A 72,089-nucleotide genomic window follows, 5' to 3' on the forward strand; every position below is an offset into this window, starting at 1 on the left:
GACAATAACCGTTTAATTACAACCTAATCGTATCCGTCTAAGGCTTAACAGTGGAGTGAATCACAGAATATATAAATTCTCACCTCTTTTTCTGCTGTCATCCCCCTCTCCCATCCTCTAAAGAACATGAAAGAGAATAAGTCGTCAATCAGGATGAAAATGTTTTATACAGTTGTACTGGATTTTAGTTTAAAAAAACACAGCGTGCATATGTAGTGGACTTAAGTTGCTAAAGGTTCACTTTTACCAACAGATGGACAGGATGACCTTCACCCACGCATAATTTATTGTATTGGATGTTAGTTTACACACACACACAGTTGGTGGTTGGATGTATAAGATTACGAATGAGGAAAAGATCGGAAGAAGGGGAAAAAAGAGCCAGAAAATAAAGAGTAAAATGGTACAATGCATGAGGCATTGACCTAAGGCAAGGATACGTGCTTGTTCTGCTGAGCGGGTTGAGGCCTTCGATTTGAGTGATCTTCCGAAGGAAAATTACAGGAACAATCTATCTATCTATCTATCTATCTATCTATCTATCTATCTGTCTGTCTGTCTGTCTACCTACCTACCTACCTACCTACCTATCTATCTATCTATCTATCTATCTATCTACCTACCTACCTACCTACCTATCTATCTATCTATCTATCTATCTATCTATCTATCTAACGGAATTGTACACAAGTCGGACCAGTCTTAAAATAGTTAGCAAATGGTTTATTGTCTTTTTCAAACTAATGACTCGTGGCGATCTCTACCTTATCTTATTATGCGGTTATTTTTGTAGGTAAGTAGGCGGGGTCAAATTTGATAAAATTTTACTACACCACGAGTGACAACCGTACAGAATGTTGTGACGGGGATGGGGGTAGGGTGGGAACATGATAATATAATTTTTCTAACGATAACGTCGCACTTCCATACCAGTCTGCATAGAATCCACGATGAACATCGAAAGGGACGTGATTCACCTAATCGTATTTCATCTCCTAACCTAATAATTGACCATGTAATGCAAGACAGACATGGTATTATTTCTTTAGTCTCATTATATCTGAATCAAAATACACCCATGTTGTGCAATATCGATTTAGATTTATGCGTAATAGGTACAGTGCTATCTTTTAGAGTAAAGTTAAAATAAATTCCTGCAACGAAATAATATGATAATTGTGAATATATCAAAACATATAGTTCTTTTTTGCAGCGTTTGAAACATCAACAAGAACGTGAATGAAGATAAACCGTATTGCCTTCCAGTATGGAGTCTCGCATGTATCATTGCGAATTAAACAATTATCGAACAACTTCAGGTGTAATTTCTGCGAGATTTATAATTTTGAAGGGTTTAATGAACAATCTTGATTCTTCAGCCGCAAATGTGAGAAAATATATTTAATATCCAAACGCTACAGACATAAAGTTTACTAATCTCTGCGATTGTTCTTGTTGCATTCCATTTGAGTATTTTTAGAAAATCGAAAGCTATAAATGACATAAATCAGAAAATTAAGTTGAAAACGAATTCCTTGTCCTTCACACATTCCATTCTCACCCCACCCGTCAAGATTACTGCTACCACCTTTACTACTACTACTACTTATAGAGATGTGTGCACAATACAAAATGACTGTTTGTTCGTGGTAAGATCACCAACATGAATAATATACTGAAATACTGAATTTTGCTTTCTCTCTTTTTTTTTTTTTAGAGAGCATTCTAGAAGAAAATTCAGCCTCTACCTGGGCTATACCCATGTTCATACTTTTATTGGTTCTCTTATAATTAGCTTCGGCTTCAACGTTTCTTTAGCTGTGCGGTTCCACCGACAGCGACAGACAGCGAGTCAGACCAGAATGGGCCTTGATATTGTTACAACCGAGGATCACGAGACAGCACCATTAACTGATGCGATGAGAGATAACGATGATACAGAAGGCAAAGAAGATTGCAAAGGCGTTCAAGAATAAGGGTCAGAATCGAATGATGTGCTGAGAGACAATCATGATAAATAGCCCCCCCCCCAAAAAAAAAAAAATTAAAAAAATTGCAAAGACGAGGAAATACCATTCCCTGAAGTGACGAGAGAAGAGGATGACACAGAGGCCAAACAAACTTGCAATGACGAGGAAATACCATAACTTGAATTAATGAGAGATGACGATGACACAGAGGTAAAACAATTTAAGAAGACGAGGAAATAACATCCAACGATATCATGAGAGATAACGATGACACAGAGGTAAAACAATTTAAGAAGACGAGGAAATAACATTCAATGATATGATGAGAGATAACTATGATAAAGAGGTCATATAACCTCACATAGGGTTAGAATCGAATGAAACCATTACTTAGGGAACTTCCCTTGAAATAATACACCGATATTTCTACATATGGTGTTACAACTTATTCGTTTATACTGACGTCTGAAATGAAATAGATTGATTTATAAGATGAAAACATTCCAACATATAAAGTAAGACCTTCTTTTGAGATAGACATGTTTATCAAGGAAAATCACTTTAAAACTGATCTGTATATGCACAAGAAAGTTTATTTGTGTGGGCAGGCACCCTAATTTTGTTTCCATGATTCATTTTAGCTGCATTACTTCGTATGAGCAGGCACCCTACTTTTGTTTCCATTATTCGTTTTAGCTGCATTACTTCGCATGAGCAGGCACACTAATTTTGTTTCCATGATACATTTTAGCTGCATTACTTCGTATGAGCAGGCACACTAATTTTGTTTCCATGATTCATTTTAGCTGCATTACTTCGCATGAGCAGGCACCCTAATTTTGTTTCCATGATTCATTTTAGCTGCATTACTTCGTATGAGCAGGCACCCTAATTTTGTTTCCATGATTCATTTTAGCTGCATTACTTCGTATGAGCAGGCACACTAATTTTGTTTCCATGATTCATTTTAGCTGCATTACTTCGTATGAGCAGGCACACTAATTTTGTTTCCATGATACATTTTAGCTGCATTACTTCGTATGAGCAGGCACACTAATTTTGTTTCCATGATTCATTTTAGCTGCATTACTTCGTATGAGCAGGCACACTAAGTTTGTTTCCATGTTTAATTTTAGCTTCATTACTTCATATAAGCAGGCACACTAATTTTGTTTCCATGATTCATTTTAGCTGCATTACTTCGTAGGAAAATTATGTGTTTATATCTCATGTTTATTTCTTATGCATCGACATTTATAATTTGTAGCTTTAAAAAAATATTTGTGAATTGGAGTGAATAAATTTATCAAAGGTATCTCTGTTCATTTTACAATGGTGATTATCAGACTGAACAACAAAAGTAAAACGCTTACACAAACATATACACATGTCCGTATCAGTTTTCTCGATATAATGAACGGCTGTCTACCAACACAAACGTGTTCTTTTCGCAAGATTACCATGCTTAAACATATATCACTATATCACTGTAGCAGATCGTGTATCACTGTAGCAGATCGTATATCACTGTACCAGACCATATATCACTGTACCAGATCATATAACACTGTACCAGACCATATATCACTGTAGCAGACCATATATCACTGTATCAGACCATATATCACTGTGCCAGATCATAAATAACTGTACCAGATCATATATCACTGTACCAGATCATATATCACTGTACCAGATCATATATCACTGTAGCAGACCATATATCACTGTACCAGACCATATATCACTGTGCCAGATCATAAATAACTGTACCAGATCACATATCACTGTACCAGACCATATATCACTGTACCAGATCATATATCACTGTAGCAGACCATATATCACTGTACCAGACTATATATCACTATAGCAGATCATATATCACTGTACAAGACCATATATCACTGTACCAGATCATAAATAACTGTACCAGATCGTATATCACTGTACCAGATCATATATCACTGTACCAGACCATATATCACTGTGTCAGATCATAAATAACTGTACCAGATCGCATATCACTGTACCGGATCACTTAATGTTGGCTTGGTATTACAATACGCATTATTCCGTCGAGTAGACATTGGTTTCAAAACGTTACACAAACAGAGTTTCTGTTTCATGTAAGTTTATAAAATATGTCTTAGTCAAACTGTCTTTCATGAAAATTATTCTAAATTGTTCCAGTAGGCTTCCTATCTGGTTCAATTAAAGCATAGCTGAAAATTATTGATCCTTTCAAACTGTAACTTAATCCGTTCGTGTAAACCTTCGTAATTGGAAAAACATTGTAATGAACGTGGAGTACAATGTAAAATCTGCCGAATTTGAACGATGAGCTGAAGGGGTATGACGCGGATTCCCTTGCAGGGAAAAATAGGAAGTCGGCATTATTATAAAAATTTTGTAACAGTTATAATTAAAGTAGTGAATTTGACTACAATTTAATAAATAAGACATTCTTCTTCTTCTTCTTCTTCTTCTTCTTCTTCTTCTTCTTATTATTATTATTATTATTATTATCGAGGACATAAAGAGATTAAAACATACATGTATACTGCATGTATAATTTAAGTATTAATCGAAACGTTCAGATGAATCAATCTTGTTTATAAATCAATGACGAATGCAAATATAAATGTAAATAATATTCAAAATAATATCTAACTTATGCTACTTTAGTTTTAAAATTGGAAGATTGAATCCTAATTTTCATACTACTACTACTACTACTACTACTACTACTAATAATAATAATAATAATAATACTTGTTATATAAATTTGATTTAATTATATCTGATTTCATATATATTTATTTCAATTTAATTGTTTGTCAGTTTTAAAAAGTTTTATTTTTCATTACATGGTATTGTAATGTAAATTTATTCACTAGAGATGATACATTTTTCAGAAAATAGTTTGACCTTGACTGTTCTTTTTGTAAACACCAGGTGTTGATCTAGATCCTGACCTTGATTCAAAAATTAGTAGCAACCACGTAAATAAGCTCTATTTTTATTTTAAAATGATTGGTTGTTGTCGAGGTCATGATGGGACTACGTATTAAAGATATGTAAACAATTTTTAAATTTTTTAATTTCTTCGAGTAAAATGATTGGTTTTCGTCAGGGCCACACTGGGTTTACGTGATCTTTAACACAAGTACATAATTTCGACGAGGTTCTGGAACATGATCACGTGACCCCCTTTTTGCGTTTTAGAATACGATATAATCTTTTTTTTGGAGAGATGTTCTCAGTAGTTGGGTTATTACACTGGAAGTTGTATGTTGTGCTGTTTGGAGTTATTTAAAATTACTTGGATTCAATAGGATAAATTCTTTTTTTCTGGAAAATACGTGTGCTCATATGAAATTGTTGAACAAGGACAGCGTTTATAAAAAATTATTCAAATTTCCAAGACCGGAGTGATATTTCTTGTTTGAACTAGGAACTGTAGACTTCAACATCATATGTCATCGTCTTCCATCTTGGATTCTTCGTCGGGACTCGAACTTGAAATCATTAGAACAATTTGTTATTATGACGTCTAAAATTTTATTCATGGATTATACTTGGATTATTTTTTGATTTGGTTCTTTAAAGGATAAGTTCATAATTTTTTATTTTTACAAAATTTTTCCAGGGAAAATAAATTATTATATTTTTCAAAGCTTGTTGTTTTCACTCTTCTTGTGTTACTGTTTATTAGAGCCTAAACAAGTAAAATAATAATAATAATAATAATAATAATAATAATAATAATAATAATAATAACAATAGCTGCATCACATATTCTTTATAACTATTACTTAAGCTGCTGACATGTCAAAAATATACTATCCAAATATCACTTAGCAAATTATTGTGGAATGTTTGGCATATAATAAAAAGGATAAGGTCTCTAGATAGAGGACATTTTTATGATGAATGTAATTTTGTTGCTTCATATCCAATTATTTTCGCTGCATCCTTTATAGTAGTGGGTAATTTATTCCTGCGCGAGAGTCTGCGTATTATACATTCTCTTATCATATTTTCAGATTTCCTTAAGCATGGCTAATATTATTATAGAAATCAATGGGAAAGTTACATCATTTGAATTTTAGATCACCTTTCGATCTCTGCACAAATGCATTGACTTCCAAAGGCTGTATGGACTCTGATATGATGTCTGTGTGCAATACCACCAACGAAATGACGTCTGATATGACGTCTGGGTGCAATACCACCAACGAAAAAGGTAGGCTATGGTGCATGACTATTGGGCTCTGAAAGGGTGGGGAACACGCTTACAATAAATGCGTATTTTTTAATACAGAAATATTAAGAGATTTAGAGAATGTGCATACGATATATATATTTTATCCGTGATTATTTATGCGAATGTTGTTTCTATAGATTAGTCATTAACGGAATTCGTCAAATGTATCACAAGTAGTAAATGGGGTCACCCTAGACTCAATGGGAATTAGCATTACAGAGACCCCTGGGTCACTCTAGCCTCAATGGAAATTTAACATGGAGAAATATCGTGGGTCACTCTAGGCTCAAGGGGAATTTAACATGGGAAAAAGTCTTGGGTCACTCTAGCCTCAAGGGGAATTGAACATGGGATTTTTTTTTTTTTAAATTGTTTTAAAAAAGGGGTAGGCAATTGAAAGGCTATCTCTTTTCGAGAAATATGGCTGGCCCTGAAAAGGGCCTTTGGGTTTATGTTAATATTAATATTAACATAGATGGCATCTGTCACATCTTCTTCTTCTTCTTAAACTCCTTCTAACTGCCGGTCCATACACAAGTACTCTCTTGAGACATCCTTGTCTTTCTATGTAAACTCTCCTCATCCATTGACTAGTATCTGTCCTATCAACAACAGTCCACTTTGACCTGACATACATGAGCATGTCCGTCCTAAACATCATGGAAGACACAAGGGTGGATGACTCAACTGTGGTCCACATCTTGAAGCGACGAGAATACGTGAATCAATGCAGTGAACTGCGCTTATTTATAGGTACAGGAAGGATTGAAACGGATTGAATTCATTCACCAATCCGAACACGCGTTACAAAATTCAGTCAGCTCGCATCCAATCCGAAGAGAGCAGTCTGTGACGTCACGTGGTCTATATAGATTCGTTAGCGCTTGTGTGCAGTCAATCTATGCGACAGTGATTCAACATGACGGAAACTCAGAAAACGATCCATTGGGGTGCACCAGCAGGGGAGACTGCCCAAGGGAACCCGGACTTACTTTCAGAAGAGGTGAATTGGGATTTTGTGGATTTTCTCTCCTCGCAAGAATTTGTTCCGGAACCTTCGTTACCTTCTTCATTACCGCAAGTGGAGAATTTTAGACAGAGACAGAAAGAAGAATTGGAGAAATTTATACAACGACAAAAGGAAGCGGAACAAGCTTTTCTCTTACAGCAACAGCAGCAAGAAGAAGAGGTAAGAAAAAAACAACAGCAACAACAGCAAGAAGAAGTAGCAGCAAAGAAACAAGAGGGTGAAAATCAAACGGTCACGGTACTGTTGGACATTTTAGCGGAGTTAAGAAGTCTGAAACAAATGTATCAGACTTCTTTATCACGACCGAAGAGAATACGACCTTCCCGAGCTAAACACGCCAACCCTGTGACTAAGCCTATCGTACCACCCTTAGTGATTTCAACCCAATCATCAGAAGTAGGCCTTGGCCGTGGCAAAGGCTTAAGGCAGTTAAAGTTGATTGGTTAAACTCACCCCTACACCAAAATAAAAAGGCCCTTTTCAGGGCCACCCACTTCTCTCGAAAAGAGATAGCCTTTCAATTTGCCAATAACTCAAAAATCAACAAAAAAAAACAAACCATTTTACCCTTATAGTACATGTCTGTGTATGAGTGCGTGACTGTAGCTTCTTATTTTAAAATCAAAACTCAAAGACACTTACCTTATATCATTCATGTATTCTTTTATCCATTTTTTACAATCCAATTCACAATTCACCACAGAACACTTTAATTAAAAGTTCATTGACTTCTTCTTTCTCCTTGTTTAGTCTCTCTGTTTTTTGAATTTCTTCACCGTTTTTTCCTCATTTTCTTCCCTTCTTCTTTTCTTCTCCTGTTTCTTTGCTTCTTTTAAATAGAATTGTCTTCTTTCTTCCTCTTCTTCCTCTGAAGAATCCCTCTCTTCTTTCGAAGAATCCCTCTCTTCTTCCGAAGAATCCCTCTCTTCTTCTGAAGAATCCTTCTTTTCTTCTGACTCCTCTTGTTTCATTTTTGGGCAATCTGGAGACCAATGTCCTTTTTCTTTACAATAATAACAGGTATCTTGACTTTTGTCTTTTTTAGCCCCAGTTTTTTTTCTTTTTTGACGGTCTGGACACTCTGAAGACCAATGCCCTTTCTTCTGACAGATATAGCAAGTATCTTGACTTTTATCTCGAAAGGAAGGAGAGTAGTCCGTAGGCTGGTCTGAAGAGAATTTTCTAATGACCCCTCGCAAAGCTCTGACGAAACGTTCGATTTGGTTAGTCTCTTCCATCGTTGTGCTCGGCTTGAGAGTGAAATGAATAGTGAAAGAACAAGACACACACCCTTTTATATACGCTGGTCTGCCATGACTATAAATTAGTCTATGGTGTTTACACTTGAGTCATTTGACGTTTTGCACTCAAGATGAAACGATCCCATTCATTCGAGAAGAAAGAAGAAGAAGAAAGTAAGAGGCAGAAACGTGATCTATCGCCTCGTACCAGAGCTGAAATCTTGGCACAAATTCACGCCAGTGATTTTGAAGAGGACATGAGTGAACCAGAATTTGAAACCTCTAAACCAAGTTCGTCACCCTTAGTCAATCCTGAAAAATACTATTCCATTCGAGAGACGGAAAAGCGCTCCTCTAGAAAATTTAGAACCACGGCTTACACCTACACGGTGAAGTTTAAAGATTTCAAGGCCGACGTACCCTTGGAGAAAGCAGAAGGGTTCATCACTGGGGTGTGGGATTCTTTGCTCACCGCACTCAAGCGACAATGTCAACCCAAAGAAGACGATCGCTTGACACTATCCATAGATCACGACGGTTTGAAATCCCCTGTTTGGATCGAGTTTAGCAGACCCGCAGAACTAACCCCTTCCAAAGTCATGGACAAGATTCAACACGTACAACAATCTAATGACCAGTTTGACATCACCGATGGTAAAGCCACACTGAAAATGGCTCACGTCTCTCTTCCTCAAGGGACTGGACGCAAAATGATGTTATTGGTGGACGACCTTCGCAACACCAAAACAAGTCTCGTCCGAATTAACAACCCTCATGACCAGATGTGTTTAGCCCGTGCCATCGTGGTGGGACGAACCTATGCCAACAAGAACGACACGGTAGAATGGAAAAGAACCTGGAACACTATTCAACGTTCCTATCGAGCCAAACAACGAAACGAAGCAGAACTCCTGTTGCAACAAGCTGGTCTGTCCAAAGACACACCCTGTGGCATTCCTGAGATGCAGAAATTGCAAGATGCCCTAGCTCCACGCTACACCTTGAAAGTGCACCCTCAAGAAATGCGTGAGTCTCTGTTGTTTCGAGGCCAAGATTTTAAGGACGGAAAATACATTCATGTTTATCATCACGATGAACATTTCGATACCATTAACAGTATCACCGGATTCCTGGGATATGTTTATTATTGTGAGAAATGTGACTATGGTTATAACAATCGAGAACAACACAAACATTGTGGATGGAAATGCCCAGGATGTTTAGCCTCTCCACCCTGTCTGAGCGAAGAACCAGTGCCTTGTTCAACTTGTCTGCGCACGTTTGTCAGTCCTACCTGTTACCAACAACATTTGAAAACACAAGGTTCACAGAAGAAATGTGCTTGTCAACTGCTGAGAATGTGCCCTACCTGTGGACAAGGCATACGTACCAATAGTACCAAGGCACACGTATGTCGAGGAAAGAAAAAATGTCACATTTGTCACCACATCGTGGACTTGGAACACGAATGCTACGTGCAAAAATACCAACCCCCACCAGAGAAAGAGGACGGTCACAAGAAGAAAGGCAATTTCATCTTTTTCGATTTCGAATGCATGCAAGAGACTGGCATTCACATTCCTAATTTCTGCGTGGCTCATCGAGCGTGCGAGAAGTGCATTCAAGAACCTATCTTCAGTCATTGCCCTCACTGCAGCAAGATTCCTGGATGGCGTGAAAAAATCTTTCGGGGACCGAACACGTTAGCCGATTTTGCCAAATGGGTCTTAGACCCCATCGACAAGACGTGGAGCCAAGAGGACATCGAACGTTACGGAGATTGTCATCGTCATGCCACGGTGATGGCTCACAATTTCTCCGGATATGATGGACAGTTTATTTTGAGATACTATACGGAACAAGGCACCGAGCGTCCTAAAGTGACTTTGAACGGAGCCAAAATCATTTTCATGCAAGTGGGACAAGTACAGTTTAAAGATTCGATGAGCTATTTGGCCATGCCTTTGAGCCGAATGCCTAAAACGTTTGGAATGACAGAAATGGCTAAAGGGTACTTTCCACACTTTTTCAATACGGAAGCCAATCAACACGCCGTTCTACCCCATTTGCCTGAGGCTCACTGTTACGACCCCGACAACATGCGTACCGAACAACGAGAAGCTTTCTACGCTTGGTACCAGGCTCACGGCTCGGACTCTTTCGACTTTCAGGAAGAAATGCTAAAGTATTGTCGTTCCGACGTGGACATTTTACGACGTTGCTGTGGAAAATTTCGAGAACTGTTCATGGAACACGGAGGGGTCGATCCTTTGAAAGAAGCTTGCACCATTGCCAAAGCGTGTTCCTTAGTGTACCGCCAACGATTCATGCCTGAAAACACCGTGGCTGTCATCAGTCCTCAAACGACCCACTTTGTCAAACGTCAATACCGGTCAAAGCCCTACGCTGGTTACATTACTTGTGCGACAAGGAAGACAAATGGATTCAGCATGCCCGCAACGGAGGAGGCGAAAAGACCATCGGAACGTATTCGGTCGATGGCTGGGACTTAGAAAACCCCAAGATCGTGTACGAATTTAACGGTTGCTTATTTCATGGATGTCCCGTCTGTTACCCTGACCGTGACACTAAAAATCAGTTTTTACAACGAACCATGGAAGACTTGTACCAGGACACTTGTCAGCGGCGCCTGAAGTTAGAACAGCAAGGATACCAAGTGGTGGAAATGTGGGAACACGAGTACGATCACCGTATGAAAGCCGATCCCGAGTTTAAACGCCTCGTGGAAAGTTACCAGTTCATGGACCCGTTGAACCCGAGGGATAGTTTGTACGGAGGAAGGACCAATGCCACCTGTTTGCTGTACCAACCCGACGAAGAGAAAGGAGAAGAAATGAAATACTTGGACGTGTGTTCGCTGTATCCCTACGTGTGCAAATATTGTCGCTTTCCCGTAGGGCACCCACAATTGCTGACGGAACACATCGACCTGAAAAACATTCGACAATACGAAGGTTTGATCAAGTGCAAAGTTTTGCCTCCCACGAACCTATACCATCCCGTCTTACCTCACCATTGTCAAGGCAAACTGATGTTTCCCTTGTGCCGTACTTGTGCCGAAACGTGCAACCAAGACCAACCTTGCCATCACAGCCAGGAAGAACGTGCCTTGACGGGAACCTGGGTCAGCGTGGAATTGTTCAAAGCTCTGGACATGGGATACCAACTGTTAGAAGTGTACGAAATTTGCCACTTTCCCAAGACACAACAGTACCACAAGGGTGACCCTACTCAGAAAGGCATTTTCGCCGACTACGTGGATGCCTTTTTGAAACTGAAACAAGAAGCCAGCGGCTATCCTTCCTGGTGTCACACTCCCGAAGACCAAATACAATTCAAAGAGAAATACTGCTAACAAGAAGGCATCTCTTTAGACCACATCGAAAAAAACGAAGGCAGGCGATCGTTTGCCAAAGTGATGTTAAATTGCTTGTGGGGTAAAATGGCACAACGACCGTGTTTACCCAAGACGGAATATTTGACAGAACCTTCCCGCTACTTCCAGATGATTCACGACAAAACCAAATACATGAAACACGTGGACGTCGTTCGAGAGGATTTGATCTTGGTCAATTACGAAGAAGATCTGGACTTTGTACAAGACGACCTTTTGGAAATGTCATCATTGCGGCTTACGTGACAGCTCATGCTCGCTTAAAATTGTACGAAGCTTTAGAACTGTTAGAAGAACGCGTCCTGTACTTTGACACGGACAGTTGCTTTTACATCCATCACCCGAGTCAACATCACCCTGACATGGAAGGAGACCGTTTAGGAGCCTGGACAGACGAGCATCCCGACGACAAGATTCTAAGTTTCGTCACTGGCGGCCCCAAAAATTACGGCTACGAATACCGGGACAAACAAGGAGAAGTGCACACGACGTGCAAAGTGAAAGGACTGATTCTGAATCATCGTACCAGTCGAGTGGTCAACTTTGGGGTATTGAAAGAAGCCTTGCAATCGGGAGGGGATGGAAACTTTAAAGTGTCCACCTATCAACCGGACAAGATTGTACGTTTACCCACTCACCACATCGTCAGTCGACCCTTGGAAAAAGTATATCAAATTGTATACCAGAAGCGAGTGCGACTTCCCAATCACTTTACGTTGCCGTACGGTCACGTCGGTATTGGTCTGTATATAAAAAGGAACCCTAGGCAAGATCGATAGTTCATTGTTCACTGAAGTAACTTACCATGTCGTTGACGAAGAAGAAACCAGATTGGTTGGCTTGGACCCAAGAGGTGGCCCAGTAAGTTACTTTTCAACCCGTGTTAGTGACGGTGCCAGAAGAACCCGTCACCCAGGACGGGACTGTCGTGGAAAGGCCTGAAAGACCCTTTCGGGAGGACACTTGTGTGACCTTACCCCCTACTATAGAACTGGTTAGAACTTTACCCAAAACATGTGGTTGTTGTACAGACACTTGTGTTTATTCCACGTTCATGGTTATCATGTGCCTTTTATTCTTGTACTCAAGCCTTTGGCTTTTATGTATTTTTGTCTTTCGTATTCATGTTTGAAAAAAACATTCAATAAACGTGTTCCGAAAAAGTATCTAAACTCTTGTCTTGTTTGTTTTTCGTGTCACAAGTGACATTTCTCACACAATGGCTACCTGTGCTGTCTCTGCTCCCTCTTCCTCTACTGTCAAAGTCATCGACGAACACTTAGATCGTGTCAGTTGGGAGGCTTTGTATCTTCGCCATCCCTTTAACATGCTCATTGCTGGACCTAGCGGTTCAGGCAAAACCGAATTCGTCAAACGTTTGATCGAACATAAACATCATTTGATCGATCGGCCACCTCAACGGATCGTGTGGTGTTACAAAGAGTGGCAATCGGCGTACAACCTCTTGCGAGAAAGTCAAGGCGATTCCATCGTGTTTGTGGAAGGCATTCCTAAAGAAGACGACGGCATCGTCTCTGACTCCCGTCAAACCCATTTGGTCATTTTCGACATGTTAGGAGAAGACGAAGAAGAAATTAAACTGTGGTTCACGCGCAAAGGGCATCACCGTAATGCCAGTGTCGTTTACATCACCCAAAATTTGTTTCAACAAAGTAAAGCCCATCGCACCATCAGTCTCAATGCGCATTACGTGGTCTTGTTTAAAAGCCCTCGAGATAAATCGCAAGTGCAAGTCTTAGCCAAACAGTTAGGAACGCCTTGGCTGACTCAGGCGTACGACGATGCCACTCAAACTCCACACGTCTATTTACTCGTCGATTTGAAACCTACAACTCCCGAGGATTTGCGATTTCGTACCCACTTGTTTCACCACTGGTGCCAAGACGGAGGGCCTGTCCTGTACACGTCTCCTTCCTCGACTTCATTTCACTCCCCATAAAAAATCTATAAAAACCTCAGACCCTTTTTCGTCTGTCTCACTCTCAGTGCGAACATGACGTCCCTTCAGTCGCATCTTCCCGTCAAATTGATTCGTGCCTTGTATGGCATCAGTCGAGAAAAAGATCCACAAACACGAGCTCGTGTCTTAGAAGCTAGTCTCAAAGAAGTCTTACGATGGTTCACGGTGACGGCACGTCAATTACTCCAAGGAATCATTCAGATTCCTCATCAAACCAAACGCTTTTTCGATCGAAACAAAGTCGCTTTGGTCCAACTGGCCGATCCCCGCATCGACACTCAAACCAAAAACAAATCATTTTGAAACCTGGAGGGAGCGGTACTCTAGGAGGGGTCATCATTCGCTCACTCTTAAGATGGGATCCTAATGCCCCCAAAGTTATACCCAAGACAAAAGTCCAACGAAGCCCCAAGAAGAAAAAGACCAGGTCCCCAAGGAGAACTTCTCCAGTGGCAGGACCCTCCTCTGACCAGACACCACCACCCCGGAAAAAGAAAAGAAGCCCCCAGAAAAAGGAACAGAGAAAAAGTCCCCAGAAAAAGAAAAGTGCACAGAAGAAAACTAGTCGCAAGAGAGGCACTTCGGCCAGGACGCAACCTACACTCGCAAACCACGATCTGCCACGGCAGTGACTGCGTCTCCGGCATCCTCACTTTTGTCCACTTCTCCGTTGATGACACCAGGAACTGAAGAGTACTTGGAGACGTTGATCACACCAAGAACTTCTCCGTTGATGACCCCCAAAAGAACTTCCCCAGTGGCAGGACCCTCCAACTTAGTGGCAGTGGCTGCTGCTCACAAAGTACCTTCTCCCAAAATCAAAGTCCATGAAAGATCGGGCATGTTACAAAGTTTACTGGATTTGTCCAAGCAAGAACTGGCTCGATTTAGTCCGTTGCGTACCCCTGCACGACGTGTCATGCCTGTCCTCAAACTGATACGACGTAAAGACAATCAGTGGCGACGCGTTCCAGTACAAAAAAGGCCTGTGACCGAGTAGGGTATCAGTGTTTTTTTGGTGCTCCTGAAGACTCAAAGATGTCACCCTCCAGAAAACCCCAAGGAAAGAAAAGGAAAGGACTGCCACCACGTTTAGCCAAACATGGGGACATGTTATCTGTCCTGTCCAAAGCTTCTCCACCCCTACGAAAAAAACTCATTCAAACAGCCTCCAAAGAGGTCATCGATACCGTGTGCGAATGTTGTTTGAACGTGTTGAAAGGCACGATCCCTTTGTCCAAACACCAGAAACAATGCTTAGGCAAACATCGTCACGTTCTTCGCCAAATGGTTCAAAAGAAAATTCCCATTCGTCAAAAAAAGAAGATGTTGGTCCAACGTGGAGGCATTTTGCCTATCTTGTTAGGCCCCATACTGAAAGGAGTCTTGGGAACCATGTTGGGAGGACTGGTGGGAGCAAGATAAAAAGGCCCTTGGAAGTCCCAAGATCTCAGAATCGACCCCTGACAACCCCATGGAAGGACGAAAACCAGCTTTAGTGCCTTACAAACGATGGATGGAATACCATCGGTGGCAAGAACAACGCACCCCGCATTTACCTCCCAATCCCCATTTGAGCGAGATGTCCTAGTTACAACGCGAATTGCAGTCCTTGATGGATCGCCAAGATTTGTCCGAAACAGAAAAATCGCAAAAGTACGGTCAACTCTTGCAACGACTGCAACTCTTTCACCAGAAAGCTTTAGACGAAACAGCTCTACCCACTCTGAAAGATTTTAAGACCTTGATGAAAAGTCCAGCACCATCACCAGTACCAGTACCAGTACCAGTGACCAAGACAGAAAAAGGAAAAGAAGAAGAAGAGAAGGGTTTCAAACTCCACCAGAAAAAGTACGCAAGTTAACAAAACCACCTACCTCCAGAATTGGATGGATTAAAAAGATGATGGCCACCCCTTCTTCATCACAAGAGAAAAAGAAAGTGAAGACAGAAGTGAAGACAGAAGTGAAACAAGAACCGATATCCCCCGCTCAGACATCCTCCTCCTCTTCAACACCTATTGCCGGTCGCACACGCAAAGCATTGCAATCCAAGAAAATACCCCAAGAGAAAAAGAGTAGCCTCCTCCAAGGGTGGGTGCCTTATTAACACACCAACCAACACAAAAAAATGGAAAAAGTCTTAGCCAGCATTTACTACGACCCCTCCCATCCTGCAGGTTACGCAGGAGTTCAAAAATTGTGTCGTGCTGCCAAAACGCGACTGAAAAGTCTCCGTTTACCTCAAGTGCAACGATGGTTACAAGAACAAGCTACCTACACTTTACACAAACCCATTCGACGCAAGTTTGCCAGAAGTCGCACCCGAGTGGAAGGCATCGATCATCAATGGCAAGCCGATTTAGCCGATGTCTCTCATTTGGCCAGCTACAATCGTGGCTACAAATATTTGTTTTGTGTCATCGACGTCTTTTCCAAATTTGCTTGGGTCGTACCCTTGACTTCCAAATCGAACAGCGAGTTAGTGCTAGCCCTGCAACGGGTGTTGAAACAAAGCGGTCGTCACCCTCTTCGATGGCAAACGGACAAAGGCACCGAATTTCTGAACCAAGCTTTCCAAAAAGAATTAAAGAAACGTGACATTCATTTTTTTACCACCGAGAATCCCGAAACCAAAGCCAGCATCGTGGAACGTTTTCAACGCACTTTGAAAGAACGCATGTGGAAATATTTTACGCATCACCACACTCTGAAGTACATCGACATCTTACCGCACCTGGTGCAAGCGTACAACCAATCTTACCATCGAAGCATTGGACGTGCCCCGCAAGACGTGACTCCCGACAACGAAGTGTTGGTGTTTGAGCGCCTGTTTGGTACGTCCCCGACGAGGGCTGTCCCCAAGAAAAGTGGAGACTTGGCCGTAGGAGATTGGGTGCGCATTGGCAAAACCAAACGCACTTTCGACAAAGGTTACTTACCTAACTGGACGACCGAATTGTTTCGCGTCACTGGACGAGTGCATGGCCGTTATCCTACCGTCTATAAATTGGAAGACATGAACGGAGAAGTGCTCAAAGGAACGTTTTATTTGCCCGAGTTACAACGTGTCACCAAAAAAGAAGACGACGTGTACGACATCGAAAGCATTCTCGAACGCAGAACCCGTAAAGTGGGCAAACGACGTGTCAAAGAAGTCAAAGTACGTTGGAAAGGATATCCACCCAGTTTTGATTCTTGGATCGACGCTTCGCAAGTCATCGACTATAAAAAGAAGTGACCATCATGCCCTTTCACACAGCAGACGCAGCTACGTCGACCACTCCTCCTTCACCTAGTTCTTCTGTGCAAGATTTACAAAAACAACCCTTGTGGGTGTGGTGTGGAGAACGTGTGCCTAAAACGCAAATCGTCTTTTTCTGCCAAATCTTCGTGGTGTATTGTGTCATCGGGGCAGCCATCGCCAATTTGAGTTTGCAACAAGGAGACAAACAATTGTGGACCATTTTATTGAGCAGTTGCATCGGTTACCTGCTACCTAATCCCTCCCTGAAATTCACCTCGAACGGGAACCCCGCGAACCTTGTGTCCAGTGCCAGTGCCAGTCACCACTTCAATCACAACCAGAACCCCATTTTGGGCCGAGACACGCCTCTGACGTCCACTAACCCCTCGGACAGCCACAGAACTCTGGAATTATGAGTCACCAAAACCAATTTTACTTAACTTTACCCAGTGACAGTTCCATGGAGGTGTTTCCCAAGAACACGTTGTGCTGTTACACGGCCAAATTACCTCAAGCCATCCAGTTAGATCACGAAGCCCATTGGGAAGTGGCTTTAGTAGAAATGATTCACCCGACCCAAGTCCTCAATGTCCTTCCCAATCAAAATTTTTTTGATGTGGAAGTTCATGACGAGCAAATGCAACAGTGGATGGATAGCAATGTCAAATATGACAAGAAAACCCGTACACAAAAGTACACCACCTATCACTTGTTCATTCCCCCAGGCTATTATTTTAGTGGTCAACATTTGGTCAGCACCATAACCTCCAGGTTTAATGTCGTGTTTCTGAAAGCTTTGGAGCATGTCAACAAAAGTGTCACCATGGAGTACCACAAAGCAGCTCGTCGCTTCTTGATGAAATTTGAACGAAGTAAAATCATGTCCATTTTATTTTGTCCTGAATTGTTTGACATGTTGGGCGGAGACGTGGACATGAGAAAGACCATGCTCAAGAAAAACGAATTACCCATCGTTTACGACAACGAGTCTTTTAGCAAGTTATTTCGTGCCCCGGTAGAACTGAACCAAGGACTGAATTTGATGTTTGTGTATTCCGATGTGGTGGAGTACAACGTGGTGGGACACACCTCCGTACCGTTACTGCGTGTCATTCCTTTCAAAGTGGATTCTGCCACGGACGCTGACGAGGAAGGTGGAAACACTTACCACGTCCACCGCGAATTTGTACATCCTCACTATTTGCCTGTCAGTAAGTCGTATTTGGACACGGTCAACATTGCTATAAAAGGAGATTTGGGTCAAAATATTCCATTCACCAAAGGAAAAGTCACGGTGAAACTCCATTTTCGAAAACGGTTCTCTCACCACTTGTAAGTAAGTCATGTACCTAGTGTACCGAGGGGTTGCTCGACAGCGAGGACACGGTTTAGGAGACATGTTAAAATCGGCCTTTCGTTCGGTGGCCCCGGTGTTGAAACCGATGGTGACACGCGGATTGCACGCCTTGAAAGATGCGGCACTGACGCAAGGCAAAGAATTTCTCCAAAATGTCATCATCGACAAACAAAACCCTAAAGAAGCCTTCATGAGGGCAGGCAAAAATGTCTTGCTGCAAACGGGCAAAGACATTTTAGGCCAACGAGAAACACCTATAAATGCCCTGCACGCTACCGAGTCAGGCATTCAGCAAGGACAAGGCAGAAAGAGACGACGAAGAAAACACCCTTTCACCAGACTTCAAGCTAGAAAGGCCAAGAAAAGAAGAACCGTTCGAGACTTAGACGTTTTCGATTATTGAGAAAAGAGACAAAAAAATGATGCACCGAGAATCTTGCGCTTGTTCCAAGTCGGAACTGGATCTGTTTGCCATGCCCCCTACCATGATGACGATGCAAGAATCCCAGGGGGTGGAATTTCACCCCGTCTCCTCACTGACCGATTCCGCTCCCATCGAGTTTGAAATCAAAGGACAGCCCGAAGATTACATCGATCTGAATAGCAGTTACTTGTACCTGAAAGTCAAAATTCTAGATAAGACTGGAGGTGCTATAGACGATGAAGCAGTAGCTCCCGTCAACAATTTCATGCATTCCTTGTTCAGTGGAGTGGACTTGTACTTGAATAACAAACTGGTCAGTAGCAGCATGGATACTTACCCTTATCGTGCCTACCTGGAAAATCTCTTGACGTACGGAATAGATGCCAAGAACACTCATCTCAATGCCTGTGTGCTATGTGAAGCTGACGAACCTACCAAGTTTGAAATATTGGAAACTGATGAAAAGAAAGACAACAATGATGGATTTCTAGAACGAAGAAAGAGAATCACGGGAGCCGACACAAGTTTAGAACTGATGGATCGTTTGCATTTGGACATGTGGTTGCAAGAAAAGTATTTGCTGAACGGGGTGGATGTCCGCCTGAGACTGAATCGTAGTAGTGCCGCTTTCCATTTGATGGCTGATAGTTTCGGTTACAAAACCAAAATCCTAGAAGCCAGACTCTACGTACGCCGTGTGGAAGTGTTACCTAAAGTGGGAAACGACATCAGTCAGACGTTGAGCAGAACGACCGCCAAGTATCCCATAGGACGCGTGGAAGTGAAAACCTTCACCATTCCCAAGGGACAGCGATCCATGATCGAAGATCATCTGTTCCAAGGACAGTTACCCAAACGTTTGATCGTTGGTATCGTCGAGAATACAGCCTTCAACGGAGCTGCCGAAAAAAATCCTTTCTACTTTCAACACTTTGGCGTGTCCAAAATCGAAGTCAGTCGCGATGGCAAGACCTTGTGTACCCGACCTTTCGAACCTGACTTTACCAAGAAGAATTACTTGAGATCGTACTTGTCCCTGTACGAAGCCACCGGACAGTTAGGAACCAATACCAGTCACGGTATTACGTACGAGGATTATGCAGGAGGCTACGCTTTGTGGGCTTTCGATTTCACTCCAGACCAAGGCAGCGACGAGGGACATTTCCACCCTATAAAATCCGGCCAGATTCGTGTGGAAATTCAGTTTAAAGACCGAGACCCTGATGAAACGGTGAACGTCATCCTGTATGCAGAATTCGATAATACCATAGAAATCAACAGTTTGAGAGAAGTCATCCTAGATTACTAGAAACCATGGAAGACTGTTATCCCTCTTTACCTAGTGGAGAAACTTTTAGTGTTGGATTATTGTAAAAAATGTTAGAGTTGTTTTGTTTAGTGTTAAGTGATTTTTGAATAAAAAATGTTGTTTTGAAAAAAATGCCTTTGTCTTTTGTTTAACTATAAGAATGTTGGATTGATGCTCTTTCATTTCTTACTATCCCTCTCATGACACTCACTAAACGTTGCGACTCAAAAACCGTGTGGGGGATGTTTTCCTTCACGTCCGCGCTTTGACTTTAAGAACCGGGGTTGTTTCCAGTCTAACCATCCATTGTCGACTCATCCTCCTACGAAGATGTGCTCCAAAGTAGCTAAGCTCAACGAAGCCTACGTGAATTTGCATAGGGTCAGACACAGTCTGATACCGAAGCCAGAAGAAATAGAGAATGTGAGAATGTTAAAAATCACTGAAGACCTGATAGAAGAGCTCTTCAGAGAAGAAATGAACAGGGAAAAAGAAGAATGGACAGAGAAGTACAGACTTCAGAGACAGCAGCAACAGCAGCAACAACAACAACAGCAGCAGCAACCTGAAGCTGACAGAGGTTTTGTCGATTGTCGTATCGACACCAAAGAGTTCTTCTTCTCTTTTCGAAGAAGCAGACCTATCGCCAGAAAGTCTATCCTCAGAGGACATCGCATTCTTAGAAACTAAAAAAGAATGCCATAGCAAACAAAAAAAAGACAGCCCTTTTCAGGGCTACCCCAATACTCTAGAAAAGAAATAACGATCGATTTGCCAATGTGTGTAGGTAGAGTAGTGTGAAAATAAACACCAACTCTTTTTTTTTTAAATGTGAGGGTATGTGTTTGTGTGTTTGTGTTTGTAAGTGCTTAAGTAAGTTGGTATGGATAGTAGATTAAAATGATGTCTTTTTTTGGTGTTTGAGGTGTATATTTGGAGTTAGTTTGGATTGCTTTGCGTATGTGGATAGTCTATTGAAGTGATTTATAAAAAATTTTAAAATAGTGATGGGTAGCATAAAAAAGTGAGTGAGTGTTTCTTTTAGGTCCGCGCGTTGTTTCTTTTGGTCATGATCTAGGTAAGATCAATTTTATATTTTTTAGGGGGATGTTTTCCTTCACGTCCGCGCTTTCACTATAAATTGAAACTCGCTGGGCAGTCTAGCTACCCTTGTTGATTGATCAACACCAAAAATGAACACGAGACTGTCTAAACTGTTGGAACTTCATGTGCATCTGGAATATGCCAGGCGCCTGTTGAATGAACTGGCCGCGGAAGCCATTGTGGAAGACGGAAGGATGAGAGAGGAAGAGGAAAGAAGAAATAAAGAAGAGGAGGAGAGAAGATATAAAGAAGAAGAGGAAAGAAGATACAAAGAGGAGGAGAGAAGATACAAAGAAGAGGAGGAGGAAAAGGAGAGAAGAAGAAAAAATTTCAGAATCCCAGAAACCGAAAATTGGGATTCTGAAGCCACATATCCTGCCTCTGCTCTCTCCCCCAAAAAGGTAAAAAGGAACTGGGGGACAAGATGTGTATGTGGCGCCAGGCCTGGAAGGTGTCACCATTAACCAGATGCCCATGAAGTTCAAAAAAAACCCAGCCCTTTTCAGGGCTACGCAATACTCTAGAAAAGAAATAACGATCGATTTGCCAATGTGTGTAGGTAGAGTAGTGTGAATATAAACACTAACTCTTTTTGAAAAAATGTGAGGGTATGTGTTTGTGTGATGGTGTTTGTAAGAGCTAAGGTATGGTTGTGTGAATAGTAGATTATGGGTTTCTTTATTGTTTATTTTGTGTGTTTGTGTTTGTGTTTGTAACTGCTCACGTAAGTTTGTGTAAATAGTAGATTATGGGTTTGTTTATTGTTTCTTAGCGTATGTGGAGAGTATAGTTTTGGTTTTATTATATGAAATGAGAAAGTAGGGGGATGTTTTCCTTCACGTCCGCGCGTTGTTTGGTCATGATCTAGGTAAGATCAATTTTATGTTTTTTAGGGGATATTTTCCATCACGTCCGCGCTTTCACTATAAGAACCCACAAAGTTTGATGTTGGAACCATTCTAAGGAATAACTGAGACAAAAATGACTCAAGTATCAGTTCTATTTAATTTATTGAGAGACATCTATTTCTGGATAATGGATGTAGAATATGTTTTAGGAAGAATAGAAGAGGAATGGAGGCATGGAGATATGAAAGACTTTGTAACGAGTCAAGTTCAAGGCCTAAAGACAGCAAGAGATATCATAGCAGGGATGATTGAAGAAGAAGTCAGTAAGTCAAGAGGCTTCATTAACCCACCTTACTTCAGAGTGAGAAGTTTGAAGGAAGCACTGGATCATGTCATCCAAGTCCGGTGCTTCCTAGAAAAAATATTGTACTGGACAGAGTGGAAAAATGTAAAATGGGGATTGGAAAAGGTGAAGAAAGGGGAAGATCTGATGAGAAAAGTAATGGAGGAAGAAGTAGAGAAGATTAAAGTGAAATGGAGGGAAGAAAGAAAAGATGTGGAAAGCAAAAAGAAACAGACAGAGTTTGAGAGGATGAATGAGAATTGGATCAAAGTCCAGGAAAAGTTTAGAGCCTTGGGCCATCCAGACTGGATGCCAGAGGAGAAAAAGAGGAAGAAAGGAATAATGGAAAAAGTGAGGACTTGGTGGAAGAAGTTAAGGAGTTAGAAGAAGAAGAAGAAGAAACCCAAAGGCCCTTTTCAGGGCCAGCCATATTTCTCGAAAAGAGATAGCCTTTCAATTGCCTACCCCTTTTTAAAAAAAAATTTAAAAAAAAAAAAAATCCCATGTTCAATTCCCCTTGAGGCTTGAGTAACCCAAGACTTTTTCCCATGTTAAATTCCCCTTGAGCCTAGAGTGACCCACGATTTTTCTCCATGTTAAATTTCCATTGAGGCTAGAGTGACCCAGGGGTTTCTGTAATGCTAATTCCCATTGAGGCTAGGGTGACCCCATTTACTACTATCACATCACTGCTTTTAGAGCACTTCGAGAAAGAACGGAATTGCGAGCGACTTCGTATACTAAATTAAGAGGTAGCACTTCTTGATTCAAACTGATTATTGGTTGTATTTGCTCACTGACATGAAATGCATATATGATCTTTTTCTGTTTTGTGAGCTGTTAAATTTATTTTACCAGATGTCAGACTGTAGACATGCACAAAGGTATGTATGTATGTATGTATGTATGTATGTATGTATGTCTGCATGCATGCATGTATGTATGTATGTATGTATGTATGTATGTATGTATGTATGTATGTATACATGTATATATGTATGTATGTGCAATACATATTCTGTTTCGATAACCGCATACCAGTATTATTTTCATACCTAACGTTAAAGCTGTTTAGCATACGTATTGACTTTATTTCTACAAGTGACCATAACTGTAAGATGTAATAAACTTCTGCAAGAAACTTTACATTATCATACGGTTTTTTGCCACTGTAGCAGTTAAATGCCAATACTTGTACAAACAAACCACGTACATGTCTTGCGTAAAACACATTATTTAACTCGTTAATTAAACAGGATATCCTTCGTATGAATGATGACATCTAGAATCAAAGGCAGTCTTTCGGTTTCAATTTCGTTTTCGACAATGATTTACTGGTATGCAGTGAATCATTGCCGAAAACGAAATTGCTTTTCTGATGGTTGTTTTCGAATAGTCACAATTTGTTTTAGTCGAGACCGATTAATCGGTCTAGGATATGAAGTGTCAAATCAAATGGCATATTAAATCCAGTTAGCGGTATGCATTCCGATCAATGTGACCTACATTGTAACTCTTTGTGTGTGTGTGTGTGTGTGTGTGTGTGTGTGTGAGAGAGAGAGAGAGAGAGAGAGAGAGAGAGTTCGGTTTTACGGTTTGAAACTTCATATGTTTCATAATTAAACTTTTTGTGAACGAAACAGCGTAACTATATCAGTTTATGTTAATATATTCAGTTAACTTCAGAACTTTTGTGGTCGACGCCCTTCAAAAAACACGTTGGTCGTGATTTCAGAAATAACCATCCCCAAAATCTAATAGATACGTGAATAGCTATATTCGTTGTGCAACGCCTACATATATTCTCAACAAATAATCCTCAGTCTGTTTTTGATCAGAATTAATTAGCTTGAAAGATTGCATCTATTGGCTCCATTGTTGCAGCGATCAATTTGAATATGCTTATACAATTGTTTATATGTCAACTTAAATGCCCATCCTTTCATTTCTTTGCATTGTTAATGTGAATACGTTCATATCGTTTGCATGTATATGTTCATTAATGTTTGGGGTATTTTACTGTCATGTTTTCTATGGAAGTGATGTACAAATAAATAATCTTTGTCCTAAGGAATACGTGAGATTATTATTAAGTTAGTTTTCAGCTTGAAATTAACTGGAACAAAAGCAAGGGTAATGTTTGGAGGGGGTGGGCGGCGTTATCCATTTGACATTTAACTGGCGCGATAAAGCGTATTCATGTAACAAAGTTTTCGAAACCTTGATAAGTTTTAAGATAACCTCAATTCATACGACGCTAAAATGAAACAAGGAAGATTATACAACACTTACTGACACATGTATACTATCTTATCGATTGCAAACCTGCACAATAAAGTTGAGCTGGTCTTCATTCATAGTTTTTATCAATGACCTTGGTTACTGGTTTTGAAATATTTTCAATGTCGGGTCAATGAAAATAGTTCGGACCGTTCGGTGTTGCAAATATAGTTATGGATCTCCATATGTTAGGTTTTTTTTTTTTAAGATGGCGATCAGTAGCATTATTTGTCGTTAGAATTGCTCAATATTCACTCGATCCCTTGGAGCAGTGACCCTTGTTTTTGTTAGAAACAGAGAAAACTAATGAGCATACCCTACCCTAACTAAGGTTGTCCACCTGTTACATATTATGAGGAACGGTTCTTGTGTGCTGAATAGTAAAATGCAGTGTTGGTCACACACACACACACACACACACACACACACACACACACATGGTTTATTGTGTCCCTTATTCTACAACTTCCATATATTTTGGGTAAAATAAGTGCGGCCTATTTCTATACAATCACGAAAATTTGAACTTGAAATCGGTAATTCGTGTTAACGTATTACAAATATTTACTTGTTTTTATTAAATGCCCATTTTCTTTAACTTTTGTTGTGATTTCAGGGTAAGGAACTGACCAGGAAATTGAAGACAAACTAGGTACTATGTATGTATTCTCATTATATCTTAATGAAAATGTACTTACTTTGTACCAACTCGACTATAATTTACGCGCCATAGCTATATTGCTATCGTTTGTAGTAAATGTAAGAATAAAAGTAAAATAATTTAGAGTAAATGAAAAGTAATTTAGGATAAAGGTAAAAAAAAATTCATGCCACGAAATAATATGTCAATAATATATTTATTCAGGACTCGAACGATCCTTTGAAGGCATGAAAGGCTATGGACAAATGTTTATTCGTATCTGCCAATTATAGGTTACTGCATTTGAATGGGAAAATATGTACGAGTTTTTCGGATGTAAATACTGCACGACCTTGGGAGTGCACTATATGCATCCGACAAGACGAGTTCATATTTTTAAATACAAATGCAGTAACCTTTTTATTATATGCCCAATTTTTAACTTCTACCTAATGCTTAATTATATTAACAAAATACACAACAAGAATCAAAATACCTGAATGTATGCCAAACTAAATACACAAGCGCAGATTCATCACAACAACAACATTATTACTGCGCACATAAGTCCGCCCAGATAAATTTGAACTTAGTCGCGCACTCGACATAACTTTCGAAAGAAAATTGCGTGTCTAATTAAAATTTAAATTCGTAGTCATATTGTGAATTAATGCGCATTGCAACAACTTTTCCATTTGATCTGGAATAAATAGATTTTGGTATTTTTTTCGATTCTACGAAATTTCGTGATTATGGATTGGATTTGTATATGACAATTCCACATGAAATACATCGGACTGAAGAAGCGAGGGAGATGCGTGTTGACATCTGCAAATGTGTTTCTGTTTCTGTCATTGAATGTTTGAAATCATAATGTGGGAAAATTATGAAGTCTTTCATTGCAATTATCAAAATGACGCTATGAAATTGAATACTTATTTCATTTTGAGTGCAGTAAGGAGGAAGTAATTGCACTTATATTCGAAATTAGTGTACAATTTCGAAATGTGTAATCAAGATTGAGAACCTATAACATGGCTCATGTAATTCGGATTTGCAGAACTAAGAAAGTACATTTTGAGGAAATTCAGGATGTAAAACTGTAAGTATATTATTTGCCATTCTTATCACCACCTAAAGAAGACAGCTTATGCCTTGTCACTTGTATATTATTTGTAAGGACCCTTTCTTGCGTCTATTGTATAGCTAGCCTAAATCCGAAACATTGTATCAAAAAAGTTAACGCGGATTTGTGCCAAAGCAGCCGGTATGTGACAGTTCAAGAAACATCGGCTTTACATCATTCAGAAATAAATGTAAACAACCACAACGTAAAGCGCCTACTACGCGAGTGTACATGATTTGTTTACAAATCAAAAGTGCTGGCGTCTGCGTCCATTGTTTGTTTACAATAGAAATAGTTCCTTTATGCATGTGAATGTAATATGAAGGCGTGCAATATCGTAAAATACTGAACGATTTTGACAATGTAAAGTTAACAGGGGAAAAAATGAGCATATAATAATTGTTCTTGTTCTTGCATTCCATTTGAGTAATTTCGAAAATCAGAAACCATCAGTGATATAAATTAGAAAATTAAGTTGAAAATGAATTCTTTTTCCTTCATACATCTCAATCCCACCCCACCCACCACCCACACCAAGATTACTACTACCACTTTTATTACAACAGGTGTGTGCACAAGACAGAATGACAGTTTGTAATAGGATGACCAACATGCGTAATTCACTCGATTACGCTTTCTCCTTTTTTAGACACCATTCTAGAAGGTCTCACTGGATAGTTTCGTATTTTGACACCTCCCTAATTTTTAAAGTAGAAGGCATGAACGTAATTATCACAAGCCAAGCATTTATAAATTCACACAGAAGCTAAACATGTAATGTGGTTTAGATTTACTTTGAGTTAGGCTTGGAAATGGGTTGGCTTGTTTGTGACTGCCTGTCACAGTTAGACGAGCATTGGAGATCAAATGCGCAACTTGGGCTCCAAATGAGCAGCCGACTTGGCATACGTATTTACGTGTGTCTGCTACAGAAGTAAATATCTAAAAATCTAGATGGTAAATCTAGATGGTTGAGGAGTGAAGAAAAGTATGATAATTTGTTATAGTACTAGTGAACTTTATTCATGCATACTGATTCTTTTAGCTGCCTTTTCACAGGAAAATATTCAAAATAGCTCTTTGCTGTCAAAAATGAATGTAAAATTTAGGGGCTGGTGGCAGTCTTGGTTCAGTATAAAAGCCACCAGTTGCAACTGGAACTAACCTGATTGCTGCAGTCAAAATCTCATAAGTATGCTTTCTATAAAAATCATTAGTTTGTTTTTATTTGTATCTTCAGTGTAAAATTGTTCTCATTTTCTGCAATAGGTTATTTTCGGATGAAAATTCGCCAGATAAACTGTCCAGTGAGACCGAAGTAAATTCAATCTCTGTTTGGACTGTACCCCTGTTCATACTTAGCCTCGACTTCAATATTGATTTTGCTATACCGACAGCGACATGCAGCGAATAAGACCGAAACGGGACTTGATACCGTTACATCCTAGAATCACGAGGAAACACCATTAACTGATATGATGAGAGATAACGATGATACAGAGGTCAAAGAATCTAACAAAGACGAGGAACACCATTCGCTGAACTTATGGGTGTATTATATCAAGAGAACTTCTCTAAGTGTGATTTCTCATTAACTTTTGACCATAGTTCTTGAACACCTTTGTGAGGTTGTTTGACTTATGTATCATCGTTATTTCCAATATTTTGTGCATACGTATTACAATTTATTCGTTGATACGGACGACTGAAATAAAACGGCTTGATTTATAAGATGTAAACATTCCAACATATCAAATAAAACACGTGTTCATGTAGGAAAATCACTTTATAACTGACCTTTATATATACATGAAAGTTTACATATGGGGAAGGACACTACTTTTCTTTTCATAATTCATCATAACTGCTTTACCTTGTAGGCAAATTATGTGTTTATCTGTCTCATGTTTTGTTTCTTTACGCATTGGCCTGTATATTTTGTAGAGCAATATTTTTGTGCATTGAAGTGAGCGAATTTATCAAAGGTACCTCAGTTCCTTTTATGAAAGTACAATGGTGATTGTCAGACTGAACAACAAAAGCAAACAGCGCACACAATTACAAAGGGTCACACATGTCTTCTCTACATAATGAACCTCTGTCTACAAGCACGCAAACGTATTCTGTTCTATTGACTGTATTGTTTTGATATATCTGACTGTACCAGGTCATTAGGCATGAAGTGTGTTAGACGTTTATTAGAAGACGCATTATTCCATTGAGTTCAATACAAAGAGTAGACTTTGGTTTCAAAATGATTCAAAAGAAGTGAATTTCTGTTGTATGTAAATCTTATAATGCATCAAATGCTCTACTCTAGCTGTCTTGCAGGAAACATCGCCATCGTCAGATTTCAATCCTTTGTAATTCGTACCCCACTTTCAATCTATTCTCAGTATTTACCTGGCACAACTGCGGTCCAGCTGAAAATTATTAGCCCTTCATAAGTTGACAATTTCAAACCGTACCTTGCTCCGTTCCGTAATTTGGAAAAACATGGTAGCCAATGGCGAGCGGGATGTTAAATCTGCCTAATATGCATGGTAAGCAGCAGGAGTAGGACGCGGTCTAATGAAGACAGCACATATATAATGTATAGACGATGCAGCAGGAGTAGGAAGGGGGACTCTTGGAGACAGCACATATATAACGTATAGACAGGGGCGGATTAAGGCTCACTGGTGCCCTAGGCGCTGACAAATCTTGGTGCCCCCCTCCTTTCCACGCTGACCGACAGAGGTCAGAGTGCACTGCGCCAGCAGTTCTCCTTGTGGTACACCTGGGAAGATAACCCTAGGGTGCATCATGATCAAGAAACAGAACATTATGATCAATTTGCACTAGTTTTATCAATTTTTTTTTTACAAATCTTCATTGGTTTTTTTTTCTTTTCACCCTTTCCTCAACTTTGTGGTGCCCCCTTTGGCCCTGGTGCCCTAAGCACGTGCTTAGTCTGCTAGTAGTGAATGGGGATACCCTAGCGACAATGGGACTTTAATGTTAAAATAGGGGGTTGTACCCTGGCGACAATGGAAAATTTAACATTAGAGAAAAAAGTTTGTACCCTGGCGACAATGGGAATTTAACATGGGGAATAAATCGTGGGACTGTTGAGCGACAAGGGGAATTTAACATGGGGAATATATTTTGGGACTGTTGAGCGACAAGGGAAAATGGAACAGGGTCGGGACCCTATTTTAATAGGGTCCCGACCTGATGGGTCTCTATTTTTTTAAAAAAAAAATAAAAAAAAAATAAAAAATAAAAAAAAAAGGGGTAGGCAATTGAAAGTCTATCTCTTTTCGAGAGATGTGGTTGGCCCTTTGGTTTTCTTCTTCTTCTAATTTCTTCTATTTCTCCACCAGCTTCTTATTTTCTGTCCTACACTTTTTCTCTTCTTTTCTTTCTTCTTTTTCTTCTTTTTCTCTTCTTTCTGCTTCTCCTCCTCTTCTTTCTTCCTCTTCTCATTTTCTTCTTCTTTTTCAATTTTTTCGTTCCATTCTCTAATCCTTATCTTTTCCTCTTCATCCTCCTTCTCCTCCTTTATTTCTTTCATCAGAGCACTGATCATGTCCTTTACTTTTCTTAAATTGTTGATCTCCATGTTCACTCGATGGGGACTATAAGAATAGTGATCCTCGTTTAGCCTAACTAACATTTGCTCCATCATACCCAAATTGTCCAGGGCGTCTTGCAATGTTTTCATTTTATCAAGTTGGTTTGAAGCCATCTTCTTTTTTATTCTCTGTAGAATGGTTTGAACGACGAATACTGTGGGTTCTTATATGAAAAGCGCGGACGTGATGGAAAACATCCCCCTAAAACCCAAAAGTTAGTTAGTTAGTTAGTTGGATTATAGTGGTTTTCGTTCTTTTGAACATGTACCACTTGTTTATTCACGCACTGCGTGATTTTTAATTACTCCTGGGGGAAGGAAAAGGAGCCTCATCCCCCAGGCTTTTATGTACTCAAAGAATACTCAAAGAATACTTTTTAATTTAGCCACTCAGGTGTAGAACTAACTAGTCCTTAACAACCTGACTGAAAGGCTAATAAACATGAGTGGGAATAGTCACACTACACACTCGTGTTTCTTAGTAGGATTGAAATGCCCCAGGTGTCAAACCAAGCAGCATGTGACTCCCGCTACGATTGGTCGGCAGCGATGATGTCACATTAGGACACCTGGTCTTGTGGCATTGACGAAGTGGCCCGCTTTATTGATATCATCAATTGCCTTTCCCAGTCCCATATTCCGGTAGACAGAGCCTTCCTTTTTTCCACTCTGTTTAGGTGGTGCAGGTTCATCAGCCTGGATTTTGGCTGAGTATGTTAGTAGAAATAGCTGTGGAAGCTTGATTTAAAAGTTCAGCCAGATGTTGTTTTAGAGACAAGGAGACGGCTAGGAGTATATATTTTTTTTCTTTTTCTTTTTTTTTTTGTTCATGAATTCCTTATTTATTTTGATTCCTTATCTTATTGGTTTGGAATGAAAACTTGTTTTATGGTTGTTTTATGGTTGTTTGTATGTTATTATGGAGTCCTGTTTTAATTAATTCCCATTTTCCTATTTTAATTTTTTGTGGCCTTAATTGGTTTTTATTATTCGGGCTATGAACGGCTGTGTCAGTTTATGAACCTACGAGACCTAGCAGGCCGTCATAATTCCCAAACAGTGATTTTGTAATATTCGTCCTTAACTGGTTTTTATTATTCGGGCTATGAACGGTTGTGTCAGTCTGTGAACCCACGAGACCGAGCCGGCCGTCATAATTCCCAAACAGTGATTTGTAATATTTTTAACTGGTCTTTGATTTACTTTCTTAGATTTTTTTGATTAGATTGGATTCGTGTATAAAACTTATGATATTTTTGAATGTTAGATTAATATTGGGGTTTGTGTTCATCAAGAATTCTGGGTATGTTGCTAGATCATCACTTAAAACGTGCGGACGTGAAGGAAAAATGTCTGACAAGTAAAAGGCGTTTAGATCCGACTTCTTACTCTGGTCCAAGAGAGAGTCGATGCGACGGCACTCCAGAGACGTTAATGGAGGAGAAGAATGTTTATCCAAGCCTTTATACCACTCGTTCAAGACGAATTCTATCTCGATGTGATCCCAAGGTTTGTCCAGATATTCGTCCAATTTTTCTTCTTGACTTAACATCAGACATTTGTCGTGTTCAATTTGACTGGGATGATCGTTGTGACATCCATGGCACTCTTCCTTGATCAGTTCTTTCATTATATCTGCCAGGACTGTAGCAAAACAGGAGGCTAAATGGGTTTCTTGTTCTGGCCATCTTGACTTCATCATGATAACTTCTTCGTCTTGGGATTCTTCTTCTTCTTCTTCTTCTTCTTCCACGGTCTCCTCACATTCCATCTTCAAAGTTTCTCCACTAGGTAAAGAGGGATAACAGTCTTCCATGGCTTCTAATAATCTAGAATGACTTCTCTCAAACTGTTGATTTCTATGGCATTGTCAAATTCTGCATACAGGAGGACGTTCACTGTGTGATCTGGAGGTGGATTTGCAAACTGAAGTTCCACACGAATCTGACCCGATTTTATAGGGTTGAAATGTCCCTCGTCGCTGCCTTGGTCTGGAGTGAAATCAAAACCCCACAAAGCATAGCCTCCTGCATAATCGTCGTACGAAATACCGTGACTGGCGTCGGTTCCTAACTGTCCCGTGGCTTCGTACAGGGACAAGTACGATCTCAAATAATTCTTCGCGACACCAAAGTTAGGCTCAAAGGGTCGGGTACACAAGGTGTTGCCGTCGCGACTGACTTCGAGCTTGGACACATTGTAATGTTGAAACTCAAAAGGATTTTGATCGTGGGTTCCGTTGAAGGCTGAATTCCTGACGATACCAACAATCAAACGCTTGGGTAACTGTCCTTGGAACAGATGATCTTCGATCATAGATCGCTGTCCAGCGGGAATGGTGAACGTTTTCACTTCTACGCGTCGTATCGGATACTTGGCGGTCGTTCTGTTCAACGTCTGACTGACGTCGTTTCCCACTTTAGGTAACACTTCCACACGACGCACGTAAAGTCGGGCTTCTTGAATGATAGTTTTGTATTCATTGGCATGGGCCATCAAATGGAAAGCGGCACTGCTACGATTCAGTCTCAGATGGATATCCACCCTGTTCAGCAAATACTTTTCTTGTAACCACATGTCCAAATGCAAACGATCCATCAGTTCTAAACTTCGCCCTTGCAGAATTTTCTTACGACGGTCGTTAAACCCCACATTGTGAGGATTGTCATCTTCTGTCAGGACTGTGTCGCTAAACGTGGCTACAACTGCCGTGTCAGGTTTCCATACCACGCAAGCATCCAGATGAGTATTCTTGGCTTCTTTTCCGTACGTCAAGAGATTTTCCAGGTAGGAACGATATGGGTAAGTATCCATGCTGCTGCTGACCAGTTTGTTATTCAAGTACAAGTCCACTTCGCTGAACAAGGAATGCATGAAATTGTTGACAGGTGTTGTCCGTTTTGATCACTTTCACTTTCAAATACAGGTAACTGCTATTCAGATCAATGTAATCTTCGGGCTGTCCTTTGATTTCAAACTCGATTGGAGCGGAATCCGTCAAAGAGGAGACGGGATGAAATTCCACCCACTGGGATTCTTGCATCGTCATCATCGTGGGGGGCATGGCAAACAGATCCAGTTCCGACTTGGAACAAGCGCTTGACTCTCGGTGCATCATTTTTCTCTGTGTCTCAATAATCGAAAACGTCTAAGTCTCGGACGGTTCTTTTCTTTGCTTTTCTAGCTTTAGAAGTGTGAAGTCTGGTGAAAGGGTGTTTTCTTCGTCGTCTCTTTCTGCCTTGTCCTTGCTGAATGCCTGACTCGGTAGCGTGCAGGGTATTTATAGGTGTTTCTCGTCGACCCAAAAGGTCTTTGCCCGTTTGCAGCAAGACATTTTTGCCTGCCCTCATGAAGGCTTCTTTAGGGTTTTGTTTGTCGATGATGACATTTTGGAGAAATTCTTTGCCTTGTGTCAGTGCCGCATCTTTCAAGGCGTGCAATCCGCGTGTCACCATCGGTTTCAACACCGGGGCTACCGAACGAAAGGCCGATTTCAGCATATCTCCTAAACCGTGTCCTCGCTGTCGAGCAACCCCTCGATACACTGGATACATGACTTACGAGTCGTGAGAGAACCGTTTTCGAAAATGGAGTTTCACCATGACTTTTCCTTTGGTGAATGGAATATTTTGTCCCAGATCTCCTTTTATAGCAATGTTGACTGTGTCCAAATACGACTTGCTGACAGGCAGATAGTGAGGATGTACAAATTTGCGGTGAACGTGGTAAGTGTTTCCACCTTCCTCGTCAGCGTTCGTGGCAGAATCCACTTTGAAAGGAATGACACGCAGTAACGGCACAGAGGTGTGTCCCACCACGTTATACTCCACCACATCGGAGTACACAAACATCAAATTCAGTCCTTGGTTCAGTTCTACCGGGGCACGAAATAACTTGCTAAAAGACTCGTTGTCGTAAATGATTGGTAATTCGTTTTTCTTGAGCATGGCCATTCTCATGCCCATGTCTCCGCCCAACATGTCAAACAATTCAGGACAAAATAAAATGGACAAGATTTTACTCCCGTCAAATTTCATCAAGAAGCGACGAGCTGCTTTGTGGTATTCCATAGTGACACTTTTTTTGACACTTTCCAAAGCTTTCAGAAACACGACATTAAACCTGGAGGCTATGGTGCTGACCAAATGTTGACCACTAAAATAATAGCCTGGGGGAATGAACAAGTGATAGGTGGTGTACTTTTGACTTTGTGTGCCAGGGGTTTTTATGTTATATTTGCCATGGGTATCCAAGTACTGTTGCATTTGCTCGTCATGAACTTCCACAGTAAAAAAGTTTTGATTGGGAAGGACATTGAGGACTTGGGTCGGGTGAATGATTTCTACTAAAGCCACTTCCCAATGGGCTTCGTGATCTAATGGGATGGTCTGACGTAATTTGGCCGTGTAACAGCACAACGTGTTCTTGGAAAACACCTCCATGGAACTGTCACTGGGTAGGGTTAAGTAAAATTGGTTTTGGTGACTCATAATTCCAGAGTTCTGTGGCTGTCCGAGGGGTTACTGGACGTCAGAGGAGTGTCTCCGCCCAAGATAGGGTTGTTGTTGTTATTGGAGTGGTGACTGACACTGGCACTGGACACAAGGTTCCCGTTGTTCCCGTTCGAGGAGAATTTCAGGGAGGGAATGGGAAACAGGTAACCGATGCAGCTGCTCAATAAAATGGTCCACAATTGTTTGCCTCCTTGTTGCAAACTTAAATTTGCGATGGCTGCTCCAATGACACAGTACACCACGAAGATTTGGCAGAAAAAGACGATTTGCGTTTTAGGCACACGTTCTCCACACCACACCCACAAAGGTTGTTTTTGTAAATCTTGCAGAGAAGAACTAGATGAAGGAGTGGTAGACGTAGCTGCGTCTGTGTGAAAGGGCATGATGGCCACCTCTTTTTATAGTCGATGACTTGCGAAGCGTCGATCCAAGAATCAAAACTGGGTGGATATCCTTTCCAACGTACTTTGACTTCTTTGACACGTCGTTTACCCACTTTATGGGTTCTGCATTCGAGAATGCTTTCGATGTCGTACACGTCGTCTTCTTTTTTGGTGACACGTTGTAACTCGGGTAAGTAAAACGTTCCTTTGAGCACTTCTCCGTTCATGTCTTCTAATTTATAGACGGCAGGATGACGGCCATGCACTCGTCCAGTGACGCGAAACAATTCGGTCGTCCAGTTAGGTAAGTAACCTTTGTCGAAAGTGCGTTTGGTTTTGCCAATGCGCACCCAATCTCCTACGGCCAAGTCTCCACTTTTCTTGGGGACAGCCCTCGTCGGGGACGTACCAAACAGGCGCTCAAACACCAGCACTTCGTTCTCGGGAGTCACGTCTTGCGGGGCACGTCCGATGCTTCGATGGTAAGATTGGTTGTACGCTTGCACCAGGTGCGGTAAGATGTCGATGTACTTCAGAGTGTGGTGATGCGTAAAATATTTCCACATACGTTCTTTCAAAGTGCGTTGAAAACGTTTCACGATGCTCGCTTTGGTTTCGGGATTCTCGGTGGCAAAAAATGAATGTCACGTTTCTTTAATTCTTTTTGGAAAGCTTGGTTCAGAAATTCGGTGCTTTTGTCCGTTTGCCATCGAAGAGGGTGACGATCACTTTGTTTCAACACTCGTTGCAGGGCTCGCACTAACTCGCCGCTCGATTTGGAAGTCAAGGGTACGACCCAGGCAAATTTGGAAAAGACGTCGATGACACAAAACAAATATTTGTAGCCACGATTGTAGCTGGCCAAATGAGAGACATCGGCTAAATCGGCTTGCCATTGATGATCAATGCCTTCCACTCGGGTGCGACTTCTGGAAAACTTGCGTCGAATGGGTTTGTGTAAAATGTAACTAGCTTGTTCTTGTAACCATCGTTGCACTTGAGGTAAACGGAGACTTTTCAGTCGCGTTTTGGCAGCACGATACAATTTTTGAACTCCTGCGTAACCTGCAGGATGCGAGGGATCGTAGTAAATGCTGGCTGATACTTTTTTCCATTTTGTGTTTGTGTGTTAATAAGGCACCCACTCTTGGAAGATGCCATTTTTTTCTCTTGGGGTACTTTCTTGGATTGCAATGCTTTGCGTGTGCGACCGGCAATAGGTGTCGAAGAGGAGGATGTCGGAACAGGGGATATCAGTTCTTGTTTCACTTCTGTCTTCACTTCTGTCTTCACTTTCTTTTTCTCTTGTGATGAAGAAGGGGTGGTCATCATCTTTTTAATCCATCCAATTCTGGAGGTAGGTGGTGTTTTGTTAACTTGCGTACTTTTTCTGGTGGAGTTTGAAACCCTTCTTCTTCTTCTTCATTTTCTGTCTTGGTCACTGGTAGTGGTGGTGGTGGTACTGGTGATGGTGCTGGACTTTTCATCAAGGTCTTAAAATCTTTCAGAGTGGGTAGAGCTGTTTCGTCTAAAGCTTTCTGGTGAAGGAGTTGTAGTCGTTGCAAGAGTTGACCGTACTTTTGCGATTTGTCTGTTTCGGACAAATCTTGGCGATCCATCAAGGACTGCAATTCGTGTTGTAACTGGGACATTTCGCTCAAATGGGGATTAGGAGGTAAATGCGGGGTGCGTTGTTCTTGCCAACGATGGTATTCCATCTATTGTTTGTAAGGCACTAAAGCTAGTTTTCGTCCTTCCATGGGGTTGTCAAGGGTCGATTCTGAGCTGTTGGGACTTCAGAGGGCCTTTTTTATCTTGCTCCCATCAGTCCTCCCAACATGGTTCCCAAGACTCCTTTCAGCAATGGGCCTAACAAGAGGGGTAAAATGCCTCCACGTTGGACCAACATCTTCTTCTTTTGACGAAGGGGGATTTTCTTTTGAACCATTTGGCGAAGAACGTGACGATGTTTGCCTAATCATTGCTTGTGGTGTTTGGACAAAGGGATCGTGCCTTTCAAGATGTTCAAACAACATTCGCACACGGTTTCGATGACCTCTTTGGAAGCTGATTGAATGAGTTTTTTCGTAGGGGTGGAGAAGCTTTGGACAGGACAGATAACATGTCCCCATGTTTGATTAAATGTGGTGGTAGTCCTTTCCTTTTCTTTCCTTGGGGTTGTTTAGAAGAGGGATGTTTTCTGGAGGGTGACATCTTCAGGAGCACCAAAACACTGATACCTTACTTGGTCACACACCTTTTTTTATACTGGAACGCGTCGCCACTAATTGTCTTTACGTCGTATCAACTTCAGGACAGGCATGACACGTCGTGCAGGGGTACGCAACGGACTAAATCGAGCCAGTTCTTGCTTGGACAAATCCAGTAAACTTTGTAACATGCCCGATCTTTCTTGGACTTTGATTTTGGGAGAAGGTACTTTGTGAGCAGCGGCCACTGCCAGTAAATTGGAGGGTCCTGCCACTGGAGAAGTTCTTGGGGTCATCAACGGAGAAGTTCTTGGTGTGATCAACGTCACCAAGTACTCTTCAGTTCTTGGTGACATCAACGGAGAAGTGAATGAACCTGAGGCTACCGGAGACGCGGTCACCGCCGTGCCAGGTCGTTGTTTGCGAGTGTAAGGTTTCGTCCTGGCCGAAGTGCCTCTCTTGCGACTAGTTTTCTTCTGTGGACTTTTCTTTTTCTGGGGACTTTTTCTCTGTTTCTTTTTCTGGGGTCTTCTTTTCTTTTTCCGGGGTGGTGTCTGGTAAGATGAGGGTCCCGCCACTGGAGAAGTTCTTGGAGACACGGGTGTCCTTGGGGACCTGGTCTTTTTCTTCTTCTTGGAGCTTCGTTGGACTTTTTTCTTGGGGAGAACTTTGGGGGCATTAGGATCCCATCTTAAGAGAGAACGAATGATGACCCCTCCTAGAGTACCGCTCCCTCCAGGTTTCAAAATGATTTGTTTTTTGGTTTGAGTGTCGATGCGAGGATCGGCCAGTTGGGTCAAAGCGACTTTGTTTCGATCGAAAAAGCGTTTGGTTTGATGAGGAATCTGAATGATCCCTTGGAGTAATTGACGTGCAGTCACCGTGAACCATCGTAAGACTTCTTTGAGACTAGCTTCTAAGACACGAGCTCATGTTTGTGGATTTTTTTCTCGACTGATGCCATATAAGGCACGAATCAATTTGACGGGGAGATGTGATTGAAGAGACGTCATGTTGACGGTGTGTGAGACAGACGAAAAGTGTCTGAGGTTTTTATAGATTTTTTTGTGGAATGAAATTAAGTCGAGGACGGAGACGTGTACAGGACAGGCCCTCCGTCTTGGCCCCAGTGGTGAAACAAGTGGGTACGAAATCGCAAATCATCGGGGGTCGTAGGTTTCAAATCGACGAGTAAATAGGCGTGTGGATTTGAGTGGCATCGTCGTACGCCTGAGTCAGCCAAGGCGTTCCTAACTGTTTGGCTAAAACTTGCACTTGCGATTTATCTCGAGGGCTTTTAAACAAGACCACGTAATGCGCATTGAGACTGATGCTGCGATGGGCTTTACTTTGTTGTAACAAATTTTGAGCGATGTAAACGACACTGGCATTACCATGATGCCCTTTCCGCGTGAACCACAGTTTAATTTCTTCTTCGTCTTCTCCTAACATGTCATCGAAAATGACCAAATGGGTTTGACGGGAGTCAGAGACGATGCCGTCGTCTTCTTTAGGAATGCCTTCCACCAACACGATGGAATCGCCTTGACTTTCTCGCAAGAGGCTGTACGCCGATTGCCACTCTTTGTAACACCACACGATCCGCTGAGGTGGTCGATCGATCAAATGATGTTTATGTTCGATTAAACGTTTGACGAATTCGGTTTTGCCTGAACCGCTAGGTCCAGCAATGAGCATGTTAAAGGGATGGCGAAGATAGCGAAAGGGTCTTTCAGGCATGTCCACGACAGTCCTGTCCTGGGTGACGGATTCTTCTGGCACTGTCACTAACACGGGTTGAAAAGTAACTTTTTTCCTTGAACAACTCTCGTGCATACTGGGCCACTTCTTGGGTCCAAGCCTCAAAACCCCATTTTTCCAGTCACGGACATCTGTCCAATGGGGTGTAAGTCACAAGCTACACACACATCGTCATACACGTCTTCGGTAGCTAAAAGTTGACGAATCTTTTTTTCCCGTAGAGGTCGAGAAGTATCCAGATGAAAAAGTAAGGCTTTGAGCAAAAGGAGTCTCTCGTGACCATTTAAGGACATTTGGGTGGTAAGTACTGTTCGTAAAGTGTCCACAAGGAATCGGCTGGTAAACGAAATCCCAGAAAACAAGTCACTAAGACACACACTATGCGTCGTCCCAAATTGAATGGATACAGTCCTTGTAATAATTGATGGTAATGATCAACGGTTTGAATATGGTCATTGAGTTCCTTCCACGGAATCTGTTCAATCACTTGTGACATAAGCCGTGGCATGGATTCCTGATTTTATAGTCTCTTTATTTCGGAAGCAATAAAGGTACTTTCTAACTAGACATCTTCGTTCTCCAGTAGGGAATCTAAATCTTGCATACTGTAACCTACACTTCAGAGTTTGTTTAGATGTTTCGTCTTCCGCTAAGCAGATTCCACGTAAAATATGTTGGTAATCCTTTAACTCGTCTTCCTCAATACGTTGCTCTAGGTGAATATCGAAGTAACCATAATTTCGAACATTTAGTTGATTCACTAACTGAAAGTCTTGAACAAGGTCTGACCACTGAAACAATTTCTGACGAATCAGTTCTTTTATACCATTCAGGTACCAGTGGTTAAAGATCTGGTGACGTAACGGATGCAACTGTTCTTTACGTTTGACTTGTATTTTGACCAGCTCTCGGTAAATGCGTTCTCTCAACTCCACAGGCAAAGCACGAATGTTCTCTTGTAAAGTATCCATGAATAAGTCAGTCCGTACAATTCACAATCTTCTCCTAGAGCAAAAGTAATCCACATAGTGTGTAATTTCTGACCACTGCCATTCAGGGTAACGTCCAAGAATCTCATTGAACTCTTTTGATGTAAACGGTCTAGAGTGATATAATAGGATGAATGCACACTTGACCCAGAGAAATCTAACACACTGGTTGACTTTTTTCACTTTCGTCTTGTGAATTTCTCGGCACAAAAGTTCTACAGTGACCCAATGAGATTTCACTCTGGCAAACCCATGCCAAACTTCCTTGTAAATCTTCTCTTGCAGTTCTTTAGGTAATGATTCAATATCGTTTTTGAAATGAAGTTTAAATACTGGTCTCGGTGATGTACAACATTTGATTCCTAACCAATCTGGTTTCTTCTTCTTCAACGACATGGTAAGTTACTTCAATGTCTCGGTCCCACTAAGGGCAAGTAATGACAATTCGGTGACCATCGAGCATGTTCTACGTAGGCCGAATCTTGCGGTTCCCAGTGGTGAAGTGACACACCGCAACTGAAGCACTTGACTTTATCCCTTTCGCCCAAGTAGAAAAATCCGGCTCTGGCTAATTCTTCGGGAGTCGGTCCTCCCAGATACTTAGGCCATATTCCTTTGAACGATTGAAGACGATTTTCAAAGTCGCAGTATTCCGACAGACGTACAGGGAACGAATATTCGTCTTTCACAGGTTCGTTTCGATGAGGGTAGGGTGACATGGACAGGAGTTTGCTCAGGGCTGGATGACATCCGTTGGGGGGTTTGACGTGAAGGTGAACATCCACTTTAAAATGAAACCCAGTAAAGTGTCCAAGAGGACGAGCGGCATCGCTTTCGCATCCCTCAGGTTTGGCACGCACAGCATCACTTTCCATGATAGGGGTAGTGAGAACAAAGTTCCCATGATGCTTTACGGCATCGCTAAGGTCACAGCGTATAGCATCGTTCCCAACGCAAGGCTCACAATTGCATTCCACTTCAGAAGTCCCATACTTTAAGTGTACCTGTCTGAACTTGTTTTGTGTCTCTCTGAAAGTATTCATCTTGTTCGCTTGGTCTTGGTAGTCACAATGAACTATCGATCTTGACCATAGCCCCTTTTTATACTAGTCGCAATGCAGTCTCAAGCTTGTACAGCGTTCCTTTTTTATATCTTGTTTTGGAAGGTACCGTTTCTAAGGTACCGTCATCATTGTACCGTAATGTCATGGGTGGAAAGACTATAGAAAGGTAAGGGCAGTGCGTAGACCATCGAGTATGTTCCAGAATAGCTGAATCTTTATAGATACATAGATCCATTCGTAACTTCAGTCCGCAAGCGAAACACTGTACTTCGTATCCCAATCCTGACTCAGGTTCCAAGTAGACAAATCCTGTTCTAGCTAACACATGCGAAGAAGGTAATCCTTTCCTATCCGTAGGCCATGCTTGAAACGTGTCCAGTCGACGGGCAATAGTCAGGCAAGAAAACCGGAAAATGGTAGGGTTTGAACTTGGTGTTCTCATCGGGTTTTTCACTAGATTCTTGCTGTGGCGAAGTCATCCTTCTGGTCGGTGGCTATCCTCTTACAACCAATGTTTTATACCAACATGTCCATACGGCAAAGTAAAGTGGTTGGGCAGTCGCACTCGCTTCTGGTACACGATTTGATAGACTTTTTCCAAGGGTCGACTGACGATGTGGTGAGTGGGTAAACGTACAATCTTGTTGGGTTGATAGGCGGTCACTTTAAAGTGTTCATCTTCTCTAGACTGCAAAGCTTCTTTCAATACGCCAAAGTTCACCACTCGACTGGTACGATAATTCAGAGTCAATCCTTTCACTTTACACGTCGTGTGCACTTCTCCTTGTTTGTCCCGGTATTCGTAACCGTAATTTTTAGGACCACCACTGGCGAAACTTAGAATCTTGTCGTCGGGGTGTTCGTCTGTCCAGGCTCCTAAACGGTCTCCTTCGATGTCAGGGTGCCATTGACTCGGGTGATGCATGTAAAAGCAACTGTCCGTGTCAAAGTACAGGACACGTTCCTCTAACAGTTCTAAAGCTTCGTACAATTTTAAGCGAGCATGAGCTGTCACGTAAGCCGCAATGATGACATTTCCAAAGTGGTCGTCTTGTACAAAGTCCAGATCTTCTTCGTAATTCATTAAGATCAAATCCTCGCGAACGACGTCCATGTGTTTCATGAATTTGGTTTTGTCGTGAATCATCTGGAAGTAGAGGGAAGGTTCTGTCAAATATCCTGTCTTGGGTAAACACGGTCGTTGTGCCATTTTATCCCACAAACAATTTAACATCACTTTGGCAAACGATCGCCTGCCTTCGTTTTTCTCGATGTGATCTAAAGGGATGCCTTCTTTTTTTATACTATTTCTGTTTGAATGTCTTTTGGTCTTCGGGAGTGTGACACCAGGACGGATAGCCGCTGGCTTCTTGCTTCAGTTTCAAAAAGGCATCCACGTAGTCTGCGAAAATGCCTTTCTGCGTGGGGTCACCCTCGTGGTATTGTTGTGTCTTGGGAAAGTGACAAATTTCGTACACTTCTAACAGTTGGTATCCCATGTCCAGAGCTGTGAACAATTCTACGCTGATCCAGGTTCCCGTCAAGGTGCGTTCTTCCTGGGTGTGCTGACAAGGCTGGTCTTGGTTGCATGTTTCGGCACAAGTACGGCACAAAGGAAACATCAGTTTGCCTTGACAATGGTGAGGTAAGACGGGATGGTACAAGTCGGTAGGAGGCAAAACTTTGCACTTGATCAAACCTTCGTATTGTCGAATGTTTTTCAGGTCGATGTGTTCCGTGAACAATTGTGGGTGCCCTGCAGGAAAGCGACAATATTTGCATACGTAGGGATACAGCGAACACACGTCCAAGTATTTGATTTCTTCTCCTTTCTCTTAGTCGGCTTGGTATAGCAAACAGGTGGCATTGGTCCTTCCTCCGTACAAACTATCCCTCGGGTTCAGCGGGTCCATGAACTGGTAACTTTCCACGAGGCGCTTAAATTCGGGATCAGTTTTCAAACGGTGATCGTATTCGTGTTCCCACATTTCCACCACTTGGTATCCTTCCTGTTCTAACTTTAGGCGTCGCTGACAAGTGGCCTGGTACAAGTCTTCCATGGTTCGTTGTAAAAACTGATTTTTAGTGCCACGGTCAGGGTTACAGACGGGACATCCGTGAAATAAGCAACCGTTAAACTCGTACACGATCTTGGGGTTTTCTAAGTCGCAGACATCGACCGAATGCGTTCCAATGGTCTTTTCGCCCCCTCCGTTGCGGGCATGCTGAATCCATATTTCTTCCTTGTCACACAAGTAATGTAACCAGCGTAGGGCTTTGACCGAGTATTGACGTTTGACATAGTTGGTCGTTTGAAGACTGATGACAGCCACGGTGTTTTCAGGCATGAATCGTTGTCGGTACACTAAGGAACACGCTTTGGCAATGGTGCAAGCTTCTTTTAAAGGATCGACCCCTCCGTGTTCCATGAACAGTTCTCGAAATTTTCCACAGCAACGCCGTAAAATGTCCACGTCGGAACGACAATACTTTAGCATTTCTTCCTGAAAGTGAAAAGGGTTCGAGGCATGGGTCTGGTACCAAGCGTAGAAAGCGTCTCGTTGTTCGGTGCGCATGTTGTCGGGGTCGTAATAGTGAGCCTCAGGCAAATTCGGTAGAACGGCGTGTTGATTGGCTTCCGTATTGAAAAAGTGTGGAAAGTACCCTTTAGCCATTTCTGTCATTCCAAATGTTTTAGGCATTCGACTCAAAGGCATGGCCAGGTAACTCATTAAATCTTTAAACTGTACTTGTCCCACTTGCATGAAAATGATTTTGGCTCCGTTCAAAGTCACTTTAGGACGTTCGGTGCTATGTTCCGTATAGTATCTGAGAAGAAACTGTCCATCGTATCCGGAGAAATTGTGAGCCATCATCGTGGCATGACGATGACAATCTCCGTAACGTTCGATGTCCTCTTGGCTCCACGTCTTGTCGATGGGGTCTAAGACCCATCGGGCGAAATCGGCTAGAGTGTTCGGTCCCCGAAAGATTTTTTCACGCCCTCCAGGAATCTTGCTGCAGTAAGGGCAATGACTCACGATAGGTTCTTGAATTCACATTTCGCACGCTCGATGAGCCACGCAGAAATTAGGAATGTGAATGCCGGTCTCTCGCATGCATTCGAAATCGAAAAAGGTGAAATTGTCTTTCTTCTTGTGTCCATCCTCTTTCTCTGGTTGGGGTTGGTATTTTTGCACGTAGCATTGATGTTCCAAGTCCACGATGTGGTGACAAATGTGACATTTTTTCTTTCCTGAACATACGTGTACCTTGGCACTATTGGCACGTATGCCTTGTCCACACGCGGGGCACAATCTCAGCAGATGACAAGCGCATTTCTTCTGTGAACCTTGCGCCTTCAAATGTTGTTGGTAACAGGCAGGGCTGACAAACGTGCGCTAACAAGTTGAACAATGCACTAGTTCTTGCCCTTCGCTCAGACAGGGTGGAGAGGCCAAACATCCTGAGCATTTCGATCCGCAATGCTTGTGTTGCTCTCGATTGTTATAGCCATAGTCACATTTCTCACAGTAATAACCACATCCCAGGAATCCGGTAATTCTGGTAATGGTATCGAAATGGTCATCGTGATGATAAACATGAATGTATTTTCCGTCCTTAATGTCTTTCCCTCGAAACAACAGAGGCCCGCGCATTTCTTGAGGGTGCACTTTCAAGGTGTAGCGTATAGCTAAAATATCTTGCAATGCTTGCATCTCAGGAATGCCACAGGGTGTGTCTGTGGACAGGCCGGCTTGTTGTAACAGGAGTTCTGCTTCACTTCGTTGTTTGGCTCGGTCGGATCGTTGAATAGTTTTCCAGGTTCTTTTCCATTCTACCGTGTCGTTCTTCTTCGCATAGGTTCGTCCCACCACGATGGCACTGTCTAAACACATCTGGTCATGAGGGTTGTGAATTCGGACGAGACTTGTTTTGGTGCTGCGAAGCTCGTCCACCAATAACATCTTTTTGCGTCTAGTCCCTTGAGGAGGAGAGACGTGGGTCATGTCCAGTGTGGCTTTTCCATCGGTGATGTCAAACTGGTCATTGGATTGTTGTACGTGCTGAATCTTGTCCATGACTTTGGAAGCAGTCAATTCTGCAGGTGTGCTAAACTCGATCCAATCAGGGGATTTCAAACCGTCGTGTTGTATGGAAAGTCTCAAGCGATCGTCTTCTTTGGGTTGACATTGTCGCTTGAGTGTGGTGAGCAAAGAATCCCATACCCCGGTGATGAACCCTTTTGCTTTCTCTAACTGTACTTCAGCCTTGAAATCTTTAAACGTCACCGTGTATTTGTAGGCCGTGGTTCTAAATTTTCTAGAGGAGCACTTTTCCGTCTCTCGAATGGAATAGTAATTTTCAGGGTTGACTAAGGGTGGTGAACTTTATTTAGAGGGTTTGGATTCTGGTTCACTCATGTCTTCTTCAAAATCACTGGCATGAATTTGTGCCAAGACTTCAGCCCTGGTACGAGCCGATAGATCACGTTTATGCCTCTTACTTTCTTCTTCTTTCTTCTCAAATAAATTGGATCGTTTCATCTTGAGTGCAAAACGTCAAATGGCTAAAGTTTAAACACCATAGACTAATTTATAGTCATAGCAGACCAGCGTATATAAAAGGGTGTGTGTCTTGTCCTTTCACTATTCATTTCACTCTCAAACCGAGCACAACGATGGAAGAGACTACACAAATCGAACATTTCATCAGAGCTTTGCGAGGGGTCATTAGAAAATTCTCTTCAGACCAGCCGACGGACTACTCTCCTTCCTTGCGAGATAAAAGTCAAGATACTTGCTATATCTGTCAGAAGAAAGGGCATTGGTCTTCAGAGTGTCCAGACCGTCAAAAAAGAAAAAAAGGGGCTAGAAAAGACAAAAGTCAAGATACCTGTTATTATTGTCAAGAGAAAGGATATTGGTCTCCAGATTGTCCAAAAAAGAAACAAGAGGAGTCAGAAGAAAAGAGGGATTCTTCAGAGGAAGAAAGCAGCCAGGTAAAGAAAAAGAAACAGGAGAAGAAAAGAAGAAGGGAAGAAAGTGAGGAGGAAGAGGAGGAAAAGAATGTGACGGTGAAGAAATTTAAAAAACAGAGAGACTAAACAATGAGACAGAAGAAGTGTATGAAGTTTTTAAAGTGCTCTGTTGTGAATTGTAAATTGGATTGTAAATATTTATAAAAGAATAAATTAGGTATAAAAAGGTAAGTGTCTTTGGGTTTTGATTTTAAAATAAGAACGTACACTCACGCACTCATACACAGACACGTACTATAGGGTTAAAATGTTGTTTTTTTTGAGTTATTGGCAATTGAAAGTCTATCTCTTTTCGAGAAATGTGGGTGGCCCTAAAGAGGGTCTTTTTTTGGTGGAGGGGTGAGTTTAAGCAATCAACTTTAACTGCCTTAAGCCTTTGCCACGGCCAAGGCCTACTTCTGGACTGCGTACTGTCGATGATGATGATGATGATTTGGTTGAAATTACTAAGGGTGGCACGGTAGGCTTAGTCACAGGGTTGGAGTGTTTAGCTCGGGAAGGTCGTATTCTCTTCGGTCGTAATAAAGAAGTCTAATACATTTGCTTCAGACTTCTTAACTCCGCTAAAATGTCCAACAGTACCGTGACCGTTTGATTTTCACACCCTTGTTTCTTTGCTGCTTCTTCTTGTTGTTGTTTTTTTCTTACCTCTTCTTCTTGCTGTTGTTGCTGTAGGAGAAAAGCTTGTTCTGCTTCCTTTTGCTGTTGTATAAATTTCTCCAATTCTTCTTTCTGTCTCTGTCTAAAATTCTCCACGTGCGGTAATGAAGAAGGAGACGAAAGTTCCGGAACAAATTCTTGCGAGGTAAGAAAATCCACAAAATCCCAATTCACCTCTTCTGAAAGTAAGTCCGGGTTCCCTTTGGTGGTCTCCACTGCTGGTGCACCCCAATTGATCGTTTTCTGAGTTTCCGTCATGTTGAATAACTGTCGCATAGATTGACTGCACACAGGCGCTAGCGAATCTATATAGACCACGTGACGTCACAGACTGATCTCTTCGGATTGGATGCGGGCTGACTGAATTTTGTAACGCGTGTTTGGATTGGTCAACAAACTCAATCCGTTTCAATCCTACCTCTACCTGTAAATAAGCGCAGTTCACTGCATTGATTCACCTGTTCTCGGCGCCTCAACATGTGGACCGACGTACACTCTTCCACCCTTGTGTCAACGATGATGTTCCGGACGGACATACCCATGTATGTCCGATCCAAATGGACAGTTGTCCATAGGACAGACACCAGCCTGTGGATACGTAGGATCTACGTAGAAAGACAAGGGTGCCTCAAAAGAGTCCTGATTTACGGTCCTACAGTGAGGCACAGCCTAAGGACAAGAAGAAGACCAATGCGGTGCCCCTTATGTTAATGGATACATTAATATAAACCCAAAGGCCCTTTTCAGGGCCACTCCAATCTCTCGAAAAGAGATAGACTTTCAATTGCCTACCCCATTTTTTTATATTTTTTTAAAAAAACATAGAGACCCATCAGGTGGGGACCCTATTTTAATAGGGTCCCGACCCTGTTCCATTTTCCCTTGTCGCTCAAGAGTCCCAAAATATATTCCCCATGTTAAATTCCCCTTGTCGCTCAACAGTCCCACGATTTATTCCCCATGTTAAATTCCCACTGTCGCCAGGGTACAAACTTTTTTCTCTAATGTTAAATTTTCCATTGTCGCCAGGGTACAACTCCCCTATTTTAACATTAAAGTCCCATTGTCGCTAGGGTATCCCCCATTCACTACTTCTGCTTAATGGTTAATACGCCCCTGCGTATAGACGATGCAACAAGAGTAGGACGTGGTCTCCTGAAGACAGCACATACATAAGGTATAGACGATGAGAAATAAAATAGTGGCAATAACATTTAGTAAAATGCATGTTCATGTAGTATTTAAAATGACGGTGATTGGACTACATTTGAATAAATAATAAAAGAAATGACTATTAATATTATTCTTATTATTATTATAGGATACAGAATGAACTATCAACATATGAATGTTTAATTTTTAACTAATAATTAAAACAGTCAGCTAATTCAGTATTGATTTTAAATCAATGACCAGCACAAGCATATAAATAATATTTAAAATAACAGCTAATATTTTTTAAATCATAATTTTAAAATTAAGAAATTTAATCAGATTTTGAAATCAACAAATAATAATGTACTACATATAATACAACTTTTTATATGTTACCCAAATTGGTGACATGCTACAAATATACTATCCAAACATGAATTAAATACTATTGAGACTGGATTATTGTGGAATCATTGATATATACCGGTAATAAAAATATAACATGTTTCTTTTGAGGATTCGCGAGCGAAATACTTTATAGAGTTTGTGGTAGTGACTTTATATTGCAGGCAGTCGCAATGGCTGGCCGAAGTGTTTGAAGAAATCATACGTTCAGACAAGAAAACCAGCCGATATAAAGAGCTATTTCGCAAGTGTCTTTTGTGTGATACGTCTCTTTTGGGAAGCAGTGCTTAATATAAAATTACTTCATTTGTATAGGATGCTGCTATCTTGACAACTGCGTCCGAATCGAGGAAAGTTTTTGCATTTAATTTTGTTACAAGCAATCATTTTGAAAGTGGTGAAGCTCGTCACATAAATTTGGAGCAGCTATTCATCTAGTTTTGGTTTTCTTGTCTGCACAGCTCTAATTCGTTTCAAATACGTCGAGGAATTTTGTTTTTCAATCACCTGAGTTTCAAGGCGTGCATTGAAAATCACACAGTAATCTCAATGCCCGTAACGAAGTATGGTGAGAGAGTTCATGCGGAGGAAGCATTTAGCGATATTTAAACAGGATATATACACACCGCGAAAAGTTTGATGGACTGTGGTTTTACGGCGCACCAGCACCGTTAGGCTAGTGAGCGCAACAGAAAAGGTTATCTGCTAGATTATTTTATGCTGGCAAAAAAATAATTATCGACCAACGATAAAGAGACCAACTAAATAAAAGTGAAACGATGAGATGGTGAGTGTAATATATCAAGGTTCTCGCTCAACTGTGAATGTAAATGGTGTGTGTCAATGAATAATTATACAAATAAAGCTGTTAGGATGAACGGCAGTACATATGTTGGGCAATAATACTCAAAGAGATAGCATGAAAGCTATATTTTAGAATAAATGTTTACTTCCTTCAAGAAATTTAAGACGTAAGAAACGTTTATTAGTAGGCTCCTTCATAAGCTGAACACAGTAGAAACGACATATGTAGGTCGGAGATCTAAACAATATATAGTGTACTATAGATGCACACACACAAAAAACTCAAGACCAGTGCTAGAACGCTGCACTGGGAGTCGTCAGGTGCCATAATAATGTTCTCTGGTAGGTTAGGGACTTCTTTCAGTCAAAGCACCAGGAAAACAGGAGACTAAATGTTCTTCCTCTGGCCATCCTGACATTATCACTATTTTTGTCTTCTAGTTCAATATCAAAAACATCATCATCGCCTATCTCCACAGGTTCTTCGTATTCCATCTTTTCAAATATAACTTCTCCCAAACTGTTTATTTCAGAGTATTGTGAAAGTCTGCATACAGTATAATGTTCATTGTGCTTTCTAGAGCTACTGCAAAGTGAAGTTCCACACGAAGTTGACCTGATTTGATAGGGTGGAAATGCCATTATTTGAAGTGAAATCAAAGCGCTAAAATATATCCTCCTGCATGATCTTCGCACAAGATGCCGTGGCTGCTGTCGATATCTAACTGGCATGTGGCTTCAAAAAGTGTCAAGTTAGATCTCAAAAATTTTCTGGCAAAGCTCGATTCAAAGGGTCTGGTGTACAACGTCTGACCATCCCGAGTTACTTTTATCACGTTGATGTGTTGGAACTTGAATGGAGTTTGATCGATTGCTCCATGGAGGTCCGCATTGCTGACGATGTGACTTAGCATACATTTGGGTATCAGTCCCTAGAAAACCAAATCTTCTATCGTAGTTCGGAGTTCAGAGATTTTCACTTCCACTCGTCGTAGTGGATAATTGGGTGTGGTTAGGATCAAAATTTGATTGAAGTCGTTTCCCACTTTATGCAAGACTTCTTCAAGGCGCACGTAAAGTCTGGTTTTTCAATCATTGTTTTGTACTTGTTTGCATTTACTGTCAAATGGAACACGGTACTACTTCGATCCAGCGTCAGGCCTATAACCACTCCATCTAAAACAGGGGTGTCAAACTCAATCGCTCAGCGGGCCAAAACTCAAATCACACGTAAGGTTGCGGGCCGAACAGGATAAACATTCAATAAGCGGAAAATTAAACCTTTTTTTAAACATTAATATAAATTAAAACAGAAAAAAGTTTTAATAATAAAAAATCATTGGCATACCCATTTTCGCTCTTATGCCAATTTGTCAGAGCTGGATGTTTGGCAAGGCTGCTAATTAGGGAATTTGATTTGCACTTTATATCGCAGGGCCATTAAAAAATGTTTTTGCCTAAAATTCTCTCTCGGGCCGGATATAATTGTACGCCGGGCCTGATGTGGCCCGCGGGCCTTGAGTTTGACACATGTGATCTAAAATATACTGGTCTTGCAATGACTTGTAAAAATGTAAACGATCCATCATTTCTAAACTGCGTCATTGTGTGATTCATTTCGATTGTCGTTAAATCCAACACTGTGAGCACCATCATCTTCTGTCAGTGGTGTGTTTTATCTTTAAAGACATCCAATGTGTTAGGCTTTCATACCACTGAAACATCCAGATGAGTGTTCTTGGATTTCTTTTCCGAAGGGCAAGAGATGTGCCTGATAATTTTGGTAAAATTATTGATGTTGCAGCTCACTCGTTTGTTGTTTAAGTCCGACTCCACTTCGTTGAATAATGAATGATGACATGGTTGGCGGAAGCTTCTCTGGCACCTTCCTCTGGATGGATATTGTCCTCTTTCAGAACTTTGACTTTCAAGTACAAGTTAGCCTTATTCAGATCGATGTAAATTTCGGTTTGCAATTTGATTTCAAACGCAATTGGGGGTGAAGTAGTCAAAGACGACTGAGGATGGAATTCTACCTATCGGGATTCTTGCTTCGTGATTATCAAAGGTGGCACGAGAAACATATCGAGTTATGACTTTAAATATTTGCAAGAATCTCGGTGTGTAAGTTTGTCCTTTTTATTTAGTAATCAAAAACGTCCAGTTCTTTGACTGTCTCTATTCTTTGCTTTTTTTCGGAACGTAATTATGAAATCTGAAGGGGTTTCAACGTCTCTTTTTGCCTAGTCCTTGCTGTGGCATAGAGGAAGAAGTGCCGTGACCAGAAGTGTGAAGCGAATTTATAGGAGTGTCTTGGCTGCCCAAAGAGTCCTTCCAAGTCTGAAACAGCACATTGTTTCCAGCTCTTGTGAAGGCTTCATTACAAATTAGTTTGTGGAATGGGACATTTTATAGAAATTCTTTCCCTTGCGTCAATGCTGCGTCTGTTAAAGCATACAATCTACAAGTCACCATCGGTATGAGATGAATGCTACTGTACGAAACGTTGATTTTAACCTATCTCCAAAACCATGTCTTCGTTCACGAGCGACTCCTTGCTAAAGAGGATACATCTGTTATAATACTCGCGAAATCATTTTAGAAAATATAGTTATTTTTGGTGATTTTTCCATTCGAAAATGTAATATGTAAGCGAAAATCTCCTTTAATACTAATACTGCGACTGTCAAAATACGATATACTGACAGGAAGGTAACGAGGATGTACAACATTTTCGGTGAACGTTTGAAGTGTTTCCACCTTTCTCGTAATCAGCGATGGCAGAATCCACTTTGAAAGGAATAACCGAGTAACGAAGCTGCTATCGTTCCAACCATGTTGTACTAGTCCACATATGAGATCTCAAACGGTAACATCAGTCTTTCGTTTAATTCGACACGGTAGCGAAAACGCTTCTTGTTTCAATCGTTGTTATATACGTCTTTCATAGGAGCGAAAGCAGTGTATGAACCAAGAACAGAAAACAAAGAAGGGCAAAAGGTAACGGCCATTATTATACCGTCCGAAAAATGCATTTGAAGGCAACAAATAGCTTTATAGTTCTCGGTCAGTATACATTTGAAATTTTTATCGAAAGGCGTTGCTAAACTTAATGTTGAATATAGCTGAAATCTTTTTGACATCATGCTGATAATTAAACTAATATCATACGGGAATTCTCATGTTACAGGTAGTTAGTTTATGATTGGTTAATGATGGCTATTTGGGATTTGTAATAGAGAAGATAATTTTCGTTCAACTGTTCTTTAAATTGTCCGTTCACGATATCGGACCTGAAAGTGTTTTGACCTTCGTTAATATTGAGTGCTTGCATCGGATGAATGATTTCAAAACCAGTTTTAAAGCTCGCACTAACTCTGCATTTGTTTTAGAAGTCATAGGAACTACCCAACTAAATTTGAAAACATGTCAATGACACAAAACAAATATTTGTAACCATGACTGTACGTTGCCAAATTATATGCATCACCTAAATCTGCTTACAATTGATGATTATTGACAGCTACGTTGGTTATGCTTTTGGAAAATGTTCGTTAAATTGGTTTGTTTAACTTGTACATCGATTGTTCTGGTAACTAGTGACGCACAACTTGCAAACGTACGCTTTTTAGTTTGATTTTAACAGCACGATACAATGTTTGAATTCCTCCGTCACTAGTAGGATTGCAGTATATGCTGGCTTAAAGGGTATCCATGATGGGGTTGGCTGTGTTTGTTGTTGCTGCTCCTCCTTAATAAGTTACCAACTGTTCAATACTGCTGATGATATCCGTGTTGTATTTTGGGGATTGCGACTAGGCTTGAAGTGTCCGACGACCAATAGGAGTAGGAGTTGTCATCAGTATTGGGTTGATGACTTTGTTCCTGATGTCTATTATCACTTCTCTCTTCCCGCCTTGTTTCTTCTACTGAAGAAGGTGTGAACATCGTCTTTTTGACCAAAGCTTTGTTTTTTTTCTCGTTGGGAGTAGGGGACAGTGTCAACAATGACGCTGCTATCTTACTAGGTATTGGAACCGACGGAGTTTTAAACTCTTCTCTGGTGTCTTCGTCTTCTAGCCTCGTAGCCGTGTCTGTCTTGGAGGCTTTTGTTTCGCTTTTCACGATAGTCTTGAAATCTCTCAGAGTAGGTTTAGCTGTTTTGTTTAATGCTCTCTGGTGAAATGGTTGAAGACATTGCAATATTTGTCCGTACCGTTGCGATTTTTCTGTTTCTGACAAATGAGTTCGATCCATCAACGATAGTTGTCTAGTCGTTGCTTCTGTATCGTGGACTAAGCTACTGTTCTTTTCATAACGTCCAAATAACATCCAGACACACAATATACATGATTTCTTTGGGTGTTTTCGAAAGATTTGTTTTCGCATCAGAGGACTGGATTGGAATTGGTCAGTATTGACAACACATCCCAATGTTTCTTTAAAAGAGAAGGTGGGTATTGTCCACGTTTTGGTGGTATCTTCTGCTTAAGGAATAAAGCACTGAAGTGAAACTTACCTCACTCTTTTTTAATACTAGAATTCGTCTCCAGTGATTGTCAGAACATTGTATCAACTTTACTACCGTCACAAATCAACGGCGTGGCATTTCCAACGAACAAAATAGTGACAGTTATTGTTTGGAAAAATGCAGCAAACTTTGTAACACGCCTGTTCTGTCTTGGACTTTGTCATAGGAGAGGCCACATGTTAGTTGCAGCTACAGTCACTAAATTAGTAAAAGAGGATGTCTCCGCCAGAGAAGTTGAAGTTCTTTAGAAATGGGTTTTCAATTTTTAATCAAATAATAAAACACTGGTCTTAATTCAGGTTTGGGAGGCATCATATTGAATGGCAAAATAAAAATAGAAGTAGTTGGATACACCTTCACCGAGCAAGGTAAGTTTCTGGAGAACGTGCGCGTCCTAGCGGCAGTACTTCCCCGCACTTTCTGGCAGATGTTTTTTCTTAATACTTGTCCTTTAGGGTGTTTCTTTTTATGTTTTAAAGGTGTGTGTGAACTTGCTGCACCACTATTTTTGGTCCGCCGTCTTATTTAGGAATTGGATTTTTAAAGTTTCGGCATTATAATCCTATTTAAAATGTAAACGAATAATGACATCTACTAAAGTTCCACCTTCACCAGGTTTTAAAATCTGTTTTTATTTTGTTTGAGTAACGATTCTAGGATCAGCTAATTATGTCAACGCTACGTTATGTTTTTTTTTAAAACGAGTTTGTTTCAATGGGGTATGTAACTAATTCCTTGAAGAATCGACCTACTGTGAAAGAACGGCATCTTTACACTTCTTATGAGATTTGCTTCCAACAAATATGACAGTATTTGTGCATTTTTGTTTCACGACTGATGGCATGCAGTGCCAGAGCACCAATCAATTCTGCAGGAGGATGGGATTCAAGGGCTGTTATGTTGAATACTGTCAGAAAAACAAGTAGTGAAAGATGTTTGTATGGCACCCCGACGTAAGCGCGCAGGTCAAAAGCGCGGAGCGAAACATGCCCGTCAAATGCGCGCCGTGAAAAGCGCGCAGCATAAACTATAAGCCTGTAATCTTATTATGACTTTGATTGATAAATGTCTCATTTCGAATGAAATACACTAATAGTTTGAATCACTGTTTCCAGTGAGCAGACATCACATTTGTGTAAACTCTTAATATTGAGTAGAAATAAAGTACTGGTTTTAATCACTGTAATCATTGAGCAGACATCAAGATGCGTATAAGCCTAGAAAACTATACACACCAAATTTATATTGCAAAAATTTAAAAATCAAATCTAACCATGGAAAATACTGAGTCGCAGAAGGAGGTAGCTTCTTCTAAATAATATTTTTTTTAAAAAACGGCCATTGCATTTCGAGAAGTTGACAGCCCTGACCTATCATATTGATGGCAGTCCTCGTAATGCTAAATGTCATTTTCACACTTAATCTGTAGGGTCTAAAGTTCATTCGGCAAAATCATCAAGTGTAACAGATCCCTGGATAAAGTTTTCTTGACCTCCTGGAATCTTACTTCCATTGGGAAAGTGAAATATAATATAGGTTCATGTACGCTTTTCTCACAAGCACGATAAACTGCGCACAAATTAGGGATGTGAATTCCAGTCTCTTGTTAACATTCAAGGTCAAAAGAGATAAAATTGACTTCTTTCCTTTTGGTCTCTAATAATCTTCCTTTACGTCTCCCTCAAGTTCATTAAACTGTTTCTGAATATAATGTTGATGCACGATTTGGTCACAAAACGACATTTTTTTCCCTGGGCGAACATGTGTCTTTGGGTTATATATTCAAATAATATGGCCTCAAGTAAAAGACAAGCGTAATAATTCGTAAGGAATTTTCTTTTGTTGGCTTTGTTTCATGTGATGTTAATCGCAATAGAATCGATAGACAAATGTTCTCCTGCAAGTTGAACAACGAATTTGTTCTTTTCTTTTAGGAATGCAAGGTCTGTATGCTAAACGCTCATGAAATCTCTCTCTGCAATGAATGTGCCACTTCCGGATGTTAAATCCTTGATCACATTTATCGCAACATTATCCAAGAAATCCTCTGATACTGATAATTCCATCGCTCTAATGTGAAAATAATTTTTGGAAGCTAATGAACGAGTTTCTATATTGAAGGATCTCGACTCTGTTGGTCTTGTGGTTTAGGTGAAGGGCATTGATACGTGTTATCAAAATCACTGGCATGCACTTGTGCTAACACTTCCGTTAGCGTATAAGATGACACTGAAATTCGTCTCTTACTGTGAATGTTTCATCTCGATTAAAAAAACTGATTTTACTTAGATTTTTACACACTGTCACAGTACATATACAGAGAACTTCTCACCCTAAGAGAGTATATTAATCTAACGTTCAGACTGTGAAGAACACGGAAGAGTCAAAAGCGAACATCTTTATCGTCAGAGATTTATAGAGTCATTCGAAAGCACACTTCCAAAAAAAAAACTACTCACTATCCACTCTAGATAAAAAGTCAAACATACTTGTGTGTGTGTCATGAATAAAACATATTGGGCCCCCGAATATATACAACGTCAAAGAAAATGAAAGACAGGAAAACAGAGAGGCAACGGTAAAGATACCTGTTATCCTTGTCTGGAATAAGAGTTTCACAAGAAAAAGAACAGAAGGATAGTTCCTCAGAAACAGATGAACCTATACCGTCAACAAGTTGTTGTTGTTGTTGAGTTTAATTATAGTGGCGTCCGCACAATTGTGCATATGCCACTTTTTTCTGACTGCACCGCAGTCTGCAAGTTGTTCCTGGGGAAGGGGATGATGCCACCTTCCCCAGGCTTTTATGGGTTTAAGGAATCCTGATAGTTTGGCCTCAATATGTGGGTCCATTGAATGGTTGGCTGTCATTAGTGGGAAGGAGAGCTCGGGAACGGTCCTGCTTGTTTTATATCGCTGGTTTCTTATTGCATTTGCCTGGTGTTTGTTGCGATTTTTTTTCTTTTTCTTTCTTCGATTTTTTAAATATTTTTTCTTCTTCAAAATGTTCTAAAAGGAGGGGGGATGCTCTATGCTGTTTATAGAGGTTCGTAGTAGATATCATGTATGAAGAGAGATTTTCAAGGTTATTATGGTATTTACTAGTCGAGATGTTTAGGGTGTGTTTCCTACGTTATGTTATTTATTAGTTTTTAGATATTACCTCTTTAAGTTATTTATTAATTAATGTTTTTAGAGATTGAATGTTAGTTATACTTTATTTAGCAAGAGACCGGAGTCCTATCCGATTACACGGTTCGTTAAGGACATCTAGGACCGGAATCTTAGCTGATTACTTGGTTCGTTAAGAACATCTAGGACATCCGATTTTGCGGTTTCCTTAGTTTTTTATAGGTGCTTCGTAAGTGAATTATTTATTAATACTTTTATAAAACTGAATGATATGTTATGGGTTTTTATGTGGTGGCTTCTAAATGTATTTAGCTAGTTACTGGGTCTTTTGGTTTTGTGGGGATAGTAATTCTATTTTGTTCCTAAGTCCTGCTGAGTCTATGAATTGATTTATATTTGTATATGCTGATTATTTATTTTTATTGGAGTCCATAGGTAACTCTGGATATGTGTGTGGTGATCCAATCTCTTTTTGGTTTTCGATAAATATTTTCCGAGCGGGTTGATATTTTGGGCATATATTGAATACGTGGTGTAGATCTTCGGTGGTGTGGCAGTTAAAACAGTTAATGGTTGCTGGTTTGGGTCCTATAAACCTTCCAAAACTGCTTGCTAGTTTAGTTTTTCCAGTTATTATCCTGTTTATGGTTTTCTGTTCTAAATAGGTACCCTTAGGTAGCTGTATGTTCCTATCTACGGTTTTTTTTTGGGTTTCATGGTGCTTTTTACCTTTTTTGGAGGAGTTCCAAAAATCTTGCCATGTTTGGTCTATATATGTTTGTGCGAAGCTTATTGCTTCTGTAAAGCTATAGTTAAGCTTGATAGAGTTTTGATCTCCTAGTTTGGTTTTTGCAACTTTGCTGTTTCGTTGCCAGAGATTCCAATGTGCGACGGTATCCACATGAGCTAGACTAATTGATGTGCTGTGGTGATATCGTCGATTAATTGGCATGCTCTGTCGAGGAATTGTTCCCTAGAGTGTGTATTGCGATTTTGGATCGATTTGATAACGCTTAGGGAATCGCTTATAATGACTGCTTTAGGTATTTGGTTGTCTTTGATCCATTGTAGTGATTCAAGTATGGCCCAGAATTCAGTGGTGTAAATGGAGCAATAGTCAGGTAATCTGGATCCCGTTTGTATATTGAATTCAGGGATGACTATTGTTGCTGTTGTTCTTGGTGGGTTGTTTGTTTTTGATCCATCGGTATATATTTTAACATAGTCCGTGTATTTTTGGTTGATTTCGTTTACCAGTACAGGTTTTAGTAAGTTTTCTTGTCCTTCTTTATTGCCTAATTTGGTAGCTTCATTGTTAATCCTTGGTGGTTTTTGTAACCATGGTGATTTGTTCTGGTCTGTATTGTTTGTTACCTGTTTTTTTAGTACAGGTATCTTTTCTCTTAGTTCAAGGATTACTTTGCCACTTGGTGTGATCTGTATGATTTTGGGTTTGAAGACAACTTTACACTTATTTATAGCTATTTTGGTGGGATGGTTGTTTGGGTGGGTATCTAATCGAATGGAGTATCGGAGGAGCAGTTCTTGCCTACGTAATTGTAAAGGCAGTTCTCCTGTTAGTGTTTGTAGTTCTTCTAATGATGTTGAGGGGAGTGTTCCTGTGCATAATAGTAAGGCTTTTCTCTGGATAGTGTCAAGATTTTGTAGTACAGGCTGCTTAGCCGAGTTATATGCTTGGCAACCGTAATCCAGCTTTGATCTAATTAGGCTATTATATATCGTGAGGAGGGTTTCCTGGTTGGATCCCCAGTCAGTCCCTGTGATGTTCCTGAGTAGATTGAGATCTTTGTTACAATTCTGGGTGAGTTGTTCAATGTGCTGTTTCCATGTGAGGTGGTTGTCAAAGAACATCCCTAGGAATTTTACTACTGTTACGTATTTGATTAATTGATTTTGTATTTAGAAGTTTGGATAGACTAGGTTGTTATTTCGTTTGGGGGGGTGACTATGATTGCCACAGCTTTTTCATGAGATATTTTGAAATCCCATTTGTCTGCCCATCTCCCTATGTTGTCTAGGCTCTGCTGGATTTCTTTAACTACTGTGTTATTGGCAGGATTTCCATTCCTCCATATGCCACTATCATCTGCAAATTGTGACAAGTTTATTTTTGCGGAGGTTGCATTGAGGTCAAGGTCGTTTACCATTAGGTTAAATATTAAGGGACTTATTACATTGCCTTGCGGTGTTCCATTTTCAACTGAACATTCTTCCGAATGGGTGTTGCCTTTTCTTGTGGTAATTTTCCGGCCTGTGAGGAAATCGCCAATCCAGTTGAACAAGCGTCCATTTATTCCAAATTGGATTAATTTGGCCATTAGTCCATTGGTCCATACTAGGTTAGACCGTCAACAAATCAAGAAGGCAATATAAATAGAAGAAAATGAAGCGAAAGAACCCATCTCAGTAAAACAATTGAAAATAGGAGACAGTGAAATAAAGAAGAATATGAACATTTTTGATGAACTTTCAGTGTGATTCTTATTTGAACAAAAAATACCACAAAGAAACGTACGTGTCCCTTTTCTTTAGTATAGATAAGAAACTCAAACAGGCTCACAAAATTGAATCATGGGAAAGGGATTTAAATTTACATGATATGGCATTCGTTAAGTAGTATCTCTTTTCCAAGAGATATATGTGAGTTCGAAAACGATTGTTGGCATTTTATTGTAAAAATACAAAACTTACGGTCTTGATGTCATTCTATTAAACTAGTCCTTTTCCACGGCTAAGTTCTACTCCTCATGCTAACGATGTCGCTCATTTTCGCAGATACTTTAACTAAGACAAAATGAATTGTAAACATTTTTGTTTTCTACACCTTATGTTTTTTTTTAAAACAAAAGTTTTCCTCTTTTCCTCTTTTTTCCTTCTTGCTATTGTTGAACAAATGCTTGTTTTAATTTCTGTCCTTGAAAAAATGTTCCAATCCTTCCATATGTTTCTCTCAGAAATAATCAACCACTTGTAATGATGAGAAAGGTGAGGAAAGCATTACTTTCGCAAGTAAAAATTATTGTGGAGACGAAAGGAATCAGCCTAAGCTAGACCGAAGTTCTCCATTGCTGGAAGAATAGTACTTGCTACAGTCTCTGTAGTTGTAGTATTCCTGGTACTATCCGCATGTATAATGTATATGCGCGCATCCTAATGCATCGTCTACTTTGTTTTTATTTTTTCTTCTTGGTCATAGGTGTTGTACTTGAATTGTTCCACAACGGTAAACAGTAGGAAGGCTCGTGTTCATATATACTGAAAGTAACTTTGCTGTATTCCGATTGTAAGAGAAATCAAACGCACGGTTTGATTTGGGGAACATTTCAATTATATCGTATGCTATATAAGCAAGCACATTCTCCTAAGGTTTCACCTATTCTCAAGAAAATCCTACAAGATGTGGACATGAGAATAGTCATCGACCATTGTTTCATGCATGCTGTTCTCGGACTTCCTGAATTAAGTGAAGGCATCGTGGGGGATCACACAAATTACAGATACAGAAATATGGAAAAGAAGTATTTATGAGTGAAGCAAAGGTGTTTGAAGCGGTTATTGGTTTACAAACCTGAAGCGATGTCACTTGTGTTAACCACTCATGGGTTAACGACCCCAACGGACTTTTTCAGCGGCACCCAGATCTCTAGAAAAGACATATCTAAAATAATTTGCCAAAATTTTACGTTTATGTAGGCGTTTGTGTATATGTTTTGTATGTCTATGCTGTACAACTAAAACGTAAAACCACTCACCTTTGCATCGTGTTTGTATGTTGAGAGGATACACTGGCATGTTCATAAACACTTCCCACCCATGTGTGATGCTATATTTATATGCTTGTACGAAATTGTGCATCTATTTCATCCCCCTTCTTTTGTATCCAGCCCCCTCCTCTGATTGTATGTATGCAAGTATAAAGTGTCTATAAACACTTCTACCGTTTTGGTTGGATAGCAAGGCGTATGTTTGGATAGTAATGAAAAAGATGCTGCTGAAATAGTATATGTGGTGTGTGTTTATATTGGAATCTAAAAGCGGTTGCTTGCTTGTAGAGGTGTGTGTAGGATTGTAATAAACAGCGGCGCTGACACTATGTATGGTATGTGTTGGATTGTAGATTAAACGATAGACACTTCTACCAATGTTACATTTTACCCCAATGTTACAAATGTGTACGATTTTAACAGAATCTTCCCTTTGTCCCTATAAATTGATTCAAACCACTTCTAATAGTGTATTGAAATATATGATTCCCCTTGTCCGCATTACGGCCCACAATGCAAACATATCCGCTAATGTTTCTTGCCATTGTCCCCCATCGCCCCATAATACTACTAAGGATGAATGGAACAAATCTGTATCAAAACCGTCCCGGCTGACGCCATTTTATTTTCCTTAGGTAGTAATGCTGTGTCGGTTGATCACACTTGTTCTAGGTCTACGAAATGTGTTTAAAGAAACATTACTATTACTACTACTACTACTGCTACTACTACTACTAAACATTTAATTCGCATGAGTACAGTATTTTAATGTAATTAAATCTGAGAAGCATAATACCTTAACATATCTCTTTTTTACACCACGCTGAAAAAAGGCAAAGATTATGCAGCATTTATTGACACATGCGTAATACTCTATCGTCTGCATACCTGTATGACAAAGACGACAACGTATTGCTTCATTTGTGTCCTTGACCTTGGTTATTCATTCATGAAATATTTAGAGGGTCACAGTAGAAACGAAACGGGCCATTGGATATTGCAGATATGAATATGGTTTTCCGTAAGTAGTTGTAGATTTTGCATCGTAATTATTAACACACTCATCATAAGACCTGTGTACTTTTCTCTCTATATCGTTGAGGAATCATTCATGTTAAAATCATTACTATTTCAGCCATTCGTTTCCCTCCAAAACTAATCTACTGCTAACAGTAAAGGGCTTCCTGTTTGTTACTGACCCAGTTTTGTTCCATCGAGCCTCCATTTGCATACTCGCCAACAACCTAACCCACCCACTAGCCGCCAGTCCATCTATGTAGAAGATTAATGCAACTCAAAACATAACATTAATATAAAAATTGCTGCTTAATCATGGTATAAATTGGACTGGAATTGAACACTTATAAGGACAAAGCAAATTGCTGGGAAACAATGAAAGAGAACTCAGTACTGTCAAAATGATTGGATACCGAAAATGAAACAATGGGCTGAGCCTAACCTGGGTTCAGTTGTATGTGTGTTTGCTTTGCCAATGTATTATTTTGATTTGATTCCCTTGCTAATAATCCTTTGAAAAAAAGATTGTCATTAATTAATGGCACCCGACTGAGATTGTGGGGATATCGATGCTTGGGGACATGAGAGGTGTTTTCCGTGAAAATTAATTATGTTAATAGCTAGTGAACACATGACTTTACCTTATCCAAAATGAGGCAAGAATTCTACTGCGCGCCACCTAATGCAATCGGACTACAAGGTTCAAATATTTGAACACAATTTTACACTTTCGTCGTGTTTAAACTTAATCATGTGTATTCTAACCAAACAGTATTCGACAGACGGTGTATGTTTTTGTGCAATTGTTATATTGACAACTTTATTTTCTAATTTTGTCAATAGGGGAATTCAGAACGAAGAGATGAGGATACCTTGTATAGTTTGGGAAGTAAGGAAGAACTGATTAAATCTATCGAACGTGAAATTAGCCCATCTACTCCAAAGGATAAAGCGTGCGGGTTCTGCGCTTAATTTTCGCGTGGACACAGGTCGTCAATTTAAAACTTTAAACTTAAAATGACCGTACTTTAACCCAGGCTAGGTCTCGCCCATTGTACATAAATGCAACATACATCTACATTTCTACCAAAGACTAAACATTTCTTGCAACGTCTCTGTGAAAGTAAAGTATCATGTTTCTGACCCATTTTCCTGTACATCTAAGTTTCTGCAGAACGTTTAAAGTAACAGCTATCTAGGTTCGGTTTTAGTACACAGCTGGAGAGTAACCTGTTTCTAGGATCTTTATTATCTAAAGCAAGATAAGAAGCTAGTTGTCCTCCCACGAAAAAGGAAAGAAAAGACCCAACAAAACCAGTAATCAGTATTTGATATTTTTAGAATAAAGACTAATGCACGTAAGTTGATATGTGATAGATTAAATTTAGAATCTAAATTTGAAATTAACAAGTTAACGAAATAGTCCATTTAAGGTTACGTTTCTTATTCCAACTGGTCATAAATTCTATTTCTGTCCAACTTTTAGCACTCCAGCATTTGAACCAGACAGCCCGTGATTCTTTGCGGCTAATCCGGTCGGCAACAACCAAAAGTTTGGATCAGCTTCGAGCGCCACATGTCGGCGACTGTTTTGGGTCTAATTGTGTAATTAATGAAGAATTCTGCAATGAAGCAAAACAGGGATGCGAGAAGTGTACTTATGAACATAATAAATGCACTCCGAACTGGGACTGCTTTAATATCTGCTCAGGTAACAAGCAAGGGAGAAACGAAACGAGTACTCGAAGAAACACACACACACACACACACTATAGATTTTACTTAACAGTTTTATTTAATTATATATACTCATCAAAGTCATCTCGCTTTTAACTGCAACTTTTCTGTCCAGCAATTGAGAACCTTTTATTACACAAATGTACATCTACACGTGTTTTATTCCGAGACGGTGGAAAGAACAGGTTTGACGTAGTACATGGATATATAGAGCCCTTATTAACAAAACGCATGAAACAAGTTCTTTTCCATGACTCTTAACAAAACACAGATGCAGTCTTCTATTTATTATATGGTCTCTCTTGTAAATTTGGAATTTAAGCAAACTTCGTAAGTATATGAAAGTTCAGTTCTGTGGATCTAAGAGAGGCGATGTACGGTCGTCACTGAAAACAGTCTGTGTGTGCGATACAAAATTCCGTATTGAAGTTTTATGTTGAATTCAAGATCAACTGTGTGAGATTAAATCGATGTGTACTAATGTAAGAAAGATTCAGAAAACTCGCTGTCAATGTTGACGCAAAATTTTATAAATCACAATATTGCTCGTGTCGGAACCTTCAACTCATGTTCACTTCTCGGCTTATGCAATTGCTCTTTCTAGATAATCACCCCTTGAACCACAATTATGAAAGAATACAATTCGGTTTAGAACAATATACTTATGTATGTATGTATGTATGTATGTATGTATGTATGTATGTATGTATGTATGTATGTATGTATGTGTGTGTGTATGTATGCATATGTGTGTGTATGTATGTATATGTATGTGTGTGTATGTATGTATGTGCGTGTGTATGTATGTATGTATGTATGTGTGTGTGCGTGCGCGCGTGCGTCCGTATGTATGTGTGTGTGTGTGTATGTATGTATGTATGAATGAATGTACTACCGTTTTACGGCACCTCAGCACAGTAATGACTATATGATGCTAAACTAAGGGTAAATTTCCAAAAATGCAGAAAAGGACTGCATTCAAATTTAGGAAGATAAACCCTTCAAATAAATGTAAGTATGAAGCATAAGATAAAAATGAAACGTAAAGATCTTGGAATAGTGTAAAGATGTCAAATAAAAGAATGCATATAGCAGCCTTTTGAGGCACCCCAGGGCAAATGAGACAACACGTTGCCAAATAAAGACAAATTCCGAAATCATGAAGTGTACAAAATGTTACGGTGACAAACCATTGCAAATAAATGTAACCACGAAGAATAAGACTAACATAACACGTACAGATATTATTTAAGTTCAAGATTTTCTCGGCGTGTTCATTATCATGCACTTTCTTCATGCAGTTCATGTCAAAATACTTCTTTCTCGCATGGCGGAAAACAACACAGTTGCCAAGCCATTGTTTCACTACCAATAGACGCTGACTTCTTATGCACTCTAGTCGAAGTTCACCTTTCAGAATGTATGCACGAACCAGGTATGTGTCTGATACCTGATGGGCACAATACCGCCCCATTTCTGCGATTTTTTTTCTGTACATGGTACGACACTTTTCTAGAGCTGGTTTAATAGCCTGGAAATATGCATGAGGCAGGTAGGTCTCCGATTGGCACATCTCAATCTCATCTCTTCAATTTGTTCTATACGAGGAATGCCACTGTTGAACAGTGGGTTTCGTTTTCTTATGTTTACTGAGTTTTCATTTCATATATTTGATTTATATATTTGAAGCCTGTTTATGGAATCTTCCATTCTGATATGGCTTCAGCCGCTTTATCTGCCTTTTCATTAACCTTCATATCAATGTGTCTAGGCAAGCAATATTACAGTCTACTTTTTCATATTGTATTACATAAGATCATAATGTTTCTGTAATATATGGGATATCAACTTCTTGTCACGATTAAGATTCTGTAAAGCTTTCAGTGTGAAACGAGAATCCGAAAATATGCTGAAATTTATTGCTTTCAGAGATTTCATCTTAGTTCAAAGTTTTTGTTACTTGCTCAATTTCTGTTTTAGACATTAGAATTTTATCCGGTACCTGGCTCGAGATGTTGCAATAGGGTTTCGCAATGGCAGCTCCAAAGTTGTCGTAATCTTTAGAATTGTCTGTATATAGGACGAACGACTAAGATAGGTGGTTCTGATTGTTTTTGAATTTCTTCTGAGGGGATTTGTTGAAGACTTTTTGAGTTTGCAAAGGTAAAATATTTTTGAAATTCACTTTGGTGACCTTATAATACCAACCCATTGATTCGTGGTGTTTCTGACTGAGGACGAAATCGTACGTCAAAATGTGGAACAAATTTTGATTTCTGAGAGTATGGGTTTTGCTTTTTTTGGGCCTAACAATTGTGACACATGTGGGGTTAGATCGATTCTGAGAGTATGGGTTTTGCTATTTGGGCCTAACGATTATGACATATGTGGGGTTTGATAGATTCCGAGATGTTTTGATAGGATACTTAAGCATCCGTATTGGTCATTGATGAGTCATTTTTGTTTTTCGGCATAATGACGTTATGGAGGGAAGTTCTCAATACACACAGACAGAGCCAAGTCCCTGACTGTGTATCTGATCATGCATCAAGATTTACAAACAGGTCCGTGCACAATCCAGCCATAGTTAAATTTAGACCTTGCTGTCTAATCTAATCTAGACCTGTACAATCGGACCTTTCAGTCTCCTCTATATCTTTGTTTGCATCGACCCATATTCAGTCCAATGCTGTTTTGGACATTATTCAGTGCGATATGTATTAAGTGGAAGAAAGGTTAGTTTAACGTCGAAAATAATCTTTGTAGTTTCGTCTCACGAAAGGAATAACAGAAACGTCATGATACAGTTTGGGTCACACACAGTCTAATCGACCGAAATGCATATAAACAGTTTTAGATTTCGACAAGTTGAATTAGTTATATTCTGCACATTTCTGAACTCTGTTAATCTTAGCTGTAGTTGATGCGTACCTTTTTTTTATATCTACAACTGATCAAAAGACGTGGTCGTATGATATTCAGTCCTTGGAATAAGTGATTTTGTTATGCTGATCGATTTGATATTCAAACGTTTGACGGACAATATGCTTTCTTCACTTACAACTCTCTCCCGAATATTAAGAGAGGGTGTCGTCTAGATTTACTCTGAAGTATTAGTCAAGACTGCTCGAAGTCACCCGATTCCAGAAATGTGTTGAAAATATTAGTGGTGTTTTGAGATATGTATGATATTACCGTGTCAGAAGTTGACAGTGGATATAATCTTGTCCTACTTAAGTGACATCAGTTCGATCAAGAGAGACTTTATCTCTCTGAGAGGGTAAGATTTGTTGTAATCTTCAAAATTAGTAGATTTAAATTCAGAAGAACCTTTCCTTTCAGGTTTTTAACAGAAGTGAATTTTTCAAAATAATTCCCTTGTGTGACATTTTTCGACATTTTTCGGGCAATGAATTTGAGATTTCTGGTACTATTGTGATTTAAGTGGCGAAAAGTTCAACCGTGAAGCATATTATCTCCATGGTTACTTCGTGCTTTCTCTAATGGTGCGATGAATGTAAACTCGGTACATGCGGCATTTATCAAGACTTATTCTGTTCGAATTGAAATGTTTAAAGACCATTTTCCTGTCCATGGTGGCGTCGTTGCATACATCGTCAATATTTGGTTTGTTACTTCGTTTAGATATCGCCGAAGGTTCTGATACTGCATTTCCAGCAACATTATGGAGTATGTTTGTAAATAAAGTTTCCGAATCTCACTTGTTTAGATCCAATTTTTACCAAGCCATTGAGGTTTATGAATATTTCTTGTTAAATATATTGGAAAGTTTTCACTACCACATAGGGGTTTACCACCTTGCCAAACGAAGTCCAGTAAAAGAGATCCGCTCCTGATAGTCAGCTTTTATGGATGAGTAGAATTGTATGGCAGGATGCAGGCAGAAGTATTGCTTACCATTATGAAGGCAAAGTCTGTGTTTTGAGACAACTCAATATCAGTTTGTTTGATTGGGGTGCTTTGAGGGACATGACAAAGTGAAAGAGTTTTATGTTGGGACACATGAATGGCTACAGGCTGTAAAGTAATATTAAGATTAACTTGCTGTGATGAGTTTTATTAGTTATGACGATAGACACTCCCTGTACGTATTTTTGAAGAGTTGTTGTATGCGGTGAAGTGTTTTCTTAAAACAGACTCCAGACGGCAGACATTTATTGGGTAATGCTCTTCAAGTAGAAGACTAATATTTGCATTCAGTCCTCGGCAATTCTACATATCATGGTGTCAGACATATTTACGAACAAAGTTGAATGTCTGAAGGTTATCCCTAGTGTTATATCAGGGGCTTTCCAGTGTTCGTGCTATCAATAATCTCATACATATCAAACAGTTCGATATTATCGTCTGATCCTTTTGGACGTTCAATTGATTAATTAATGCTTTCTTTATTTGGTTTAGAATATGCAACTGGATATTTTGTTAGTCGTACTGTTTCTATAGCAACAGTGGTTTGCTGCTATGCTTGGAGGTTGGATTTGAATGTGATCTTGTTTATATAATTGTTTGTCTTATGTCCAATATTGTCACACTTACTGAATCTATCTACGTTATTCTATATTTGAGTGGCTCCTAGCACAGATTTTGGAGGTAGTTATGGAAGATATATTCTCAACGTCAGCCATGTTTTCGTTGCATTAAGTGGAGTTGTGGCTTCAACAGATTTCTTTGCTTAGGAATCGTCTCTATTGTTTCACAAGTTAGGTCTCCTCTTTCTGTTTTCACTTAGGGCACTCTCTGAAACACTAGAAATGGTTTGCCGGAAATTTGCACAGTACTTTTTTTCAATTCAGAACAATTTTTTGCAACCCTCCTACCCGCATTTAGGACAGAATGGTTTTTCCTTCCAACTATCATTGTCGTAGCATCATTTCTTCGGCTTAACGCATCGCCAACGTTAATTTTAGCTGCGATGTTTAAGAAATCCGGCATTGATCGATGAAGACACAACATCAAACATTAGAATGTAAGTACTTGTGAGAGTTAAATTACCATAACGAGAATGTTCATTCGTTTCACCCTCGAGCATTCCAGTTTCACTGCAGCCATCTAAACCGTATGACTCATCTAGAGCTGAGAGATCTGTATGCATATACCGCCATGGATATATACACTCAACTAGCAATTGGCACGAGCTAAGTTTTTTGCACTCCTTGGCCCTCCAGTCAAGATTCAAAGTGTTTTAGCTATCACGAAAGGTGATAACTTGGTTATCGTTTGATTCTCATCATTGCTTTTAGTGATCAGATAAATCGTAGCCAATTCCCATGACTTGGAAGAATTTCCTGCTCTGAGTCGCTTGTTGTATTATTACTTACCAGGGTTCACAATACTGGTTAAATTATTTTCCCCATACTGGCGTACTAAAATATCCGTCACCATTGCTCATAACCCGTCGCCGAGTCCTACCAATGGTGTAGTGATTTACGCTAAATTATTACGTTTCTCGTTTCGGATATACACAGAGGGATATACTTAAACAAAAAAGTTTACTCATTTGAGCTTTTCCACCTCTTAGAGGCAATGTCTTGTAACGTTTCATGAACAACAATATTTCTTTAATCACAATGGTGATCTTTGAAAAAAAGGAGATCAGTGAAACTTAATTTGTTAACATAACCCCTGGAACTTGCTTGGTGTGACTAGCTGACTAATCAGACCGAGTCCTTCTGATCACACATACATGTTAAGTTGTGGTTGTAGTAGTATGAGGCATCGTAGCGGCGACGGTCTGCCGCTCCTTTACTCAACCATCAGGAACTTCTTCACCAAAGACTCTGGTAAACAGGTTGCATCCACTCAGTCGCCTCTTGCGACATGCAGCCAAGAAGCGTCATGCATGTTCTACAATTCAGAGTCCGCAATGGGGATAGTTGTTAGAAAACAACGCATCTCTCTTATGACTCTTCAGTGAAGTCACATAAAAACAACACAAATAAAAAATGAATTTGCTTGTATTGCGTGATCGAGAAAGTTTTTGATGTAAACTGAGCAAAAAATCGTGTTGCACGTAAAACAGTCTTGGACTTTGGAGAGAATGCGGTATATATATATATATATATATATATATATATATATATATATATATATATATATATATATATATATATATATATATATACTTTTAATACTTAATCCCCTTACATTTTATTATTTTGATGCACTTTACATAGTTATTATCTTTACCGTTTAGAGTTTATCTTGATAAAGTTTTTGTGTAATTCTTTTTGGTTTCAGTTTTAGAAGTTTATCATTACTTGGCACTATATAACCAAATTAGTGCTTATTAGTAATAAAAGGGAAGAATAAAGTTTATAGATGACTAGAAAAGTTCAAGGTTGGTAATTTTAAAATAGGGATCTGATGAAACCGTGTTTTAAACTTAGTAACGTATCTACATTAGGATATTTGTTGTATTGAAATTCGCCATCCTGTTGCATTATATATGTATTTCACCTAGTGTTAAAGTTTCAGGGAACTTAAAAACATGCATGTCTCAGCTGGATTATCTGACAAATTTTCCTTTGAGAAAGAAAAGCAAATACATTAGCATGTAGTTTACTTAATAAAAGTTTATATTTTGCAGAAAAAGCGGCACAGGAAATCTGCGGAGGTATTTCTTTCCTTTTTGATTTATCCTTTCTTTCCTTATTTATGTCGCAAAATGGAAACATCCGCATCACAATAATATCAGGTCGTCGATACGTCCTTGCATTATCACATCTGTGTAACGTTTAATAATGTCCGTTGGGTGTCTTTTTAGATATTAGAAACTAAAATGAAGAATACAAATTTGTCTTATGTTTACATGGCTTAATGCTTCAATTAATCAGATGCATATTCACTTTGCTAACATCGAAGGAACATATTAGGTGTATAATCAAGGGTTACCAGTTTGAAAATTGGCTGGTGTAGGTGTAGCAAACTAGGTGAAAAATAATGGGATTTATGATTTGGCTTGTATGATTTACGATTTTCTATTGATACAGTGGTCTTATATTATACAAATTACCTTTCAGGATGGATAGCGATAACATTTTTCACTGGATTTTCGGAAAATATTCGCTAAGACAAAATAATTGTCTTGTGCTGCTTTTCTGAGTTGTCATACTATTTAATGCAGACTATGTGGATGATTGTCTTGGAAATTGTAATTTATACAAGCATTTTGCATCTAATACAGGCAATGATGTATTCTTTATTTTCTGCTTTGCACGTAGCACTTTATATACATTTGGAGTGTTTGCACGTAGCACTTTATATACATTTGGAGTGTTTGCACGTAGCACTTTATATACATTTGGAGTGAGGTTAAGAATAACGTCTGCTTTTTCCCTTCGTCTGCTATTTCGTCTGCTATTTCGTCTCGTTCAATCCTCTTCAACAACTCTTGTTTATCACGTTTTTGACCTCCATTCCTCGTTTCTTTTTCTTGTTCTTATTATTTGCTCTTTTGCTGTGTCTCATTTCCATTTGGCAATATTACAAGATATAGAAAAATTTACCACAGAGGAAGAATGTTAGGTTGAGCATATACAATTCACTCTGCAGAACTTAGTTTGATACACTATTTGCAATTTCGGATTTAGTGAACAGCACTTGACTGAAGTACACTTAGTCGTGCATTAATGCAGAATCATTTGTGTAAATATATTCATGTATATGCGTGTACACTTATGTATGTTCTATAAATTTGATTTAGTTATTTAGTCATCCTAAATCTGATTCAAATTTGTGTTTTCTTTGTTTCTTTATTTCTTCGTTTCCTTTCTTTCTTTTTTTCTGTCCTTTCTTTCTCTCTTTTTCGTCACTCTTTGTGATTATTTTATTTCAATGACATTCACCTTGTTATATCGTATCCTTCATAAGTTGATGGTGTTGGTCTGGAAATAGTACTTAATTATCCGGTCATTCCCAGATTTCATACCTTGTACAGAATATTGTTCTATATCATATATAGAAGTTGTAAATATTGTACCATAATGCTTAGCGAAAAATCCCAGAATCTTATGGACGGATTTTAGAATTTTACAAATTGATTTAGAATTATATTGGATAGTTTCATGGGAGGGTTATTACCGCAAGGAAAGAAGGAGTTATAATATGTATTCATAAGGAGGTTACACGTAAGTAGTATATTTCAGTTTGGAGACCAATTTCAATTCTAAAGGTATCATACAAAACTGCTTCTACATGTATTACAAGTCTTATTAAAACTGGGCTTCTCACACATACATACAGATCAAACAGGATTTTAAATGGACGATAGCTTGGAGAGAACATAAGAATCTTGTATAATTTAATGTTTTACAACACACACCAAACGTTTCCTGTACTGTTTCTTCTGATTCATTCTTTCGTTAATGTTACGATTGTATCATTCTGAAGAACCAATAATTACTTGCGCAAAGGTTATTTTGTCGAAACGTCAAATTTTGTGTAATTAGCATAATTATTAATGGTCAAGTCTCTAATTGTTTTGGTGTCAAAAGGCGGTGTTAACACGCAAATCAAGTCTCCCAATATATGTTTATCCCCTGTGCAGAGTGTTTAGCCCATACTGCCAGAAAAATTAAAATATTAGGGAATTAAAATAGTTAGTATAGCATATGTTCTTTCCCAGCATGCAGAATAATATATTACTTACTCTGGATAGTTTATAGAAATCTCTGATATCTGG

At 39.9% G+C, this 72,089-nt stretch overlaps 1 protein-coding gene and 1 long non-coding RNA gene across 2 annotated transcripts in view; both read left to right on the forward strand.

Annotated features, from left to right (window-relative positions):
• The first annotated feature begins 878 nt into the window (after positions 1-878).
• On the forward strand, positions 879-28,363 carry LOC149775994 (uncharacterized). Its single transcript, XR_016416095.1, has 4 exons — positions 879-2,248; positions 6,086-6,219; positions 25,435-25,470; positions 27,854-28,363. It is a non-coding gene; the product is annotated as an uncharacterized LOC149775994 (long non-coding RNA).
• A 33,181-nt stretch (positions 28,364-61,544) lies between these two features.
• The window catches only part of LOC149775995 (uncharacterized), a 16,832-nt gene continuing 6,287 nt past the window's right edge, over positions 61,545-72,089 (forward strand). The window contains exons 1-3 of the mRNA XM_089941249.1: positions 61,545-61,655; positions 63,138-63,362; positions 69,996-70,022. Of these exons, the coding sequence (XP_089797375.1) occupies positions 61,640-61,655; positions 63,138-63,362; positions 69,996-70,022 (268 nt within the window). The 5' untranslated portion in view covers positions 61,545-61,639. The remainder of the gene's footprint in view (positions 61,656-63,137; positions 63,363-69,995; positions 70,023-72,089) is intronic.

The sequence above is a fragment of the Sinohyriopsis cumingii genome, chromosome 18, assembly GCF_028554795.1.
Source record: "Sinohyriopsis cumingii isolate HCF-2022 chromosome 18, ASM2855479v2, whole genome shotgun sequence".
Classification (NCBI taxonomy): Eukaryota; Metazoa; Mollusca; class Bivalvia; order Unionida; family Unionidae; genus Sinohyriopsis; species Sinohyriopsis cumingii.